Source organism: Balaenoptera physalus (assembly GCF_965194825.1).
Source record: "Balaenoptera physalus genome assembly, chromosome: 16".
Taxonomy (NCBI): domain Eukaryota; kingdom Metazoa; phylum Chordata; class Mammalia; order Artiodactyla; family Balaenopteridae; genus Balaenoptera; species Balaenoptera physalus.
The window spans coordinates 26849429-26921069 of NC_138898.1; the positions used below are offsets into that span (position 1 = coordinate 26849429).

The window sequence follows — 71641 nt, forward strand, 5'->3', positions numbered from 1 at the left end:
CAGGCCTCACTCTGTCAGTTGGGAATAGATCCGGCTGCAACGAAGACCCCGTCCCCCAAAATAACAGTGGCTTAACAAGATGAACACTTACTTTTCTCCGTCTTAGTTTGATTTTCTCCAGAAGCTGACTCTGAGACAAAGATTCAAGCAAAAGTGCTTTATCTGGGAGGTAAAGGGATGCCAGAAGGCAATGGTGTGCAAAAGCCAGCTTCTACTGTTTACAAGAGCTGATAGTTAAATTCCCAGACATTTTGTGAGCCAGTTGTTGAATATGGGCATTACTGAAAATTAAATTATATAAATTTAAAATTAAATAAATGGTATTAAAAACAAAAGTATGAAATATTCAAAATTCATTTCCTAATAATTTTACTAGATTTTACTATTTGCTAAGCTCTTGATTTTATTTACCTCTATTTTATGTGTATGACAAAAATACTGTTATTTCATGTGCTGCTACAAATCTCTTCCCAGCTCTGTATTCAGTGACTTTGGGTTAGTAGCAGAGCCAGTTTATCCATTAACACAGTAGGTACAGTGCCCAAGGCCCAACATACTTTTAGGGTCCACGAAATGTTTAAAAGAAATTAATTCCTTTTAAAATCAGAAGGCAAAAATGAACTTTGGTGTTGAAGTAAAAGTTTTCAGGGCTTCCCCTTCCCCGGTGGCGCAGTGGTTGAGAATCTGCCTGCCAATGCAGGGAACACGAGTTCGAGCCCTGGTCTGGGAAGATCCCACATGCCGCGGGGCAACTGGGCCCGTGAGCCACAACTACTGAGCCTGCGCGTCTGGAGCCTGTGCTCCGCAACAAGAGAGGCCGCGATAGCGAGAGGCCCGTGCACCGCGATGAGGAGTGGCCCCCGCTTGCCGCAGCTGGAGGAAGCCCTCGCACAGAAATGAAGACCCAACACAGCCAAATAAATAAATAAATAATTAAAAAAAAAAGTTTTCATATGTAGTATTAGCATACTCATTTTTTTTTTAAAAAACAGAGCTTATTTACTTATTTATGTATTTATTTATTTATTTATTGGCCACGCTGTGCAGTTTATGGGATCTTAGTTCCCCGACCAGGGATTGAACCCAGGCCCCAACAGTGAGAGCTCCGAGTCCTAATCACTGGACTGCCAGGGAATTCCCAGTGTATTCATTTTTATATCAATGCAGCTGTTGACTGCAATTTATATTTAATACAATTTATATTTATAAATAAAAATATTTATATTGATATTTATAAAATGTATATTTTATGAAGGAAGGGTCCTACAAAGGCAAAATTGCCTAAGCCCCATGAAAGCCATAATGCAGTTCTGGATGGTATCTTAAAATTGGCCATGGTGGAGATATTTACACCACAAAAATCAGCAAATGCTACAAATCAGGACTTGAATTTTTGCTTTGTTAGCAAAAATTTTCTGTAAAGGGCCAGATGGTAGATATTTTAGACTTTGCAGACCATGTGATTGTGTCACAACTACTCAACTCCGCCTTGTAGTACAAAAGCTGCTACAAACAGTAAATAATGAGCATGGCTGTGTTCCAATAAAATGTAGTTTGCCAAACCCCAGCCTAGACTTAAAGTGCTGGAGAAAGTGTCAGTTATGCAGACTAAACTTTAAGGATATCATGTCTGTAGCTGTTACATTGTGATTAGCACAAAAATGTGATAGTATTTGAAACTCTTACTTTATTCAGCAAAGAAGTTGCTCATATCATTGACTAACAAGTGAAGTTCTGATGTACGCCTTCATTATTTCATTATCATCTGATTCGTGAATATACATGAAACTATCAACCCACATTCATGTTGGAACTATACTTGGAGAGCATATGTTGTCAAGCAAGTTACCATCGTGGTTAACTGAAGCTTAATTCTGTGGGGAAACTCTGGGAAACAATGCAAAACACACACCTCAGAGTTATCCTACCAAAGGGGCAAGGGAGCTGGGGTATTTATACACCACCTCCCAAAAGTCATTAGTTGAGGACTGATCCCACAGGGTGTTAATTCCTTAGAACTTTTGGCCTTCTGGGAACACTGGTAGCTGAAGCTTTTTGCAGTTTTAGAAAAAGAGCTCTCAGGCACAGTGATGCAGATGACAGCTAAAAATCCAGTCCACTTTAAGGGATACCAACAGTGCATGTCACACCCTGTAAAGTAAAAAGTCTGGGGAGGACTGTCCTAGCTGATATGGCAACTGTGCCTCAAATATCTTCAGGGAATCAAGCTTCATCCAGCTTTGTCATCCCTAGAATTAATTTATTTTCCTCAGGGTCCAAGCTGCCAGCTAGAGCTCTAGCCTTCACATGCACATTCTAGGCAGAAAGATAGAGGAAGAGATGAAAAATAAGAGGCGAAGAGACCACATCAGTTGTCTTTTAAGAAAGGAATTTGGAAGATGCTACACTACACTTCCACTTACAACCCATTGATCAGAACTTAATCACATGGCCACACTTTGCTGCAAGAGTGGGAAATGTTGTCTTCATTCCAGGGAGTTATTGTGTCCCTAATAAAAATTCTATTTCTCAGAATTCTACTTCTAGAAGAAGGGGGAACATAGATATGGGGACAACCAGCAGTCACTGCCAACCCCCCAAAGGGAAAGGATGCAAACAGAATGCAAACAGTTATAGCCTTCTGTCAGAACATATTGTGACGAGGACAGACACGTGACAAAATTGAGGGCCCAGGGGGGTAATAAGGAGGCAGTTTTACAAGTCACAGGGAAGAGAATGAAACAAGTACTTTCCCTATATTTAAACTCAAAGCTATAACTAGAGAAAAGATTGAAGCAAGTCATTAACATCTTAGAATGGGCACTTTACCCATGCCTTCTTTGCCATCTTCCGGGGAGGAGTGCATGCCGTTTTCCCATAAAATGGGTGGCACAAATCTATCCCCATATTTATTTAATAGACTTCATTTTTTAAAGCAGTTTCATGTTTACAGAAAAATGAGTATGAAGTACAGAGTTCCCATATAGTCCCTCATCCAGCCCCCAGTTTCCCCTATTATTAATATCTTGCCTCAGTGTGGTACATATGTTACCATTGATGAGCCAATAGTGATACACTATTATTAACCAAAGTCCATATTTTCAATTAGGGTTCACTCTTTGAGTTGTACATTCTATGAGTTTTGACATATTTATAGTGATATGTATCCACCATTAAGAGAATCATATGGAATAGGTTCACTGCCCTAAAAATTCCCTATGCTCCACCTCTTCACCCCTCCTTCCCTCCCCAACAAACCCCTGGCAACCACTGAGCTTTTCACTGTCTCTACAGTTTTACCTTTTCTACAGTGTCATATAGCTGGAATCATACAGTATGTAGCCTTTTTAGATTGGCTTCTTTCATTTAGCATTATGCATTTAAGGTTCTTTCATGTCTTGATAGCTCATTTCTTTTTATCACTGAACAATATTCCATTATATGGATGTATCAGTTTGTTTATCACTCACCTATTGAAGGATATATTGGTTTCTTCCAAGTTTTGACAATTATAAATAAAGCTGCTACAAACATCTGTGCAGATTTTTGTGTGGACATAAGTTTTCAACTCATTCAGGTAAATACCAAGGAGTGCAATTGCTGGATTGTATGATAAGAGTACGCTTGTTTCGTAAGAAACAGCCAAATGTCATCTAAAGTGCCTGCACTATTTTCCATTCCCACCAGCAACGAGTGAGAGTCCCTCTTGCTCCACATCCTCGTCAGCATTTGGTTGTATCAGTGTTCTGAATTTTAACCATTCTGATAGGAGTGCGGTGGTATTGCATTGTTATTTTAATTTGCATTTTTCTAATGACATATGATGTTGAGCATCTTTCCATATACTTATTTTCCATCTGCATATCTTCTTTTTGAGGTGTCCATGTATTTTGCCCATTTTTTAAAGTGAATTGTTTTCTTATTGTTGAGTTTTAAGACTTCTTTGTGTATTTTGGATATCAGTCCTTTGTCAGATACATGTTTTGCAAATATTTTCTCCCAGATTGGAGCTTGTTTTTTCATTTTCTTAAATGTCTTAGAGCAGAGTTTTAATTTTAATAAAGTCCAATTTATCAATTTTTTCTTTCACAGATCATACTTTTGATGTTGTACCTGTCCCCAGTATTCATCAGTCTTTCCTGTGACCAAAAGGATAAATCAGGGTGTAGGCTAATGGGGTTCAGATGGCAGTGTAAACTGAAAGAGCAGGAGGGCAGGAATTGACCCCTTGATCTTGTCCATGTAGGCTCCACCTTTTGAGATCATTTCTCAGTCATCTATTTCTGTAATAATGCTACATAACAAAACAACCCCAGAACTCAAGGGCTTATAATAATAAGCATTTACTTCTCTCTCACATGTCCACGGGTTGGCTGGATTTCAGTTGATCAAGGCTGTGCTCAGCTGGGTTTAAATCCAAGCTGCAGGTTGGGTCCAGATCTGTTCCACATGTCACTTATCTTCCTTGGACCTTGTTCTTTTCAGGTCAAAAGACTGGAGGGCAAGCCCAGCCACACAAGCACATTTCTAGTCTTTGCTTACACCATATCTGCTAACATCCCATTGGTGAAAGCAAGTCCATGGCCAAGCTCAACATCAATGGGGCAGGGAAGTATACTCCTCCTATGGATTACTGAGCAGCAATCTAATATGCCACAAATCATATATGCAAATTCCTATCACAGGACCCTGGGCTCTGCTTTCAGATAGCCAAAGACACATTCCCAAACAAGAAAGCAAGAGAGAAATTCAGTTATAAACTAAGTAAGTTGAAACACTGCTAGCTTTATTTTCCACTGTTCTTATACCCAGTGCCTAAGGTTAGACTGTGCTACTCAGGGCTACAGAATCAAGTCAGTATAGCGTTCCATGGGACTCTGGCGGGTGCTTCACAGAAGGATATAGATCCTTCAGGAGATACAATAATACAGAAAGGTGTTATTTGCTCCCCACCCCACTGTCCACCTCTTCTCATCGCTCCCCCTACAACAGAGCTAACCACCAGTGACTTTCAACTGAGACAACGTGCAGGAAGGCCCCACTGCCTCGTCTTCTCTGCCTCCTTCCCACATCTGCCCCCACCCCCCACCCTCCACTGAGAGCTTCCAACGCAGGGTACCAGATGCCTCTCAGCAGCCATAGCTCCAGCTGCTAGGGCTCCTGCAATGGTGGATACCATCTTAACAACCATGATGGCTGCTTGGCCACGGGAAATGCAGGGGCTCCAGGCAGCCCCCAACCCTGGGGGAGATCCAGACCAACCAACTGGCATAGCAAAGTGGCCTGGCAGGGGAGTCAGGGTCCCAGATCATGAAAAATCATTCCTGTCATCCTGGCCGACGCAGCTTCTGGGAGACAAAAACCCATCCACTGTGATAGGTGAATAATGCTCCCCCTTAAAAAAAAAAAAAAAAGATATCCACGTCCTAATTCCTGGAACTTGTGAAGATGTTACCTTATGTGGCAAACGGGACTTTACAAATGTGATTAAGGAACTGAAGATGGGAGAATTGGTCTGGATTATCCAGGTGGGTCCAATGTAATTACAGGGGTTCTTACAAGTAACAGAGGGAGGCAGGAGCCTCAGAGTCAGAGAAGGAGATGTGATGACGGAAGCAGAATTTGGAGTGATGCACAGAAGGGAACCAGGAATGTGGACAGCTTCTAGAAGCTGGAAAAGGCAAGTACACAATTGTCCCCCAGAGCCCTGCCAACCCATCTCAGACTCTGACCTATGGAACTGTAAGACAATAAATTTGTTTTGTTTTAAGCCATCAAGTTTGTGCTAATTTGTTACAGAAGCCATAGGAAACTAATACAGCCAGCAAGTATTTGGGGGCAGTTAGAAAACTGTGAGCACTGAACCCCACTTCTCTTTGCCAGTCCTTCCCCCTTTGACTTGACATCCAGCAAAAGGCAAATATTCAGAAATTGGCAGGACAAGTCAACCTGTTAGTAAAACCTTTAGCATTCAGATCTTTTATTTAAATATTTATTTCATTATTTTTAAAGTTCTCCATCCAAACCACAGCTGTAACTGGAATCCAGCTGTCCCAGGCAATAGAAATATCAACTGGGGGTGTCCTGAGATTGGCAGATTGTGGGTTGCTAGAGTCAAAAAGAGATCGTCCAGTCCAACCCACCCACTTGACAGATGAGGAATTGTGGCTGGAGAGAGGGTGGGTGTCTGGGAGTGGGAAGGGTGAGCGGGTGCTGGGCAGATGGCGCTGGAGCCACCACGCAGGCATGGCCTCAGTGCCTGGCCCCGCCTGGCCGCCCCCCTCACGGCTGCTGTTGGTACTGGCTCTCGGTGGCCGTGTAGAAGTCATCTAGCACACTCTGGATATATTCGAAGGTGGGCCGCTCCTCGGGGCGGTTCTTCCAGCAGCGAGTCATGATGTTGTAGAGCTCCTCGGGGCAGTGCTCTGGTCGAGGCATCCGGTACCCCCGCTCCAGTGCCCGGATCACCTCGGGGTTTGACATCCCTGAGAAGGAGCCATGGAATTGAAAAGGGAGGGATTGGGGTTGGGGTGGCAGACACCGTTGCCTCCCCAACAACCATCACTCCCCACCTCCCCATGGGAGCTGAGCTCCTCCCACTGTGAAAGCCAGGTATCCCTTCCCCAGCCACCACTGCAGTGAGGGCAGGGGCCTGGTGCCCTGTTTTGGCCAATGGAGCTGATGGAGAGACTCCCAGGAAACTTTCAGGCAAGGTTTTTCTCCCTTATGAGAAAAGAGGCTTTGGAGGACACACCCTTCCTCCTTCCTTTGGACACTGACACAATGTGATCTTTGGAGCTGCAGCAGCCATCTGACCACATGGGGAAGACAATCACAGAGGAACCAACCCAGAGTCCTAAGAGCCTTTGAGCAGCTGAACTGACCAGTCACCAGTGCCAGACTCCTTACTCTGGGGAATAATAACTTACCTATTGTTTCCACCACTCTTAGTCTGATAATTTGTTACTTGCAGCCTAATGCATCCTAATGGATACAGCATTCCATAACCCATTGCCTGGTTTTTATTGGTGTACCCTCAAGATAAAACAGTCAGGTAGCTAGACTCAGTGTCACCCTATGAGTGGGAACATTTCTTTGTTCAATTAAAGTTTATGTTAGTTATCCTCAAGAACAACCATTTAAACATCTATGATCCCCAATTTTATATTACCAGTCTTGAACACCAAACATATTCATAGATCCAAGTGCTTCCTTGAACATCTTTACTTGGATGTCTACAAGTCACCTCAAATTTAACAGGGCTGAAACAGAATTCTTGAATTTCTATTCCCAGACCATCGTGCACCCAGTTGCTCAATCAAAACAAGGAGACTCATCCTTGATTCTTCTCTCTCCCTCACCTTCCACATCAGTAAGTCACATCCTTTCTTCTTATAAAACACAGCACCAACTCATCAACTTATATCTGTTACGACTGTCACCACTGCCTGTGCCATTGCTGGAGGAGAGATGGAGCTCCCACCATCTCCCCAGCCCCGATCCACTCTCCACGCTCAACCAAAGCATCACTTAAATGTGGAAATCAGATGATGCCACTTCCCTGCCTAGAATCCTCCAATAGCTTCTGTGCACTTGGACTAACACCTACAGGCTTCACCATGACTATGGATCCCGCCTGACTGGGCCCCTGCCAACCCCCTCATGTACCATCTGCTCTCATTCCTTGTCTCCAGCTACCTGGCTTCCTTGCTATTCTTCAGGCGCACCGCAGGCCCTGAGAGCTGGCAGTGCCTTCTACCTGGAATCCTTTCCCCAGATCTTCACTCAGCTGGCTTTCCGCTCAAATATGACCTGCTCTGACAGGGCTCCCTGTCCACAGGAGGCCCATGCCACTCCCTCTCCCACGCCCCTGCTTCATTTTCTTCTCCGCAGTGATCTCCACTGAGAGTGTGTGTCTGTTTAGTGTGTGTTCCTCCAGGCTAGAACGCGAGCTCCTGCTGAGCAGGGACCTTGTCTCTTACTGTATCCTTCATGCCTAACACACAGTAGGAATTTGATAAATACTGATGAGTGAACCAAGTGTCTACACCTTTTATTTCTAATCTTCAAAACCACTTCTGCAAGGTAGTTGACATCATTACCTATAATTTTTACAGATGAAGAACTAGGGTAGAAGTCAAGTGGATTTCCCAATGTGTAATAGTTGATGGGGACAGGATTAAAACGCAGGACTATTTACTTAAAAAGTCAGGGACTCTTTATATCCACCTTGCCTCCTCTCCCCAGTGTTCTGGCTACAGATACCCTAGGATACATCCCAACTGAAAAGGAACAGAGAACAACTTTATTTACTGAGTCCCAGGCAATCTCCATGTCGGGTATATCTTTGTATACCCTATGATCTACTCAGTGTAGGGTGCTGCCCATAGGCATGGGGATAAATTCATCCATTTGACGAGTAGTTACTAGACACCCACTATGAGCCAAGCACAAACGTAGGCAGTGCAGATGCACCAGTGAGGAATACAGAAACGATTTCTGGCCTCACAGAGCTCAGAGTCTGATGGAGAAAATATCAAATGAATATATAGTTATCAATGGTGATGAGTGCTGTGAATGAAACAGTATAGGGTATTGTGAATGAGAATCACAGGGACATGTATGGTGCTTTAGATCAGAGGTCCCCAACCACCGGGGCGTGGACCAGTACAGGAACTGGGCCGCACAGCAGGAGGTGAGCGGTGGGTGAGCAAGCGAAGCTTCAACTTCTGCCCCCCATCGCTCCCCATCCCTCGCATTACCGTCTGAACCATCCCCCCCATCCCTCGTATTATCACCTGCAACACCCTCCCACCTCCATCCGTGGAAGAACTGTCTTCCGCGAAACCAGTCCCTGGTGCCAAAAAGGTTGCTGCTTTAGATGGCTGGGCGGTGGGGTACAGCATGAAATGAAGTGGGAGAAGTAGGCAGGGGCTGGATCATGAAGGACCTGCAGGCCACAATTAGGAGTTGGGATTTTGTCCTAATTATGCTGGGAGGCCATTAAAAAGTTAGAGGTGGAGAAGGGAAAAGATCTGGTTCACAGTTTTAGAAAAATCCCTGTGGTCTCAGGTGGAGAAAGTCCTGTTAGAGAGATGGGAGACTGATTAGGAGGCCACTGCACCAGCGAAGTGAGGGAGGATGTTGGCCTGGTGTTGGTGGAGGCTGTGGAGTTAGAAGTGGGCCGACTTGGGATGTTTTGGAGTCAAATGGCCAGAACCCTGTGACTTCTTGGATGTGGAAACGGATGCGAGAAGAGGAAGGGCCAAGCAGGCTCCCAGATTTCAGGCTCAAGAAACTGGATGGATAATGGAGGCTTTAACTGAGATGGGGCAGGCGAGGGGAAGTTGGGGGTGAGGGCCAAGAACTCAGTCTGACATAGAGAACAGACTGGTGGTTGCCAAGGGGGAAGGGGTTGGGGGAGGGATGGAGTGGGAGGTTGGGGTTAGCAGATGGACGCTTTTATATATAGAATGGATAAACAACATGGTCCTACTGTACAGCACAGAGAACTATATTCAATATCCTATGATAAAACATAATAGAAAAGAATATTAAAAAAAAGAATGTGTATAACTGAATCACTTTGCTGTACAGCAGAAATTAACACATTGTAAATCAACTATACTTCAATAAAAATATTGATAAAAATCAGGACTTCCCCGGTGGTCCAGTGGTAAAGAATCCACCTTACAATGCAGGGGACATGGGTTTGATACCTGGTCAGAGAACTAAGATCCCACACGCTGTGGGGCAACTAAGCCTGTGTGCCACAACTACTGAGCTCGTGTGCCTCAACTAGAGAGCCCCCGTGCCGCAAACTACAGACCCCACGCGCTCTGGAACCCGCGTGCCACAACTAGAGAGGGAAAACCCACAAGCCACAATTAGAGAGAAGCCTGCGCACCACAACAAAGAGCCCGCACGCTGCAACGAATGATCCCGCGTGCCTCAAAGAAGACCCGACACAGCCAAAAAAAATAAAAAATAAAAATAAATTGGTAACAATAGATAACAAACAAACAAACAAAAACTCGGTCTGAATGGCCGCATTGACAAGAGAAGGGAGCCAGGCTGGGCCCTGGAAGCAGCCCCAAGCTGATGTTCCCTCTCCTACCTGGGTAAGGGATCCGGCCGTAGGTGACGATCTCCATCAGCAGGATACCAAAGGACCAGACGTCTGACTTGATGGTGAAGGAGCCAAAGTTGATGGCTTCAGGAGCTGTCCACTTGATGGGGAACTTGGCCCCTGTGGTTTGGACAGAGCAGAGTCAGGGTGAGTCTGGGTAGCAGTCAGGGCTGGGTCTCTGCTGGGCAAGGGAACAGGACAGCGGTACAGCTGCCAACATCTGCCCCCTGCAGAACTGTGACTTCCCTCAATCTGGCCTCCACAGAAGCAAGGAACATCCATCCTGAGGACAGATGGCTAAAGTGGGGAGGAGTGGGCCGAGGCGCCTGGGGTGTGTCTGGGAACTCACTCTCTGGGGCCACCTCATTGATTCAGCTGATGTCCTGGTGAACTACAACTCCTGAAGAGTGGAGTCCTAGAGGTCACAGGATCTTTGGGGACAGCAGAACTTCAAGGGACTTTGAGACCAGGTCACATCTGATGCCTCTGCCCCCTAACCCCCTGCAATGGGGGAAGGGAAGATTTCGGCTCTTGGCCTCTGAGGTTTCCCCCGTCACTGGGTGTCTCCCCTTCTAGTCCTCCCCTCCTTGCCTCTGGTCTGGAATGGGTTTAGTTAACCTTTGGTGAGTGATTTCTATCATAATTCCACTGTGGTTGGGGAACGTGGTGTAAAGGATACATGTTCTTTGGAGTTTGTTGAGACCTGCTTTATGATTTAGTACATAGTCAAGTTCTGAAAATGCTCTATGTTTTTTCTTTTTTCCCCCATCCCTTCCTTCCTTGGGATTGAGAGTTTTTTTATTCCTGCTTATCCTCTCTTGGTTTAGAAGACTCTATTCTTTTAGTGGTTGCCCTAAGTTTACATTTTTTTTATTGTGTCATAATAAACATGAAATAAAATGTACAAATCTTTTCATACACAACTTGATGCATTTTATATATGTATATCCCTTTGTAATCACCACTCAGATCAATATATAGGACACTTTCTCAGAAGTGTTCCCTCCGGCCCCCTCTCTGTCAATACCCCCCCAATCCAGGTAGCTATTATTCTGATCTCTAGCACCATAAATGAGCTTTGCCTGTTTTTTTTGGTTTGAGATACATTCACAGACCATATAATTCACCCACTTAAAGTATACAGTACAATGGTTCTTAGTATATTCACAAAGTTGTGAGTTTTAAAATATTTTCATCATACACCCCAAAACCATAGCAGTCACTATCCATTTCTTGCCAGGTCCCCACCCCAGCCCTAGGCTGGAGTTAATCTACTTTCTGTCTGTAGATTTGCTTGTTCTGGGCATTTCATATAAATGGAATCATATAATACGTAGTCTTCGTGTCTGGCTTCTTTCACTTAACACGATGTTTTCAAAGTTTATCCATGTTTAGGGTATATTAGTACTTCATCCCTTTTATTATGGCCAAATGATATTCCATTGTATGTCTATATCCCATTTTGTGTATCAGTTGATGGACATTTGGGTTGCTTCCACTTTTGGGTTTTTAAGAATAATGCTGCTGTCAACCTTCACATGTGTGTTTGCCTGTTTCTGAATTTTATATAAATGGAACTATCCAACATCTACTTTTTTGTCTGATTTCTTTTATTTCAATATTATGCCGTGAGAGTCATCCATTTTTTTGCATGTGTCACTGGTTCGTAAGTTCTCATCGTTACATAATACTATATTCTGTGAATATACCACAATTTAAATATCATCCTACTATTTGTGGACAGTTAGGTTCTTCCCAGTTTTTGTCGACTACACATAACGTTGCTCCACCCTTAATTTCAACATGACTTGACTAACCCAATCTACAACCGATCACAGTCATTGGGGGAGACTCTGCAGACCAAGACACTATGTCCAGAAGGAGTCCGTCCAACTTCATAACTCACAGCTGATACTGGGACAGACCTTTGCATTTTTACCAATCACTTTCACAGGTGTTAACTGTCAACAGTCACAACCCACCCAAGTGGGCTCCACGGGGCCCTCGGCAGCAACCCCTACCTTCCCGAGCTGTGTACTCGTTGTCCTCTATGATCCGCGCCAGGCCGAAGTCAGCAATCTTGCACACCAGGGACGCAGACACCAAGATGTTGGCGGCTCGGAGGTCTCGGTGGATGTAGTTCCTCTGCTCGATGAAGGCCATGCCTTCTGCAATCTCCACCCAAAACAGAGACACCCTTACCCTCAGATCTGGCTGGCCCAGCCCAAGGTGGGTCTCATCCAAAAGCAGAAGAGAAATGTCCAAGTGTGAGAAAGCTGGGAAATATGTGCGCCAGCTCCCCCCCTTTTTTTGTGGGAGGGTCCTGGGCTCAGGTTGGCATTTCTCTGTCTACCCAGCCAGGCTGGGGGGATCCTCAGGGCCTGGGCCAGTCTGGGGCTTCTCTAGAGTTCCAAGACTTCCCAAGAACACTTTGAGGAAAAAGTGTGATTTCTCCAAGGACCTACACACACACAAACCAGGATACTTCGACGGGCTTTCATCCCCAACCCCACTTCTGGGAACAACCTAGGCTCACATGACATTCTGCTGTATCTCTTATGCCTCCTTCACCCCCAAGCCTGGGTAGGGAAAATTCCTTTATTCATTCAACAAATATCTACTGAGTGTCTCATGGGTGCCAGACATATTGCTTGAACAGGTGGGGAGCCAGGCAAAGTCCCTGCAGGTGGTAATAAGTACCATAAAGAAAGGATAAAGCAGGTAATAGGACACGAAGTGTAGAGGGCTGTTTTGGATTGGATGGTCAGGGAAGGCTGCTTTGATGAGGTGAAATTTTAGGAAAAATCTGAGTGATGATAAAAGTGTGTCAAATAAGAGCATTCCTGGCAGAGAGAACATCAGGCACAAAGGTCCAGAAGTAGGAGTGAGCTTGGGTATTCATAGAACAGGTGGCTGATCAGAAGTTGCCAGAGGGAAAGTGGGGGGAGTTGAGGTTGTTAGGGAGGCTGCTGATTGGGAAGAACCTTGTAGGTTAGGAGAGGCAGTTGGGTTGTATTCTAAGCATAAAGGGAAGAGAGAAGTCTTAGAGCAGGAGAGTGACGTGGTCTGATATATATTTTAATGTCATCATGGCTGTTGAGTGCATAATGGACTGTGTGGAGGATTCTTCTTTTTGTTTTTTTTTGAATTTTTGAATTTTATTTTATTTAATTTTTTATACAGCAGGTTCTTATTAGTTATCCATTTTATACATATTAATGTATATATGTCAATCCCAATCTTGTGTGGAGGATTCTTATTCACAGTGGGACCTTGGAAGCCTGACAGAAAGATGTGGGATTTTTCCTTAGAAACGTTTTCCACTTACAAGGGTTTGTGCACTGACCCTCAGAAACAGGCTTATGACTAACCCTCAGAAACTCAGAAAATAGCATTTATAGTTCGTAAACTGGCCTTCAATGTCCTTGAGGCAGGCGTTATCACCATTTCTGTTGTACAGAGGAGGGACACATTTTCTAGATCACACCACCAGGGAGATTCTGACTCAAACCTGTCTGTGGATTTCCACTCCCCGTACCCCAAGCTGCCTCTAGTTACCCAGGACTCCAGTGCTCTGGAGAACTGCAGCTGGGTGCAATCTGGTGAGATTATTTGGGGAGGTGGGACTTCGGGCCAGACCAAACCGAGACACAAGCGTGTTCAAAGTCTGAGGCAAGTGGATGGTGCACTTGTGGAAAGTGGCCAGCAGGGAGCACCTGTGGCCATTGGAACTGAGGTCTGAGGCTCCAGGCTTTCCAACAAAGCCGTGAGACTATTTTTTTTTTTTTTTTTAATTTTTAACTAGACTTTCTGATTTTGTTTGTGGTAAGGCAGAGTCTTGACCTGGGGGTGTGGAAAATTTATAAGGAGTTCCTCGACCAAACAGTTAACAACAGCTGTAACATTAACGGCGGACGTTATAGCTTATTCGCTAATCATAAGATAATACTTAACAAACTTAAATAGCATTTACTCTCTGCTTTGGGGGAGGTACTATTGATATCAGCACTATTTCACAGGTGAGAAAACTGAATCCCAGAGAAATAATTAACTGGCCCAAGTGGAGACCAGGACTGGAAATCTGACAGCCGTGCTCAGGGTCTATGTCCATTACTCTACCTGAATGTTTGGCACAGAGCAGGCACTAATGCTGGTTGTTACCATTTTTCAGTACCTAGGGACAGACTCTCATGTTATGGATTTGCACATGAGCACATGAGCTCAGTGGGGCAGGTGGGACTAACCCCACTCAGGAGACAGCAGATGAGAATGCCTAGGTGACTCTGGGGTTGGACCAGCTCAATTTGAGCCCCACATCTCTGTGATCTCCAAGCAAACTACTTTAACCCTCTGTGCCTCAATTTTCTTCTCTGTAAAATGGGGACAATAGGACCTTCTTCCAAGGGGTCATGTGAGGATTAATACTCTAAGTCTACATCAGGGCTTAGAACAGAGTCTGGCATATAATTATTCACTTCAACAGTGGCTATAATGGTCCCTGTTGAGGAAAGTGGCCCTCAGAAAGGTTAAGCAATTTGCTCAAAGCTACACAGGCAGAGCTGGGGTCAATAGCAAAACTCTACGTGATTCCTAAGCCCATGTGTATATAGTGGTTCTTCTCAAGGGTTTGTCAACTGAACAAATAGTGGATAGGTTGACTGGGTTCAGGGTTGGTCTATGAATTGGGGGTTGATGAGGTGGTGAGATTTCATGCCCACCAAGTGGGCTGCCATGATGTCAGGCATTGTTACTGGGTTTGCTTCTCAGAGTATCAGGGAATCACAGAACCAGCTGGAAGGGCCTGTAGGGATATCCCAGCTCAGGGCTCTTCAAACTGAATCCAATTGATACCTCAAGGTCATCTTGGAGTTGGAGGGACAAAATAAAGGCCACCTGCTTCAATCAGAGCAGCTCTGTTTTGATCTATTTTAAAGTATTCAGCTGCTCTATAAGATTCATTTGACCAACTGAGCTATGGCTTAAAAAAAAAAAGAAAAAGCTTTCAAACTTGAAAACCACAGAGATGGTCCAATTCCCTCATTTGACAAATAGAGGGACCAAGACCCAGGGCGGATCCGAGGCTCCACAGCCAGTTGGCGACAGGGCTGGGCAGCCTCCACTGACTGCGCGCACCGGCCTCTCTAGACTGGAAGTGAAGATCAGGCCACCAGGTTGACGCCTTCCTGTCCCTGGGCTCTGAGTGTACCTCTGCTCCTTGATGCACAAGGGCCTGGAACCTCTTTCCCTCCTGTGGCTTCTGTTTTCCTGCCTGTGCCATGAAGAGAGTGGTTCTTGCCCCAGTCCGTGAACCTCTACCCAGCAAGGTTTCTGCCAGTTTGATGGTTATAATTTAGCAACAGGCCAGACTATTGTTTCCCCGGGGCAGCGCCCACTGAAGGGAAAATGCCAGGTCTTGATTTCCATAGTCCTCTGGCATTCCAGGCTCTGAAAGGTAAAGTCTTTTATTATACCTCTGCCCACCCCCCCCCCCAGGATTTGCATACTCAAATGAGCTCTGCCTTAGGCATCTCCAGAAGGCCCAGCCCTAGGCCCAGGTGCCCCTCTCCCTTAACACCTTCCAGGCTGCAAGCCACAGCCCCTTCATTTTTGCCAGGCCCAGGCTCCAACTGACCAGGCTGAGCTCTTGTTTTGCCCTTTGGGCTTTGGCACAGGCTGCTTCTTCTGCCTAGAATACCCTTCCCTCTCCTCTTCATCTGCCTAACTTCTACTCATCCTTCAGGGCTCAGCCTAGAGACCGCTTCCTCTGGGAAGCCTTCTCAGATTGCTCCTGGACTGGACTAAGTGCTCCAGCCGTGTACTCCCAGAGCAGACTTTTCCTCCCCTGTTTTCCCACAGATAGGAGAGAATGAGAGGCTAGAAGTAAAAAGCACTCAGGCTGGGGGTGAGAAGAGCTGTAGAAAGTGAAGGGAAGATGAGAAAGAAAATGGGGTTTTAAGAAGTGTTTCTGTGATTTATGGACATTATTAATTTTGCTGGATACTGCATTCTTTTGGCACTGAGCCAGGACCACTTGGGTCCTGGCTCTCTAAGAGATTCAGTTGTTTAGTAAGTGTAAACCCTGGGAGGACAGCAATACTTTCCATTTTGTTCACTGCTGTATCCCCTAAGAGTAACATAGTAATTTAGGCAAGCTACTTCACCTCACTGGGCCTTAGTTTCCTCATCTGTACTTCACTGCATCTCTATGCCTCAATTTCCTGTTCTGTAAAATGGAGTGACAATTACGTATCTGTGGCCGGACTATTACATCAGTGGCTTCCAACCATGCCTCCTGGGACTCATGCTCTTGTGCAGTCCCTCCCACACTGACCGAGGGCTGGGCATGTGACTTGCTTTGGCCAAGGGGACATTAGTAAGCACGATGCAAGCGGAGCTTGCTCATTTACGGCTTGGTCCCTTAGAAGATTCCCTCTTGGAACCTCGCCGCCAGGATGTAAAGGAGCTCTGGTTGGCTTACTGAGTGACGTGGGGCCACTGGAGAGAGACTTGGAGGATGAGCCACCTTCTCGGACATTCTAGCCCCAGGCAAGCTCTCAGCAGAATGCATCCGCAAGAGGAACCTCAGTTTCACCACGCGGAGCAGGAAAACCACCCAGCCAACCCCAGTCAACCTCACAGAATCATGGGAAATAATACATTGCTGTTTCAAGCTACGAAGCTTTGCAGTGGTTGATTACAAAGGAATAGATAACAAAAATCTTACCCTAGCAGGTTGATGTGAGGACTACGTGAGTTAGTACATAGAAGGCACATATAAAAAGCATACTTTAATCCTGAGCACTCAATAAATGTTAGCTATTATTATTGTTATTACTACAGTATGTGATCAATAAACATTTGTTGAAGAGATACTTGACTTCCTGTTCCCCTCCCCCAACTTCCCCGTTAGACTCTCACCTGGGCTGAGAAGTCGATGAGTTTTGGCAATGGCTGCTTGCTGCCTTCTTCACTTTTCAGGAAGTCCAGCAGGCTGCCTGTGTCGGGGAGGGGGAAGCAGCATTTACTACTCTCAGGACTTTAGTGTGTGGTTAAGATCGTTCATAGTAATGGATTTAAAGAAAAGTATTTACTGCTCCTAGTGTTTGAGAAACAGAATCTGGGCGTTTGGAAAACGACTTTGTGATTGCCAGACTTCCCTGACTGAGGTTCCTTGACTGAGACAGCTTTCTGAGCCTGGATGACCGGGGGCATGGTTTTATAAGGCTGGCATAATTGTGTGTTTAGAAAATGATAAAAGCTTTGAGATTTTGAATCATTCTAAATGGAGGTCATGTGAGATGTTTCTGTATACAGAAAAATGGGCAGGGATTGAAAATGATTGGGAAATGGTGGCCTAAAAAAAAAAAAATCCCTGAGACGTCCTGGATTGTGTGTAGGCAGGGTTGGGGCAGCCTGGAACGGATGCTTTGTCAACTCTTAAGGTTGACAAAGGTCTTAATGCTTTGACTCTCTTTTCTGGAGCATTGGTCCAGCTAGGGAAGGTGGCTGATGGTGGGGGGGTGGGGGGTGGTTTAGGGAGTCACGCCAGGCTCTAGGGCTCACAGTGAACCCCTAGAAGCCTCTTCTCCTATCACCCAGAGGGATTCTGGCCCTACCCGCTTGCCCAGGGGCCCATGTGCTCCCCTTCTCCTGGCATCCCCCTAACATGATTTCACCCCCTTAAACAGGAGGGTGGGGTGGGTGGATATGAAGATGATCAGTGAGTTCGTGTCAGAAGAGCTCCTGGCCAGACTGGGGAAATCTTGAAGGCAAGAACCTTGACAGAGTCACCTTTGACTCTGCAATTGACCAGGAGGAGCCACAGCCTGCATCCCCAGCTCCCAGCATGTGGCACCTTTGGCCATGAACTCTGTGATGATGTAGATGGGCTCCTCCGTGACCACGGCATGCAGCTTCACCAGCTTGTCATGCTGCAGAGTTTTCATCACGTTGGCTTCTGCCAGGAACGCCTCCACAGACATGCTCCCGGGCTTCATCGTCTTCACGGCCACTTTGGTGTGCTTGTTGTAGGTGGCTGGAGTGGAACAGGGAGCAGGAAAGGTGGTCAGGACCCACTGCTCTTTCCCCACAGTTCTGGAAGACCCGGGTGCAGACCTGCCTCCTCCAGGACACCTTCCCTGCCCATCTCAGCCCTTAGAGAGAGAAGGGGAGACATGGGCTTTGGCCTCAGACAGATGTGGGTTGGAGGGCCGGTTTACCACTTCCTAGCTGTGTGCCCTTGGGCAAGTCACTTAACCTCTCTGAACTGTGGTTTCCTCATCTGCAAAGGCTCTTTCAGGGATTAAAGAATAACCTTAAAACATCACTCAGATTATGTCGCTCACTCACACACCTACCTTTGTTTTGTCAGACATCCATACACATATTATCTTTGCTTAAAATGGTTTATTTAATCTTAACACTGCTCTCAAAATAAATGCCAGTTTCATCATGGTCCACAAGGCCCTGCATGATCTGGCCTTGCCCACCTTGCCTCATCATCCACCAACAACCCCCTTGCCTTTTGTGCACCAATCAGCCTGCGTATCATTCAGTCCCTCAAGCGGCCAACTCCCCCTCCCACCACAGGGACTTTGCACATGCTGTTCCCTCACCTCACCCTACCCCTTCCCTGCTTCATCTTGTTGATCTTGTAAATCTCATTGTTGCTTGTGTTTCCATGTTTGCCTTGGCTGCCAGGAAGCTCTAATCCAGAGTTGAGGTCTTCCTGTAGTAAGAGTCTAAGGCCTCATATAATATTTTTTGTTTTCCAACCTCATCAGCCCAATCTATCTTACCTTCCTCTCCATACTTTCTCTGCCACATTCTCTTATTCAGTGCCTGGCACATAGTAGGCTCTCAATAAATATAGCTAAAATACGTGGATTTTAAACTTATTTTTTTCTGGCTGAATTGTTTGCATCTCTGTAAGTTGTCTTCCCTCCCATTTGGAACGTGGTGGAGTATAAACACAATGGGGGCACCAGGCACTGGGCCAGGCATCGTGTCTCACCCACAGTTCTGCAAAGCAGGCTTTGCTATTCTTAGGTTATTAGAGGCAGGACAGCAGGGGTGGAATATGACTTTTTGGTGCCCCACAATGCCCTAGCATGGCACTGGGCACGCGGCAGGTGCTCAGAACAGCTTGTTCATCAGCTGCCAACACTGAACTCACCTGGAAACCTCCAAGTTATACTTTCCCATTCTTTTTTTTTTTTTTTTCGCCACGCTGCATGGCATGTGAGATCTTAGTTCCCCAACCGGGGATCGAAACCCGTGCCCCCTGCATTGGAAGCACAGAGTCTTAACCACTGGACCACCAGGGAAGTCCTATATTCTTTCCCATTCTTAATTTTCATCATCCTAAGAGATGTTCTGGTTATCTCAACACCCAACTAGTAGACTGTCCCAGCTCCCTATGAGGGAGCAGATCCCTCATCTAGGGCTCCTGCTTCCCAGAAGAAAGTGTTTGACCCCAACAGGCCTGGTCTCAAAGGCAAATCAGTGTTTGCATGGCCAGACAATTTGGTTTGCTATCAGAGAGGAACTGAAGAATTGTTCCTTTATGGTTATTATTCAAATCTCCCCTCTGCCCTGGGTGGCATTCCCACTTTGCCTCAGGCTGTTCCTGAAAGCAAGGACCTCCCTCTTCCCTCCTTCCCCTCCCCACTCTGGCCCTGGGTCCTTACCCATCCAGACTTCCCCAAACTGCCCAGCTCCAAGTTTCTTCTCCAGCTTGAGGGACTCCCGGGGGATCTCCCAGGCATCTTTCTCCCAAGGCTTCTGGGGCTTAGAGGACATGCAGGGCACTGTCAGCTTCTGGCAGAGTCCGTCGCTCCCCTCTGGAACAGAGCCCCTGATCAGCTGAGGGCAGCCAGCTCCAGGCCAGCCACAGGCTTCCTCTCGGGGGCTGCCCCACCTGGTCCACTGCATCTGGCCCATGTTCCGAAGGGTCGCCCCCATCAGGGACATCCCCAAGAGAACAGAGCATGATGCGATGCCACCTCTGCCCTCCTGCTCAAAAGGCCTTCAGGAGAATCCAAAGCAACTATTTGTCTGGGGAGGAAACCTCAGCAGGCCTCAGAGGTTGCAGTGCACACTTGACTAGGATTCCTGGGAGACAGGCCCACCCACTTGGGCCCCCGGTTGGGAGGCGGCCCCAGTAGGACTTACTCTTTTTTTGTTGTTTGGCTGCGTCCCACAGCATGTGGGATCTTAGTTTCCTGATCAGGGATCGAACCTGCACCCCCTGCATTAAAAGCGCAGAGTCTTAACCACTGGATCGCCAGGGAACTCCCAGGACTCACTCTTGTAGTGGGCCACCAGCTCCTGCAGGCTGCTGAAGGTGCTCCGGGGGGAGATGTAGAAGCCCCCATTGTCCAGGGTCCGGATCTTATAATGTTTCACTGTGTCCCTGTGCTGGGGGTCGTAGTCTCGCACGGACAAAGAGTAGCTCCCTGCATGGGCCAGAGAGAAACCCCTCAGGAGTGGACTCTCAGAGGCCTGCCACCTTGTGTCAGCAACCTGACACTCTGTAAGGCCACTACTGGCACCGTCCTGGCACCTGCTCAGTGGAGTACAGGGTAGGAGTGGGCTGTGGAGTCAGGCTTCCTGGGTGCTTGTCAGGCTGCTCCATGTCCAGCTCTGAGACCTTGGACAAGTGACCATGTCACTTCTCTGTGCCTCAGTTTCCTCATCTGTAAAATGGGATTGGTCATACCTCCTCACCCCATTCCATTGCCTGATGGTTAAAAGAAGTAATGCTTAGAAGATGTGGCACATATATACAATGGAATATTACTCAGCCATAAAAAGAAACGAAATGGAGTTATTTGTAGTGAGATGGATGGAACTAGAGTCTGTCATACAGAGTGAAGTAAGTCAGAAAGAGAAAAACAAATACAGTATGCTAACACATATATATGGAATCTAAGGAAAAAAAAAAGGTCATGAAGAACCTAGTGGCAAGACGGGAAAAAAGACACAGACCTACTAGAGAATGGACTTGAGGATATGGGGAGGGGGAAGGGTAAGATGTGACAAAGAGAGAGAGTGGCATGGACATATATACACTACCAAACGTAAAATAGATAGCTAGTGGGAAGCAACCGCATAGCACAGAGAGATCAGCTCTGTGCTTTGTGACCAACTAGAGGTGTGGGATAGGGAGGGTGGGAGGGATGGAGATGCAAGAGGGAAGAGATATGGGAACATATGTATATGTATTACTGATTCACTTTGTTATAAAGCAGAAACTAACACACCATTGTAAAGCAATTTTACTCCAATAAAGATGTTAAAAAAACCCACAAAAACCTAATGCAGCCAAAAATAAATTAATTAAAAAAAAAAAAAGAAGTAATGCTTGTACTCAAGATGTAAACACTCATTAAGTGTTGGCCGTCATCATCTTCATTATTATCTCTTTTTCTTCCTATCATCTGTCTATCTATCTATCAATCACAAAAGCCAAGGTACCACACCAGTTTGGTAGAAACGCTATTTAGAAACAAACAAGCAAAAAGATAAAACAAACATAAAAATATCCAGTTCAATTATTACAGTATAAACATTGAAATGTAAGTGTAAACATTAAATGCTGTGGCAGGCTGAGTAACAGCCCCCAAGATATCCGTGTCCTAATCCCTGACACCTGTGCATATATTACCTTACATGGTAAAAGGGGTTTTGCAGACGTGATTGAGTTAAGGATCTGGAGATGGGGAAGTCATCCTGGATTATCCAGGTAGGCCCAGTGTAATCACAAGGGTCCTTATAAGAGGAAGTAAGAAGGTCAAAGTAGCATATATGAAGATGGAAAGTTGAGGTTGGAGAGATGTGAGAAAGAAGCTATGAGCCAAGGAATGCTGGTGACCTCTAGAAGCTGAAAAAGGCAAAGAAACAGATTCTTTTGTGAAGCCTCCAGAAGGGACCAGTCCTGCGGACACTTTCACTTGAGCCCAGTGAGACTGATTTCAGACTTCTGACCCCCAGAACTGTAACATCATAAATTTATCTTGCTTTAAGCCACTAAGCTTGTGGTAATTTGTTACAACAGCAATAGGAGCCTAATACACATGGCATCACATAGACCAGAAACACACACGTCTTTCAGTCCATGGCCACGGTTCTGCCATTTGTGGGCTGAGTGTCCTTGGGCAAGTTATTAGCCTCTCTGTCTCTCAGTTTTCTCTACCACAGTAGCACCATGTCATAGGATTTGGGGGAGGTTTAAACTGTTGCATGAATAACAGTTGACCATACATGCTAGCCACTAAGAACCTTGTCTGAATAAAAAAATGAATGAAAGAAAAAGTGAATGAATAGGAATAATATTCATTATAATGAATTATAGTTATATGTATTATGATAAATTATATTATTCATTATAGTGAATGAATAACCCCACAAGGTAGAGGTTTTATATCACCACAATTTTATAGATGAGGAGACTGAGGTCCAGGGAGGTGAAGTAACTCACCCACAGTCACACAGCTTGTAAGTAGCAGAGCTGGGAGTCAAACCCAGGCCGCAGGCTCTGGGACCCCACTCTTAGCCACTCTGCCCAGTCAAGGTGAGGCTGGTTTGGCTGATGCTGAGTGGGGAGGAGCAGAATCCAAGAAGCAGCAGGATAGGATTTGGGGCACTTGTGCTGCAAGTTTTATTAACTCGGCGAACCCGCCTATGCCCCCATCTCTGAGGGCTGTGACGGTGGCCCAAGCTCACCTTCCTGCCCCGTAGGTCTGCCCCTGTGTGCAGGATGGCCCAGCGGGAGAAGAGAAGCCGAGGGCTGTGTACGGCTTTACCTTTTTGTCCGTTTCTTTTCCTCTGGGGGCTGAAAGGGGGCTTGTTGGGTGGGAGGAAATAAAGCCTAAATATTCACTGACCCAAAACACTGATTTTGAGTGGTGTTCTAGCCACATTCAGGCTTCCCCAGTTCAGATACCTAGGGAGTGAATAGAAGGTCACACAGATGCCTTCGATTGATGGCCCCAAAACTGTTTGCCCAGGGTACTGTGAGGTCACACTTTATGCAATTTACTGATTTCTTTGAACCAAGCAGTCTTGAGTCTAAACACCGTAGTAAAGGTCCACTCTGTGTGTGAAATCCGAAATCACGAGACTCCTACTTACATTCATTCCTTTGGGAAAACTGGCCTCAGTTGATGCCAGTTTGAGTTATGCACTGTTTTGGGGCACTGCTCTTGCCTCCTGTGCAATGACCCGGCACAAAGCCCCCCTCACAGCACAGAAATTTCAGGAAGCAGGCCACCAACATCAAAACTTCCAAATATCTCAAAGGAGCTATTTTAAGCAGGGTCCCAGCGAAGGCTGGCTTGGGGCTCCTCCTGTAGCCTGATCCCACCCATTTTCTTACGGAGAGAGGGAGGAGTCAGGTTTAGGGACAAGATATATTTTGATGAATATTTGAAAGAATACAAGCAGGATGTTGTTTTTAGGGGCGGTCACTGCCTCCTACTTCCATCGGCCTAAGCCGCCAGTTCTGGGGGCTGAGAAGGCCCAAACTAGGCTTGAGCAAAGGACAGGAGGAAGCTTGGAAGCCACAGTGGGCTGGGTGAGTTGTTCAGGCCCCCATCCCCCAGGGCATTCCCCGTGGGGTAGGGGAGGTGGGCAGGGACACAGGGCTGGGAGGGCCTGCATCACCTTTGGTGGTCTCGCTGTCCCGAATCATGAAGGAGCCCAGCACATTGCCAGGGGCCAGGAGTTGGCGCTCTGCATCCTTCCGGCTGATGCCCTTGAAGAACCACCTGGAGGGGAGGGGGGTGCAGCGTGTGAACCCGTGGCAGACAATTCTGGCCGGCTCTCAGCGCTCTTGCCCGGCACCAGGATTCTGAGGGCCTGGCTTCCTGTGGGATCAATTTTACTCAGATTCTTTTGGGGAAAACAACCATTCTTTTAATATTTTAACATGAAAACAGACATTTTACCAAACTGGTGAATCCAGTTTGCTGAGGCTGAAACTTAGGCAATTTGGGGAGCTTTCTTCAAGAAAAATAACACAGCGTTACAAAGACAAAATGCTTGTGGTCATTCCAGCACCACCCAATGTGAGGGATAAGCTTATGAACAGAAAGATTGGGTGGAAAAATACAGCAGTCTTTACCAACTGTGGTCAAAAATCTTACTTTTGCAAATTTCACGAGAACATTTGACCATCTTTTCAGGGTCTTGGAGGCCCATGTGAGTGAGGGCTGAGCTTTGTTACTGCCACAGTTCATCCTCCTCTGTGGATACAGAGTGAATATAAAGTCGGCATGCATTTCTAAGCTAAAACGTGAGATTTCAAATGATTTTATACTTGAGACCATATCCTTGGACCTTTTCTTCATACTCCCTGGATGTTTGGGATCTTGGGTGGAAAAATTCAAGCAGCAGCAACCAAATCCATTCCCTGAGGAGTAGTTCATGTGCTCTGATGGAAAAACCCCAGACCAGAGGTCAGCTGGCCTTGACCCTGCCACAAATCTGCTGTGTGACTTTGAGCACGTCGCTTTCCCTCTCTGGACTTCTGTTTCCTCTGCTATCAACTGGGGAGACAGACAGCTGACATTCATCAAGTTCTTGTTATCCACCCAACAACGCTGTGGAATCATTGCCTTTATTATCCCCACTTTATAGATGAGGAAACTGAGGAACAGAGAAAGCAAGTAACTAGCCTGGCGTCATATAGCTAGGAAGTGGTGGGGGCAGGATTCAAAGTCAGGCAGTCTAACTCCAGAGCCCAAGGTCTTAGTCACCATTCTACACCTCCCACTTGCCTTCTTTGCTCTCATTTGGTAAAGTAATTAATGCCATGGTAAAATGTTCAAGCAATGTTAAAGGGTACAGAGTAAGAGCTATCTCCCTGGCAATTCCATCCCTAGGAAGTTATCCCACCGATCTTGCACAGGGAGAAGTGACATATACACAAGGAGATTCACTGCAGCACAAGACTGGAAGCAGCTTAAGTGACCACTGGCAGGGGATAGTGGGGCATCTACGTGCCAGATGCTGCAGCTGTGAAAAGGAGGAATACTGCAGGTGCTGCACGGAAGACCTGAACAAAAGGAGCAGAACAGTGTGTGTTCAATCTACCACTTGTGTAAAATGGAGGGAGAAAGATGTATTTTCTTAATCAAGTATAAAGCATTTGGGAGGACATACAAGAAACTGGTTGCTTCTGGAAGGGAAGTAGCTGGGTGGGGATAGGGTGGGAGGAACACTTTTCACTCTTTATTCTATGTCGTTCTGCACCATTTGCATTTTGAAACATTTGAAAATATTGCCTATTTCAAGGCAGATGAGGAAATAAGATCTCATCCCATGCTGATTCCAGTGCCCCAGCTGCCCTCCCCAGAGGCAGCCTCTGTGAGCAGTTTCTTGATGCAGACACAAGAACCCAGGAGTGTAAGACTCACATAGGTATTTAGGTAAGTGGTTCTCAAGGTGGGTCCCTGGACCAACAGCATCTGTCTCACCTGAGAACTTGTTAGAAATGCAAATTATGAATCAGATAATCAGGGAGTGGGGGCCAGAAACCAGTGTTTTCACCAGCCGTCTAGGTGCTGCTGATGCACTCAAGTTCGAGAACCAGCCATTTAGGTTATCACCTAAATGATAACCCACCAGAGATGTCCTCTGCACCCAGCCTTTTCCGCTTAGCAATTATGTTGCCTTTAAGGAGTAATACCAGCCATGCCTCTTCCAAGGCTGCTGCGAGGTGAGGTGTGGCGCAGGGGTTCTGTAAGTGCTCAGAGCCCTGAGTGGGGAGAGCGCACGGACGCCCCAGCAGAAAGCCGAGAAGGAGAGAGAAGCAGCCAAGACCCCCTGCAGCACGTAGGGGGTGTGCTGGGGGAGTTCCAGGACAGAAGGTCAGCAGTGGGAGTGGGGGCTTCCTTACGGCCACAGAGGGGAGATTTCATAGGGCAAAGAGGTTTCATGAGCACTAAGAAAGGGGTGACTTTAAGATGGGGAAAGCCCAAACATTTTAATTTTTAACAGACAAGTATCCCAAACCCTCAATACCATCTAGCCAGAGGGAGGAGGCAAAGGAGATAAAACCATGGGGACTGTCAGGTTTCAACTTTTTGACTGGCTGATTCTGAATTGGATCTATCGCCACCCTATAGTGTAGCCATCTTTTTACTTGTCAGTCTCACCACCCACACTGTGAACATCTCCAGGGAGGAAGCCTGCCTGAGTCACCCAGTATCCCTGGAATAGGGCTGGGGGTACAGTAGGTGCTCAACAAGTGTCTGTGGGATGATTGGGTGGACGGATGGATGGATGAAGTCTAACTGTCTATGTTTTCAGAGTCAAGGAGGACACAAAGAGCCTGCAGTCAAGAATGATGGGTTACGGGGATCTCCTTGAGAGTGGGGGATGTCTCATGGACCCTGCAGCCCCCGCCTGGCACAGGGCTCGGTGAGGCACAGGCACATGTGTGCTGATGAGTCACGTGAGGGGTGACCGGCCGGGTATGGGCTGGCTTGCCTCTCAGAGGATGCTCTTCGGCACAGCCGTATACTTCATCCAACAAATATTCATTGAGCACCTACTGCATGCCAGCCTGTGCCGAGGATGCGGCAGCAGACAGAAAAGGTCCCTGCCCTCACGTACTCTCGTTCTAGTGCGGGAGGCAGACAGTGAACCCGTGAACAACCAAGGAAACAAGATCATTTTTGCTAGTGAGAAGTGTCTAGAAGGGAGTAAAACAGGTTACCATGAGAGAGAGAGAGTCTCAGAGGGGACCTGCTTGAGACTGGGAAGGCCTCTCTGAGACTGGAAAGATGAGAAGGAGCCAGCCAGGCAAAGAGCCCTAGGAAGAGTGTGCCAGGCAGGGGACACAGTGAGTGCAAAGGCCCTGGGGCCGGAGCAAGGCTGGCTCTGTTCATGCTTCCTTCTGGAGGGTAGGGAAATAGAATACTCACTCCTCTGTCTCCAGAGAGTTGACTCGGGCAACGTAGTTGCTTGGGATGTAGCCCTCTTTCCGGGTAGCCAGGGATCGTGCTCTCCACCACTCCCCAGATCTGAGGGACAGGAGGAAGCAAAGGGGTCGGAGGGCAGGAGGACCACTCCTGGTCCTCTTAGGCCCCCCAGCCTTGGCCTGGAATACCCCCAACCCCAGGAAGCTGGTAGGGTGAGGGGCAGGGCCGCTACTGTCCCAGCCCCCAGCCTTCACCCCGTGATTAAGGTAAATACCTTTACAACAATCCCCACTGTGTCTCTGAGGGTCCGCCCAGGGCTGGAATCAAGCCCTGTCCCTGCATTCAGAGTCCTAGGTCTTTGGCCTCACTCTTATTCCCTGGACTTGCGGCCTTGGCCTTATTAGCCATATGTAAGGTGGGGCCCTATGCCCATGGCAGACTCACAGTGGCTCGTTGGGGCTGAGAGCCAGAAGGAGTGGGCTCAGGAGTCTGACCAAGCATAACCACTCCCATCCTTGGGCCCCAGGACATACTAGACACTACATCCACCGATGGTGAAGATGGTAGGAGATTGGAGGTAGCAAGCTCAGAGATCCATGGATTTCTGAATGCAAAGTCACCTCAGCGGGGTCTGGTCCATAGGTAAGGCTGAAGCTTAATCATAGGAGCCCAAGGAAGGCTTCCCTGAGAAAGCACTTTCTACGGTCCATCCTTGCCTGGATGTGCCATTAGCAAGTATGCAAGCCCCTTTACTGTGGCTGTAAGCCAGGTTAACAGCAAACTCTTCTTCCTTTATTACGATCAGGTTCTCATCAGTCATTTACACCCTAGTGTAATATAGTTTATCAGGTCCTTTACTGAAGCACAAGAGAGCATAACTGAGTATTGGAGATAGGTATGTCTTAGAGGCGAGTGGAATGGGAACTCACTCTTCCAGGACCACCATCTGGTCCCCCTTCTGGAAACTGAGGTCTTCATGGTGAATGGCCTCGTAATCATACAAGGCAACCACAGTGATCTCCTCAGAACCTGCTGGGAAGAGAGACATGTGGGATGGTGAGGCTTTATCTGAGCACACCCACAGTCCTGGGTGTTTCCCACCCCAACACCTGGCACCCAGCCCTGGACCCCTCGATGTGTCTGTCTCGTGATATAAGTAAGCATCTTGCCATGCCGGGTGCGATTCTTGATTTTAAAGCTAACGGAGTTTTGTTCATGTTATGAAACAACATTATAGAAAAACAATAGCCTGTACTAAGTACTTCGGGGGAAATTTATGGGATTTTCAAGAGTGGTTTTGACTGTTTGGGATTTTTGCCTCAAGCTCTGACTGAGAACCTAACCTAATCCGCTACATAACACGACTCCACTACATGTGCTTGCCAGCTACTTACCCTCTGTGGACCCTGGTGGGTTGCCGTTGCTACTGTCAGGCCACTGTGGGGAAGAAATGGGAGAAGGGGATGAATCCAATAGTGTGTGTGTAGCCATGGAAGGTCTGTGTCAAAAAAGATATCCCAGGGCTTCCCTGGTGGCGCAGTGGTTGAGAGTCTGCCTGCCAATGCAGGGGACACGGGTTCGTGCCCCGGTCTGGGAAGATCCCACATGCCGCGGAGCAACTGGGCCCGTGTGCCACAACTACTGAGCCTGCGCGTCTGGAGCCTGTGCTCTGCAACAGGAGAGGCCGCGATAGGGAGAGGCCCGCGCACCGCAATGAAGAGTGGTCCCCGCTTGCCACAACTAGAGAAAGCCCTCGCACAGAAACGAAGACCCAACACAGCCATAAATTAATTAATAAATAAATAATAAATAAATTAAAAAAAAAAAAAAAGGATATCCCAGCCCCGTGAGTCATGGGAGGAGGCCCAGAGAGGGCTGGGAAGTGCCCAAGGTAACACAGCACATTAGGGGCACAGCCAGCACAAGGATGCAGGTCTCTTGGGTTGTAGTCTCTGCCTTCAGCCTTGGACGTACTGCGGGACGTACTTGTGTCTTACCCTCGGCATACAGTGAGGGGCTTGGTCCAGATCAGTGTTTTCCAAGCTATGTTTGAAGAAACCCTAGGTCTACCAACATGGCCCATGAATAAAGGCTCCACTATATATGTGGAACAACCTAAGTGTCTGTACAAAGGGGAATTGGTGCCTACACTGTGGTGCTCTAAGCAGCCCTTATAAGACGGAGGCCGCTTCATTCCTGACACAACGAGACCTCAAAAATATATTGTTGAGTAAACAAAGCTAGTTCTTCAGAATGGTAAACATGATACATTGATATAAAACACATACTCAAACATCCTAAACACTTTCTGTGGACACATACTGTACACGTGTGAGTGTAAATTCATAGGAAAAGGTTTTCAAGGTTCCACGCCAAACTGACAACAGCTGATACCTCTGAGGTAGGGTGTGGTATTTCTAGGGAGGGGGGCATTGGTCAGCAGAGACTGTAGCTTTCACTGAAATCTGTGATTTTTATTTTCAAGGAGAATGAATTTGTGTGTTACACACATAAGTAAACATTAATTTAAAGAAATAGGTTTGGGAAACACTAAGAAGTATATTCTTTTTTGGGGAGATTCACGAAGCCCATTACAAAGATTTATAAAGGCTCTGAGTCCTACAGGGAAGGAGTGTTTGGCCCAGTGTTTTGCAAACTGATTTGACCTGGGAGCCCTTTCTCAGTTACTAACTGACTGCTGAACCAGTGCTCTGCATGAGGGGAACAATGAATGGTTGATAATAGTGTCCCTTAAACCTGATGCTCAGAGAGAACAGCCAAAAACTGGTGGGAGAAAATCCTCTGCTTCCCACTGTTGACAAGCCAGAAGGCCTCAGAGAACCTGAGAACCTGGAGCCCTGGCCACAAAAAGGGCCCAGGGCCATGCAGGCCAGGTGAGAAGCAGACCTGGGAGTGACTTAGGGTTTAGGATGTCAGCTCAGGATCTCGTGTAACCTTAGGCTGTATTAATAGATGTCAAGTGTCAGAAGGAGGGAAGTGAGTATTCCACTCTTCTCCCATTTCCATGTGTTTGGGGCAGGACTAAGGGGCAGGTATGTGATCCAGGAGTAAGGGTTATGGGGTAATATACCTCCCTTCAATACAAGGAAGAACCTTCTAAGGGGCGCCAGGAAGGAGTGCACCCCTGCCTCTGCAGGCAGCGAGCAGAGGCTGTCCTTCCTGGACAGCCTCAGGTAAGGGGATGGACGAAAGGATCCCAGAGGAGAGAGAACCCAGCCTTGAGTTTAGGGAGACCCAGCTCTGCTGCTTCCCAGCGGTATGAGCCCAGGGAGCCATTTAACCTCTTTGAGCCTCAGTCAGCCTGGCTGTAAAGTAGCGTAACTCCAGCCTCAGTGTTTGGTGAGGATTAATGAACAGAAATACCTCACTCCAGTGCCCCGAACATAGTAGGTTTTCAAAGAACAGTAATGATTATTACAACTGTTATTGCTGCTCTTAGTACTGTTGTCCCTTTACTAGTACGATTATTGTCATCACCACTATTACTACTGCTACGGCTCTTCTGACTATCACAACTACCATTACTAGTGGGGCTACTTCTATGGCAACTACTGCTCCCACGACCCCCACTATTGCCACCATGACTACTGTTCCTGACACTAGCATTTGGCTCTGTTACTCTTGCACCTACCCCTGGGACATTGGAACCTGCACTGCCCAAGTTTGAACCCTTACAACCAGGTGGTCTTCAGCAAGTTATTTAACCTCTCTGTGTCTCATCTGTAAAATGGGTATAATACAAATTGTGACCTACAAGAGCACTACTGTGAGGATTAAAGGTGTTAATAACAGCAATGCCCTTAAGGTAGGGCTTGGTTCATCGTCAGCTCTGTAGAAGTGTAAGAGAAGTAAGCAAATAACCTCTGCTAATATTACCACTTCTCTCATTTACTCTTTCTGCTTTTGTTCCTACTGCTATTGCTGTTATATTCCCACTAGTATTGTTGTTACTGTTATTGCTACCATTGTTATTACAGTTATTGTCGTGACGCTGATACTGTCATCATTCCTGTCATTACTTCAACTGCTGTTGTCACTAACCTGCTCACTCATTACTCTCAGTACTGCTTATGGTACGTCCTAGGTGTGAGGCCGGCCATGCCCCCTGGGACCTGGTCACCCAGGCTGATGGGCCAAGGCCTGGGCAGTGGGACAAGGAGCAGTGACATCCCTGCCCTGGGTACTCGGTGCAGGTGTATCCTGGGGAGTCAGGGAGCTGCCAGCGACCGGTCAGCTCCATTTTACCCCAGACTCACCCTGCTCGCCCTTGGGAAAACAGGAAGCGGTGAGGGCAGTTTGGGGCAGCCCCCGGGCTGCCACCGGTCTCCCCTTTCTTCCCCCACTCACCCGCTTGCCCGAGGACGTGGGATCCGGCACATACAAAGGGTTGTGTGGGCTGGTGTTGGGCTCCGTTTTTGAGACCTTGCCTCCATCCCGGAGGAACTTGGACTTCACACACCCCATCCTGTGGTAGAGAGAAGGGAGATGAGCCCCACTTGCTCTAAGCCCCACACGGGGGAGTCTTTGATGCTGGGTTCTAGACCCTCTGTTCCCAGGCTGGCACCCCGTCACCTTCCCTGTCTCCCCTTCCCCTCTCTGCCCCCCTCACCCCACCCTGGCCACGTGGAGCTCACTCTGCCCTTGTCATCTCTGGGCTTCCCCACACCCCGTCTGGCCCGCACCCACGCAGAGCTGACAAGCTGTCGTAGTCATGCTACCAAGGACCCCTGCGATGGGGAGTTTATTCAGAGAATAAATCGTGATGATCATTGAAATTCAACAGATGGAGCCTCAGAGCAGAGTGGGGGGGTGGGTGGGAGCTGCCAGCTCTGGGGTCAGAAAGCCTGAGCTGACGCTTGGCCCCTCCCTCCCCGACTAGCAGCTCACTTACCACTCCCCCTGCTCCCCAGTCTCAGTTCCTCATCAGCGAAATGGGGATAATAATGCAACCTACTCGCCGGGTGTTGGGAGGATGAGCAAGCACGTGGGTGGGGAAATACTCAACACAGAGTCAGGCTCAGAGCAAATGGTAAAGTAAAACTATACTCTCATTATATAATGTGAACATTTTATATTAAATGATAAAGATCAGGTCACATAATGTGGCTCAAACAATCAAGGTCACCATATTCCTCATATCATTTTATAATTGCCTTCTAACAGCTTCCCTCCTTCTTCCCTCCCTCCCCACCCCCACCTCTTTTTCTGTTTTTCTTCCTTCCCTTCTTTCTCTCATGGATTTATTTGGTCATTCAACCATTCATTTACTCAGCAAACATTTACTGAGCACTTTTCTAAACCATGATTAAGACAAGCAAATTCATGCCCTTACGGAGCTTACTCTGGAGATGGATGGGAGACACAGACGATAAACAGGTAACAAATAAATAACAAGATAAATTCAGTTAGCGAAAAGTGTGAGGACGATAAAAGAGGATGTGATCGGGAACAACTATGCGGGCCCTCTTTACACAGGGCGGTTGGGGAAGGCCTCTCTCGGGAGGTGATATTGGACCTGGGGCCTGACTGACACAAAGGAGCCAGTTATGTAACACTCTTAGGGAACAGTGTTCCAGGCAGAGGGAACAGCAAGTGCAAAGGAATGTGCTTGAAGAGAATCAGGCACTGAAAGGAGGCACTGAAAGGAGGCCAGTGTGACTGGAGACCACAGGCAGGAGGGAGAGGATAGCATGTGACGAGGGTGCCCCAGCTTGTGAGGAGTTTGGATTTGACTCTAAGGATGATGGGAAACCATGGAAAGTTTCAAGCAGAAAGATGACGGGGTTCAGTGTGTACTTTAAATAATCCCACTGGCTGCTCGGTGGAGTATGGACTTTAGTGAGCAGGGCAGGGAGCCCCATCCACTGCAGGGGTCCAGGCTTGAGAGGATGGTGGCCTGGCCCGGGGTGGTGGCTATTGAGGGGGTAAGAAGTGGACAGATTCGGGGGACATTTTGGAGGTAGAGCTGACAGACTTTGCTGGTGGATTAATCAAATTTAAAGACACTTAAAGAAAACACTTTTACCTGATCAGAGTCAAAACTTAATTGTTAAAGTGGCAGAAACTTTTTCTTTCTTTTCTCAAAATGTGCACATGTATTTGCTGAGAAGATAGGCTGTGAGCAGCCGCATAAGGAAGTAATTGTTTTCCTCATCTCTACACAATCACAATTTCTTCTAAAGAAGTTAGAACTCAGTTATACTTATCTTGTTAAAATAAACATGTGCTTGTGGCTTAAGAAATAACCCCAAATTCCTAGGTTTACGAGAGTTATTTTTTTTTTAAAGATTCTTTTTATTTACAAGGATGTTTTTTGTCTGTCCTGGTGGGAACTGGGAACAGTTTACCACATCAAGACTTAAGCGGTTTTTGCTTCATTCGCCTTTTGTGAATAAAGTAAGGAACTAATCCAGACTCCTGGAGTGCTAGATCATTATTTTGAGAAATTACTGCAATTAATCAGTGCTTTATAATGTACTTGTATGCATTGAAAACAAAAACCAATACCTCTCTGACTTGCGATAAATATGGTTTACAGTTGTGGGAAATAAAACAGCATATTGTGTGGTTTTGTATGACATACAATTATATTACGTTTCGTATATTTTGATTAACTTAAGGGTGTTCTGGGAAGAGCATGGCTGTGTGAGGTAGAGCAGCTCCCTCCACCTCTCTGAGCACCTATTTGGTATGCCTTACATCATCAATTTACATATTCAGCATGGCCACAGGGTCTTCAGGGATGGGTCTCCCAAGGCATGAACATGCATGATACATGGATGGTGGGGTTCTACCTCCCGGGGTGGCTGCAATCACAGATGAGTTGAGAAGTGTAAAGGTGTCTGCCGCACAATAAGCGCGACAGAAATGTCAACCATGACCATTTCCGTTCACTAGCAGATGTGGCACTGCCCTGGAGCATAAAGTAAGCACTGTTTGCAAGTCCTCTGGCCTACAAGTTTAGAGATACCACAATACTCTAGAAGTTAACTTTTTAAAATAGGGAATTCCCATTAGTTCAATTTTTGCACAATAAAGTTTTTTTTTTTTTTTAAAGTGATATACTGGCAGGAGTCAAATTTGCATAAAATGTGATTTCCCCCTGAGCCAAGAGAACCATTCTACTGCCTGGTCTGGAGCGGCCTCAGAAATGCTTATTTTCATGACCACTAGACCTAGCAATGTAACATGAGCCACGTATATAATTAAACATTTTCTACAGCCATATTTTTTCAAGGTAAAAAGAAACAAGGGAATTAATTTTAAGATGTATTTATTTTTCCCAATATGTCAAAATTATTAACATGTAATCAATATAAAATTATCATTGAGATACTTTATACATATATTTTCTTTTTCCTGCTGAGTCTTCACATCCCAGGGTGTGTTTTACACGTACAGCACATCTCAGCTAGGACTCGCCGTGTTTCACGTGCTCAAGAGCTGTCTGTGGCTCAAGCTACTGTACTCAGCGGTGCAGATACAGAACGTTTCCATCTCTACAGCACAGCAGAGGCTGGTCTTGTTCATGTCTGTGTCCCTCAGCGCTTAGCTCAGTGCCTCCCTGGCACACGGTAGGAGCATAATGCACAGTTAGTGAGTAAATGCATGCCCAGAGCCCACGCTTTATGTAGTCAGGCCAAAGTAAAAGCATCAGGACCTGGTTCCTGCTCCAGTTGGGATGGGAAGGCTGGACATACAGAACTACATTCGCAAGAAGCTGTTAGGGATTGGCAAGGACAGTCAGAGCCACGCAAAGACTGCTAAAATACTTATTGAGTGAGGAAAGCAAACTGCAAAACATATATAATATCAAGCCATTTTGTAAAATGAATATATATCCGGGTTCTGCCACTAACATGTGTATGTTAGTTTGTTCACAGGAATAACAACCTGTTTATAATAATTGAGCAGCAGGATACTGAGTTGCATTTTGAAGAATGGGAAGGATTTCAATAAAGATTTGGGGAAACTCAAGAATGTTCCAAAGAAGCACTGACTTTCAAAAAGGATTTGAGGGAGCTTATAATATTAAACCATATACAGAGCACTTCAAGATTCAAAAAGGGTTATGCTACACAATTTAGAAAGGAAAGATTATTGAACCAGAAGCCTAGGGTGCTACTGCTACTGCCATTGGGTACTAGATTTATCTCTGAGTTTCCTAGCAGCCAAGATAAAAATGGGAATTTGTACATTGTTAACATAAAATCCCAGGAAGCATGGCAATTTACTGAGAGAAACAAATATTTTTTGAGCACTAAATTCAAAAGAGAATTTATTAGGCGGATCATCCTATAAAGGTCACTGAAGAACACAGTGAACAGTGATTTGGCAGCAAAGTCTGCTATATGTTGACAAGTCGTTCCCAAATAGATGACGCTGATGTTTGGGTGGGTTTGGAAACCATGGGATGGGGGTGGGGAGAGGGCGAGGGAAGAGGTTTATATATCCCAGGGCTTCTCTGCAGAGTGGGGACTGCACAGCTGCTTGAAGTGAGTTAGAAATGTAACAGAGTGCCTGGCTACTCAGAGTGTGGCCAGCATGAAGACCAGCAGCATCATGGTACCGGAGGTGTTAGAAATGCAATCTCGGGCCCCACCTCCCAAATCAGAATGTGCGTTTTAACAAGGCTCAGGTGATTCACGTGATCATTCTAATTGAGAACCGGGCATAGTGAACATTTTTTGCTCTTGCTTCCTCAGCATCCATCCCTCTTCTGATAACAGTGCCTGGATATTCCTTGGGCACCCAGCTTCTCCCACACAGTGGGGTTTCAGGGGGCTAACCCCACCCTTGCCTTCAGGGGTTGACAACTTGGTACAGGCCCAGCCCATTAGAGAATTCCATGTCCCCCGACAACCAATGGTGCTTGGTTCAGTTATAGGTATGTATGTGATCCTAGCCGAGGCAGAGTCTGCCCTGGGGTTTTGTTGGAAAAATTAGGGAAAAGGCACTCTCTTTCCATAAGCGTTGATGTGGATGTGAATGTAGATGTAGGTATAGATGTGGATGTAGATGTGGATGTGGATGTAGATGTAGATGTAGATGTGGATGTGGATGTGGATGTAGGTATAGATGTAGATGTAGGTATAGATGTAGATGTAGGTATAGATGTAGATGGAGATGTGGATGTAGATGTGGATGTGGATGTAGATGTAGTTATAGATGTGGATGTAGCTATAAATGTGGATGTGGATGTAGGTGTAGATGTGGCTGTAGCTGTGGATGTGGATGTAGGTGTAGATGTGGATGTAGCTATAGATGTGGATGTGGATGTAGGTGTAGATGTGGATGTGGATGTGGATGTGGATGTAGGTGTAGATGTGGATGTGGATGTAGGTGTAGATATGGATGTGGATGCAGATGTAGATGTGGATGTGGATGTAGGTGTAGATGTGGATGTAGCTGTGGATGTGGATGTGGGTGTAGATATAGGTGTAGATGTGGATGTAGATGTAGATGTAGGTATAGATGTGGATGTGGATGTAGGTGTAGATGTGGATGTGGATGTGGGTGTAGATGTGGATGTGGATGTGGGTGTAGATATAGGTGTAGATGTGGATGTAGATGTAGATGTAGGTATAGATGTGGATGTAGCTATAGATGTAGATGTAGATGTGGATGTGGATGCAGGTATAGATGTGGGTATAGATGTAGATATGGATGTAGAAAACTGGAGCTCTTGGGAGCCATCCTGACATCATGAAGGGAGGGACTGCCTTTGAGTGAAGCCATCACAAAGGACAGCAGAGCTGAGCAATGGAGACAATGTGATTCCTGAAGACATGTTTGAACACCTGGATCCAGCTGTGCCTAAAACTTTTCAACCTCAGAATTTTTCTAATTCATGAGCAAGTAAGTTCTCAATTTTGCCTAAGCCAGTTTCAGTTGGATTTCTGCTACTTGTACCCAAAGAGCCCTCACTGATTCTTGCATATTCCTGGGCCACAGTCTGGATTGAATGAACTAGAGTTTCTGGCGATGTAGGCCTGTAATCTGCATTTCTAACAATTCTTTAGGAGATTCTTATCACACTAAAATTTGAGACCAACCAATGTAGTGGAATGAAGGTCAAACCTGGGGTCTGAATACTTGGGTTTGGATCCCAGTTCTGCCACTGACTGGCTGTGTAACCTTGAGTAAGTCACTTCCCCTCTCTGAGCCTCATTTCCTTCCCTGTATAATAGAAGGCACTTGCTTCTCAAGCTTGTGGGACAGAGATGTGAAAGGCTTTTTAAAATTTCTGAAAACACACGTTTCTTGTCTAATCTGATTCGAAACCAGGCTCTGAGAGCAGAAGTGGCCTGCCTGGCCCCAGACTAACTTAGAACAGCCGATCCCTGGCTAAGACACTTCCTCAGGTCACTGCTGATCTCCTGGGACCTGAAACCGGCTCCTCGTCCCCTCAGCTTCTGCAGGTGCTGCATGGAAGGGAAATGAGAAAGTTCAGCTTGCTTGGCCTGGCTGCTTCCCGTGGTCACTGTGCTGGCTATGGAGGCCTCAGAGACTCCTCCTGAACTCTCAGAGCCAAGCCCAGGTCCTGCCTGTGCAGCCTGTGGAGCAGGCGGGAAATGGTTTTCTAGAAGCTTTTAGGCTCAAGCAGAGGCTTGTGAGGGCTGGGGGTGAGGAGCCCTGGAGTTTGGTCCCACCTCTGCCACAGATTCACTGTGTGACCTCAGGCAAGTCCCAGCCTCTCTCTGGGCCTCAGTTTCCCCAAATATGAAGTGAGATGTTTGGTGATAAGTTCTCTGAAGGGAACAGCTATAGTTCTTTCCTGTGTAGCATCTCCTCCTCCTTCTTCTGACAACAGCTCCCCAGTTTTCTTTGGGAGCCACCCCTCCCCCATTCTCAACCCATGGATTGCGGTAAAGCCGACTTCAACCTCTGGCTGTAGGGGTGGGTCTGTGACCAAGTCTGGCCAATCAGACTTGCAGTAATAGAAGCAGAGATGGGCATGTGACTCAATCCTGGCCTGTGAGAATCATCTGTTTGGCTGGAAAAGAGGCTTGCAGTTGCAAAACAGAGCCAAGAAATGAAGAAATACAGATTCTCCAGCCCTGCCTGAAGTTGATGTGCTCGTGGACTTTCCAGTAACCTCCTTCTTCTGTTTGAGCCAGTCTGAGTTGAACTTCTGCTCCCTTAAACCTCAAAGGGTCCTGCCCAGTGCAAAGGAAATTCTTACAAGGGATTGCAATTCATACTCAAGTGTTAATGGCTTACGGGAAAGACTGCCTTGATAGGAAGTTTTGATAGAAGAAAGTAAAGAGAGTACTAGACCCATTAGAGTAGGTGAGGGTGTGTGAAGTATGGACCCCATGAAGCTGACGGCACTGAAGCCATGCCTAGAAAGGGCCTGGCGTGTATTAGGCCCTCCATATATATTTGTTGAATGAATATATTGTGTTCAACCCTCTCTAGGCCTGACCATACTTGGCTGAAGTCAGCAGGACCAGAATTATGAACCCATCTGTCAGATGGGGAAACGGAGGCCCACGGCAGAGGGCATTCCCAGGTGGTCAGTGGCAAGTAGAGCAAGAACTCAGCTCTCCTGCCTCTCATCCTCCACTGGGTCAGCCTCAGAAGCTGCAGTGGGGAAAGGGGAGGGGGGAGGAGTAACACAAACAGGAAGCTTAGGAAGGCAGACCGCCAGAGGCCCAGGGCTCAAGACTGTCCAGTTAGAGGAAACTTCCCTTCTCGGAATAGCTCAGCCATGGGGGTGGGGGAGAAAGCCTTCCACTATGAGGGACCAAGTCCCTGAAGAGTTTTCAGGAGTGCAGAGCCCTACAGCTCCCTCTTCTCGAGTTCCCTGACTGTCTTCTGAATGAACCAGCCAAACCTCCAAGTGACTGTTATCCATAATGGACATTTAGGGGTCACCCCTGTCTCCCCATCTCTTCCCTTTTCTGACCCTCAGCTTCTTTCTGATCAAGAGCTCAAAACTTTGACTTTGCAAACAGGAAGGGACTGGAGAGACCTTTGTTTTACAGATGGGAGCAGCAGCCCCAGAGAGGGCGGGTGTCATGCCCTGGTTTACACAAAAGCAAGTGACAGAGCAACACACTGAAGAGGAACTCGGGCCTTTGGTCATTTGCCTCACTTGGCCAGAGGGTTGGCTCTGAGATGCATGTGTTCCAACCACTTGTTCCAAACATGTAGTTAAGTTTTTAGCATGTTCAGTGTTACCTCTGGGTCACCTGGTCAACTCCAGAACTCAAGGGCACTTGCGAGTCTCCTTAGAATAATACTATCTTTAAGGTAGGCAGGGGGCAGGGAAGTTTGGAAAACATAGGATGGGATTTGAAGCCAGAAAGAGCTGGGTTTGAATCCCCATTCTGCCTCTTACAGATAAGTGAGCCTTTAAAAAATATAAGTCAAGTCATGTCGCTCCTCTGCTCAGAACCTCCTGGGGCTGCCATCTCACTTGGAGTAAAAGCCCAGCTCCCCTCCATGGCTGGCAAGGCTCCATGACCTGGGGTCCCCTCAACCTCACAGTCCTGTCTCCTCCAGCCCTCCCTTGATCTTTCCATTTCAGCCACACTAGCCTCTTGCTACTCTTCAACTCACCAACCATGTGTCCACCTCAGGACCATTGCACATGCTGCTTTCTGGAATGTTCGTCACCCAGAAAGCCTCTTTCTCTTCATGCAGACCTCACTTTCTCAGAGGGGTCTTCCCTCATCACCCTGGCTAAGATAGGAACTCTGCCCCCAACTCCCATCACTTTCTGGCCCCTTCCCAGCTCTATTCTTCATGGCTTTAACCACCACCTAACGTAGCAGCCAAGAGGAGGGGACTCTCAGATCTCCAACTACCGAGAGCAGAATTGACAAATGGCCCCAGCTGCTGTGCTTTGAAGAACATCCCTGTTGCCATGGGCTGCTCCCAGCCAGGGACTGAGTGTGGCGGGGATACTGAGGCAGGCCCATGCCAGGCGGACCGCTGTTGGGAGACTTTGGCTAAGGGCTCTTTGACAGCCTTGGCAACCTTCCTTAGAACTTCCCTGCAGTCTAAGACACTTCCACCTTCCCTTCCTTGCTTCTTCTCTTCCTTCCTCCCTCCTTCCTTCAGACGTGCCTGCTATCTGATGGCTCTCCTAGCCTCTCCTAGCTTCTCCCACAGGCATTCCTTCTAATCAATTTCTTGCACATGTAATCTCTCTGAGAGTCTGCTTCTCAAAGGACCTGAACTAACACACCTATTGTTACCTGTGGATGTATCATCTGTCCTCCCATAGAAAGTAAGATATATGAGGGTAATGATTGTTTGGTACATGGCTATATACTAGTGTGCAAAACTAGGACACAGTACGTGCTCAATAAATTCTTGACTAATTGAACGAAGCGCCCTTTAGCTGCCAGGGTGCCCTAGATTTCCCCATTTAAACAATAGTTACAAATGTGTTTTTAAACTGAGAAGGACTCTCCATGTTTGTTTATCTCTGCTTGGAGAGGAACAAAGTTTTTCCTCGATTGAAGCTGAGTGGAGGTGGCCCCCTTCAGAAAGGACATGGTGGCCAGTTCACCCCAGGGGCAACTTTTCACTTCAACCTCCCAACATGCTCCGAGGTCAGCTGCCCCCAAATCTGTCCTCAGCAAATGGAAACTTCAAAGCTAAAAAAACACATCCTCTGACCCTTTTACACTTATTTTTTTATAGTTGACAGAGCCTATTCTTTTCTGTTTTGGTGGGTATGTGTTTTTGTTTTTAAAATTACCTTTCATCACCTAGTAAAACAATACACCGTCCTTGTTAAAAATGAAAACAAGGACTTCCCTGGTGGTCCAGTGGTTAAGACTTCACACTTCCATGGCAGGGGACCCGGGTTTGATCCCTGGTCGGGGAACTGAGATCCTGCATGCCTTCCCGGGGTGGCCAAAAAATTTAAAAAAAGAAAAATTGAAAACAATACAGCTAAATCTAAGGCAACCTTGGAGTAAGGCTTGTAAGGTACCCTTTACAGGCTCTCCACGGCCACCCCTCCCCCCTCCAGGTAGCCTCTGCACGTGCGTTTGCATACATGTACTATATCAAAGAAGATGCTGTCGGCGCTCTGCCCCATCGCTCAGCCCTTCACCATTTCCGAACACTCGCTGGACGTCCAGCTGCTAGCACCTGCATCTCTTTGCCTAAGAGATTTCTCTGTGGCCCTTGGTGCCTGCTCTGCCCTTGAGCTTGGCAAGTGGAAGTGCTAGAGAATCACCATCCCTCGGGAGCAGCCCTCGACCAGTGGCTGACAGGAGCACGCGGATAAATACCCCAGTTCCTTTGCCTCTCAAGCGCGGTCATCAGCTCCCAATGCTCCCAGTGGAAATGAGCTCCAGGTGCCCACAGTGGGACTGGCTTGATAGCACACCTTGATTGGCTGCCTTCTCTCCTCTGTTTTGCTTCCCCGCTCTCCTACCAGGGTTTTCTGGGATCTGCTCCCAAATAAACTAAATAGTAAATGCATTTGAAATCTTTTCTATGGTCTGCTTCTGGGGCAACTTGATCTGAGACATATATACCCATAGAAAATATGGAGTATCATTTTTTTTGCGTGTTAACATCAAAGGAATACTGTTCTGCATGAATCATGAGGCAGTATTCTTATTCCCATTTTTTAGATGAGGACATTGAGACTCAGAGAGTGGAGGAATTTGCCTGATGCATCACAATTTGTACGAGGCAATGTCAGCACTCGAACTCAGGTCTCCTGTGCTCTGTCTACTGTGCTTCATTTCTCTGGCAGAATTGAGGGAGGATCTCCTATTCTCTTGGTTGCACCTAAGTCTCCTGGACCAAAGGATTTCATGGTGATGGTGGGAGCTCGGGCAGGTGCCATAGGGCAGGATTAGGAATGCAAGCCCCAGTGCAGTGCCATCCAGAGGGTGCAGCATGTGTGGCCACAGCCACTGCCAAGAACAGGGCACATTTTACATTCAAGCAAGGGTTTCTTCTGTATCATTACCCATGTCTCTGAAAGTACACTAAAACTCCCAGTCCTGGGGTGGAGGAAACTGGAGAAATGGGATGGGGATCAAAGTGCTGTGAGGGTTTGCTTAGAAAGACAGAGGCTAAGAGAGACTGTACTACTAACTTTCTGTGTAACTTTGGGAAAGTTACTTACCCTCTCTGGGCCTGACATTTCTTTTCTATATAAGGGGAGACCTTGTCATGATTGGAGGGCTGGGCTTGAAAATTCAAATGGCTATAGGGGCCCACAGGGCCATCCACATGAGGAAGGTGGTCCGGGCAAGGGTGCTGCAAAGTGGACAGCTCAGGGGCAGTCTACAGGGCAGCCCCATTCAGCATCACCAACGCTGCCATGAGTCAATAGCAGGGGAGTACAGGAGACCAAGGTTCTAGACCCAGGACTGTCAGCTCTTCCAGTTTTTCAAGAGAAGACAGAAATCCAGATTTATGTGAGCTCTCTTGACTTTAAATGTTAGCAACTAATTTAAAAAGAATCACTTTGTGGGGTCAATTGAAATACACCTACTTGCTGAAATACCTCCCAGGCAAGGGAGGGAGGGGCTGTTCAACGTCCCTCAATTCCGTATTTTTCAGAGGCCTTACTATGTGCCAGGTGCCAGGTGTTAGAGATACAGTAGTTTAGGAGACAGACATGTCTGTGCCCTCATGGGACTTAACTTCTAAAAGAGTTTAAAGTCCAAGCCCTGACCAGTCCTCTGAATGCAGACAACTTTCTCCTCACCCTCTGGGGTAAGGGGCCCCACAGAGCATCCTGGTTGGGGTGAGATTAAGATTCATGCTTCCCACGCCCATTAGGATGGCTCTAATAATAATTTTTTAAAAAGGAAAATAGCAAGTGTTGGCCACAATGTGGGGAAATTGGAACCCTTGTACATTGCTGATGGGAATGTAAAGTAGTGGAATACAGTTTGGTGATTCCTCAGAAGTTAAACATGGAATTACCATATGACCCAGAAATTCAACTCCTAAGTACATACCCAAGGGAATTGAAAACAGGTGCTCAAATATATGTACATGCATGTTCATAGCAGCACCATTCACAATAGTCAAAACGTGGAAACAACCTGAATTTCCATCTACAGATGAATGGATAAACAAATTGTAACGTATACATACAATGAAATACTATTCAGCCATAAAAGGAATTAAATGTGTCAGTATTTAACTGGATGAACCTTGAAAACAAGAAGCCAGTCACAAAAGGTGTGGCTTTGTGTGATTCCATTTACATGAAATATCCAGAATAAATTAATCCAGCGATACAAAAAAGCAGGTTGGTGGTTGTCAAGGGCTGAGAGGAGGGAGGAACAGAGTAACTGCTTAATGCGTACTGCGTTTCCTTCTAGGATGACGAAAATGTTTTGGAACTACACAGAGGTGCTGATTGCACAACACTGTGAATGTGCTAAATGCCACTGCATTGTTCACTTTAAAATGGTTAATTTTATAATGTTATGTGAAGTTCATCTAAAAATCGTTTTAAACATTACAAACTACATAAAAGTGCTTTGCTAGGATGGTTGAACAAATTATGGTGCATCCAAACAGTGGAATATTATTCAGCCATTCAAAATTCGAGGATGTTTTAATGACATGGAAAAATGCTTCCAATGTAATACTAAGTAAACAAGTGGGATAAAAATTGTATATGCAGCATTTCACTAATTATGTTAAATAAAATGTGCTCAAAAAAGACTATAAAAATAAGCTAAAATGTTTGTTATCCAAAATTTTTTTAAAAGATTCATGCTTCCAGGAATTCCCTGACGGTCCAGTGGTTAGGACTCAGCGCTTTCACTGCCGTGGCCGGGGTTCAATCCCTGGTTGGAGAACTGAGATCCCACAAGCTGCGAAGTGTGGTCAAAAAAACAAAAAACAAACAACAGCAAAAGACTCATGCTTCCACTGCTTCAGCATCTACTAAGTGTCAGTCATAGTGAATGAGATGAATGAAGATCTTTGCCCTCCTGCAGCAGGGAACAGGCGACAGTGGCCCTGGGTCTAGAAAGAGCTGGAAGGTCAGCAGAGCCAGATTCTTTCTTCTCTCTTCACTGCCCCAGACTCCCTGGGTGACCCTTTCACGCCTCAGTCCTCCTCATACGCAAAAGCTGCCCCTCGGGAGAGCCATCCAGCCTCTTGGTGTTTTCCCCTAGAAACACCTGTACACGCACCCAAGACCACACATCCAGGCTGGCCCCAGCAGTATTGTGTGTTGTCGTGAACCCCTGGAATAACCTGTATGTTCATCACCAGGGGAATGAGAAGTAAGGCAGGATGGTCCCCTGCTGGGATCCTCCACTTAAAAGGAATAAACTAGAGCTCTGTTTCTTATCCTGGCTAGACCCTGACAACTTAATGATAAGAAGGCAGGGGAAAATGAAATTGCAGAAGAATCGCACAGTTAGATAGCATTTATGTATATCCTTAAAACACGAAAAACAATTTTATGTATTGTTTATGTACCCATATATATGTAATAAATTTTTGAAAGGCACAGACAGGAAGCACTGTAATTCATGACCGAGATTGCCTCTGGGGAGGAAGAGAAACAGAACTGAGAGGGATCCAAGGTGGGGAGGCTTCCATTTTAACTGTTACTTTTAGTAATTTTATTTTTTTAAAAACTGAAGCAAACATGACAAAATGTGAACATTTGTTAATTCTGGGTGGTGGGTTCCTGGGATATTTAATATATTATTCTCTTCACTTTTCTGTATTTTAACCTCAGCCTCCCCCCCCCAGAAAAAGGATAGTGAAAAGAAAGCAGTGAAGAGAACCAGTATCTCTTGAGGGCTTTCTCTGTGATGGCCAAAGTGGTCCTCAAAGTGTGTCCCCTGAACAAGCAGCACCAGCATCACCTGGGAGTGCAAATTCTTGGGGTCCTGTGCCAGACTTACGGAGTCAGGAACTCTGGGGTCAAGACCCAGAAGTCTGTGTTTTAACAAGCCTTCCAGGTGATTCTGGTGTTCTGCTAAAATATGAGAACCACCGGGCTAGACTGTAATAGCTATGACAATAGTTAACCCGTATTAAGCAATTAGACCTGTCAGACAGTGCTCTAAGAGCGTTCCTTCAGTAACTCAATCTAATCTTCAAAACAACCCTATGAAGGAGCCATATTTGAATTATCCCCATCCTACAGTTGTGGAAATGGAGGCACAGAAAGGCTAAATCCGCTGCCCAAGGTCCAACAGACAGGTTGCTCCCAGAAACCCTTTACGTAACCACTACACTAAACTGTCACTTACATGACCTCTAACAACATACTCTAGCTCACTGCAGCCTTGGAAGAAAGACTTAATAGCCCTCTTTGACAGATAAGGAAATTGGAATTTTGGGAGGGAGAGTGACTTGTCCAAGGTCTCACAAGGAGGAAAGTGAGGGGCCACGCATCCTGTGGTCTGTCCAGGAGGTTTTGGGGTTTGACCTAGACCACCTGGGGATCAGGGCCCAGCTGGGAGGAGGAGGGAGCTCAGTGAGCGGACCCAGCTGCAGCCCTGCCTGGGTGTGACTTGCACCGTCACGCCTACGGCCAGCTGTCCCCTTCCCCACTATGGCTGCCAACCCGCCGTGACCGTGACGGTCACCCACCCCCACCAGGAACCGTAAGGGCCTTCCCCTCCCGGGCTCCGTGAAGCCCTTTTTTTTTTTTCCTTTTGCAAAAGGGGAACCTGGACTGCCTAGAGAAGTGCCAGCTCAGGCACAAAGTCACCCTACAGCTTTCCCAGGCTCGCCGCCAGGCAATTCCGCTGTTCATCTGGGCACCCTCCCCCGCGGGTCGGCCCCCGCATCCCACCTCCTGTCCGCCGCTCCCACGACGGTCCCTCTCCCCGGCAACCCAACTTACGCGGCTCACCACCCCGGGTTCCCTCCGCAGCCCGAAGACCCTCAGGCCGAGGGTCACGGGCCGCTGCCCCCGATCCCGTGTGCGCTGCACTCACCTGGGCGCCCGCTCCTCGTCCCGTGGGCAGCCCGGATCCTCGCAGCTCGAGCGCCCCCCCAGCTCGGCAGCCCCCGGCGTCCCGGGCGCTCGTGCCCTAGGGAAAATGGACTGACTTTCGAGAAGAGGCTGGGGCTGCGCTCCGAGGGGCTTCGGCGCCGCGCGTCTTATGGGGCCCCTCTCGTGCTGGACTGTCCGCGTCCCCTCCCACTTGCTTCGAGTCCCCGGCGGTGCGCCCGGGCTGGAACCAGGGACGCGGTGTCGCCCACAGGCCATCTGGGCTCCTTAGCCGCGCCCGGAGTGATGCTAACCCCGCCCCCAAGTGTCTTAAACCCGCCCCCGAAGATTCTAACCCCACCCCAGGGACTCTAATCTCTGTCCCCACCTCCTAAAATCCTAATCCCGCCGCCTAAGGATTTTTTTAAACACCGCCCATCCAAGGTTTCTAACTCTGCCCCCAAGAATCCTAACCTTGTCCCTGAGGGATAATAACCCCGCCCCCAAGAATTTTAACCGGTCCTTCAAAGGTCCTAACCCCCAAATAACCTAACACCTCCCCCAATGTATTCTAACGCTGCCTCCCATCGCCCTAATCCTGCCCTAAAGGATTCTAAACCCCACCCTTCCGAGAACCCCACACCTCATCTCCTCCTCCTGAGATCTTAATTCTGCCCCAAAGGATTTTGAATGTCACATCTGAAGGAATTTTAACCTCGCCTACCGGAGATTTCTAATTCTGCCCCCTGGATTTTAATCCCGCCAACCGAAGGATCCTAACCCTTTTCTTGAAAAGATTCTAACCCAGCCCTCAGGATTTATGACCCTAATCCTAGGGATTCTAATCTCTCTCCTGAGAGATCCCAACCTGTTCCCATAGGATTTTAATCCGCCCCCCAGGATTCTAATCCGGCCCATCCAAATATTCCATCCCTGCCTTCCAGGGTTTCTGATGGCACCTATCAAAGGATTCTAAACCTTTTCGGGAGGATCCTAACCCCACCCTCGTCATTCTCACACGATTCTAAATTCACTCCTCCTCCCCCAAGCATTCCCCACCCTTCCAATCGCCACCTCCAAGCCCGGGCCCCTCCCCACACCGCGTCCCAAGCCTTCCCGGCCCTTCTGTGGTCTGCGGTTTCCGCTCCGCAGGCCCCTGGCGATTCAAACGCCAAGCAAAGTTCCTTGCCTGCAGGAACCAGCCTGGCTTACTCCTTGCAGGTTTCCTGGCAGCTCAGAGGAGTTCGAAAATTGAGGGCGCGGCAAGTGGGGCTGGAGGGCACAGCTGGAGGCCACAGATGAGTGAGATGTGCCCAGGGCCAGGCAAGGGCAGAGCACATCTCCTCCTGGAAAGAGAGGGACTGTCACCCTAAATTCTGCTGAACACACCTCCAAAATGTACGGGAATCCTACTGTGTCTCTGTAGTCCCACTGCTACCAGCCAGTTCAGGCCACCATCATCTCTCCATTCATTCATTCAGCAGGATTGTGCTGGGCGCTGGGCTACACAGGGCTGGCTTCTTGGCCTCAGCACTATTGACATTTAGGTCCTGAAATTCTTTGTTGTGGGGTCTGTTTTGTGCATAGTAGAATGTTGAACAGCATTCCTGGATTTCATCCACTAGATGCCAGTAGCAACCCCCTTCCCCAGTTGTGACAGCCAAAATGTTTCCAGGCATGACCAAACGTCCTGGGGGGGGGGGGGGAGGGGGGCAGAGGAGGGGGACAGACCATGGATGAGAAAGATAATGACTCTCCTCTTACGTGTTTTGTTTATGTACTTAAATACATGTATGCACTTTTAAAATGTAGAAAACGGGGGACTTCCCTGGTGGTGCTTAAGTGATTAAGAATCCGCCTGCCAATGCAGGGGACACAGGTTCAATCCCTGGTCCGGGAAGGTCCAACGTGCCGCGGATAAGCCCCGGCACCACAACTACTGAAGCCCGTGCACAACAGTGAGAAGCCCGCGCACCGCAGTGAGAAGCCCGCGCACCGCAAACAAGAGTAGCCCTTGCTCACCGCAACTAGAGAAAGCCGGCGCGTAGCAACGAAGACCCAACGCAGCCAAAAAAAAAAAGAAGTGGATAACGGTATATATATATATATAAATTTATTTATTTTATTTTTGGCTGCGTTGGGTCTTCTTTGCTGCGTATGGGCTTTCTCTAGTTGCAGCGAGAGGGGGCTACTTTTCACTGGGTGCGCGGGCTTCTCATTTCAGTGGCTTCTCTTGTTGTGGTGCCCGGGCTCTAGGCGCGCAGGCTTCAGTAGTTGTGGCTCACTGGCTGGAGAGCGCAGGCTCAGTAGCTGTGGCGCCCGGGCTTAGTTGCTCCGTGGCATGTGGGGTCTTCCCAGACCAGGGATCGAACCAGTGTCCCCTGCATTGGCAGGTGGATTCTTAACCACTGTGCCACCAGGGAAGCTCCTAGATAATGTTTTAATTGTGTGTTTGAGTTACTTGGATGGTACTTATTCAATTTTGTCCTTTTTTTTTCCACTCCATCACTAGATACTATTAATATCTAGCCATGTTGCTGAAGGTCATTGTCTACATCCTCCATAGTCTACTTATCCATTCCCCTAGTCATGGACACCCAGATTGCACACAACTTCACACTACCATAAACAATGCCACTGTGGACATCCTGATATGTGTCCCCTTATGAACCCATGTGAGAATTTTAGAAAGACTTGCTTTGCCAAGAATGACAGATTCCTGCAGAATGACTGCTGCCTGGATTCCTCTCCTGCCATTTCCCCGTATCTTGTCCCTTGGTATCATCTGCCGGTCTTAATTTGAGTTCCCCAGAAGCAGACCCTAGACATGGATTCAAGTGAAAGTCGGTTATTTGGAAGATGCAGAAAACACTGGTAAGGGAGTGGGTGAATGAGGCAGGCAAGGGAAGAAAGCCAATTAAGAGAGCATTATCAAGCAAGCTCCAACTGTGGGCTCCTGGAGCTCAATCCTTCTGGGAAGCAAACCCACTTCAGAGTTATCCCACCTGAGGCTTGAGGGAGCTGGGGTATTTATACACCAACGCCTGCCAGACATTGGATGAGGGCTGCTCCCAGGGGGATATTAATCCTCCAGCATTTCTGGTCTGCCCCATGCATGCTCCAGTCACCAGAGAGAGCCTCTAGGAAGAGAGATGCAGGTTCCAGGGACATTAGAGGGTCATTGTCAGCATCAGCTGCATCTTCTACCACAAGTTTGCCATTCTGATGGCAAAGGACCACTGATAGCTGTAACATTCTCCTGCTAACAGCCAATTTCCCCAATTTTTTTGCTATTAAAGTAATGCTGCAATAAAAATTCTTGTATGTGTTCCCAAAGCCCCTATCAACTTTATTGCGGCATAATCTTATAAATAAAATGCACCATTTAAAATACTCAGCTTGATGAATTTTGGCAACTGTATACATCTGTGTAACCACCACACTAATCAAGATATAGAACATTTCTATCCCTCCAAAAAGTTCCCTTTTACCCTGTTGCACTCAACTTCTCCCACTCATTTCCTAAGGTAACAACTGATTGGATTTTTGTCATTATAGATTAGCTTTGTCTTTTCTGGGATTTTACATAAATGCAATCATACAGTATGTTTCTTTTTCATCTGTCTTTTTACTCACATATTGCTTTTAAGAGTTTCCATGTTGTTTCATATTCTAGTATTTTGTTCCTTTTCACTGCTGAGAAGTATTCCATAGTACCGATGTATCACTATTTGTTTATCCATTTACTTGTTGGTGGATATTTGGGTTCCTTTTGTTACAAGAATAAAGCTGTTATGAACATTCATGTACAAGTCTTTGTGTGGACATGTTTTCATTTCTATTGGTTAAATACTTTGGACTAGAATTGCTGGGTCATATAGTAAGTGTATGTTTAACTTTATAATACAATGATAAATTGGTTTTCAGAGTAATTATACCATTTTGCATTCCTACCAGTGATGTATGGTTTCCAGTTTTGTCACGTCCTGTCAATTTTGTATTGCCGTTCTTTGTAATTAAAAAAATATTTCCCATCTAACTCATATTAGCATCAAAGAACATTGATACAATTACAAATTTTATCCTAAAGCACTGGCTTACTAGTATTTGGGGTGGCAAACATTTTGTCTACTCATGCATTCATTCATTCATTGTCATGGGGAGTATAGCTGGCCACAAGCAGTGGTGCTAAATACTGCATCTTTGGAGTCAGGCTAGAGTTCAAACCCTGGCACTGCCATTTATCAACTGAGTGATCTTGCATATATCAAGTCACCTCTCTGAGCCTCAGTTTCCTTATCTGTCAAGTGGGAATAATAATAGTACTTACCTCGGTGAGTCATTGTGAGAGTTAACTAACGTCTTATGCCTGAGGGTGATAAGGATTAAAAGGAAAATAAAGCAAAGCAAGGGGAGAGGTAGCAGCGGTGGGGGAGGGGTGATGGTGTGACTTGAGACAGAGAGGCAGGGAAGGCCTCTCTGAAGAGGGAGCATGTGAGCAGAGACCTGCTGAATTGGGGGAGTGAGTCATGGGATGGTCTGGGGGAAGTGCGTTCCAAGCAGAAGGAATAGTAATGGCTAAGGTCCTGAGGTGCAACTGCACTTTATGTGTTTAAGGAACACAAGGAGGCCAGTGTACCTGGAACAGAGTGGGCACAGGAGAGAATGATGGAGATGATGTTGGAGAAGTTGTGGGGTCAGACTGTGAGGCCATGAACCTCCTGGTACTGATATTAAACTTTAATTGAAACGAGATGGGAGCCATTAGATGGTTCTGAGCAGAGGAGTAAGCCACAACTGGCTTGTTTTTTAATGGGATCTCTCTGGCTGCTGGGTGGAGAATGGATTAGACGGGCCAGGGGAAGCAGGGAACCCAGTGAGCAGGCTGAGGCAGTCCTCCAAAGGCAAGATGATGGTGGCATGCGCCGGGGTGGTGGCAAATGACAATTGTAGGAGCTCAGAGAAAGGTTCAGAATGCTTGAAACTTTACGGGTATGCACAAGGTGAGTCATTGCAGCACCACTTTTACTAGGGAAGAACTGGAAATAACCTAGATGCCCATCATTTGGGGACTGGAAAAAAATGATAATACAGTAATGGAGTACCAAGCAGTTGTCAAAAGAATAATGATGTTTAAAAACTAATCATATTTCTATGCACTAGCAAAGAACAATCTGATAATAAAGCTAAGAAAACAATTTCACTTACAATGTCAATGAAAAGAATAAAATACTGGGAATCAATTTAACAAAAGAAATGCAAGATACTTGGAAAACTAAGAAACATTTAAAAAAATATTTATTTATTTATTTGGCTATGCCTGGTCTTAGCTACAGCACGCGGGATCTTTTTTCAGTTGTGGCATGCGAGATTTAGTTCCCTGACCAGGGATCGAACCTAGGTCCCCTGCATTGGGAGCACGGAGTCTTAATCACTGGACCACCAGGGAAGTCCCCGAAGAAACATTCTTGAAAGAAACTTAAGAAGACCTAAGTAAAGTCATCTCAGGGGATGGAAAAGACATCCCTCTGTGGACTGGAAGACAATATTGTTAAGATGATGATACTCCCCAAAGTGATCAACCAAATCCCTATCAAAACCCCAGATGTCTTTTTTTTTAAATAAAAAATAAAAATAGACAAGTTCATCCTGAAATTCGTATGGGAATGCAAGGAACTCAGAACAGCCAAAACAAACTTGAAAAAGTAAACATTGGAGGACTCACTCTTTCCAGTTTGAAAACTTACTACAGTAATCAAGATAGTAATCAGTGGAAGAGAATTGAGAGTCCAGAAGTAAACCCTCACATTCACGGCCAATTGATTTTCAACAAGGGTGCCAAGACAATTCAATGGGGGGAAAGAACAGTCTTTTCAACAGTTGGTGTTGGAACTGGATGTCCCCATGCAAAATAATGAAGTTGAACCCGACCTCACACCATCCACAAAAATAAGCTCGAAATGGATCGTAGACCTAAATATATGAGCCCAAAACATAAAACTCTTAGAAGTAAATCTACATGACCTTGGGTTAGGCAAAGCCATCTTAGATGTGACATAAGTGACAAAAGAAAAAACAGAGAAACTGGACTTCATCAAAACTAAAAACTTGTGCTACAAATGATACAATCAAGAAAATGAGGGACTTCTCTGGCGGTCCAGTGGTTAAGACTCCGCACTCCCAATGCAGGGGGCCTGTGTTAGATCCCTGGTCAGGGAACTAAGAATCCGCATGCTGCATGGCGTGGCCTAAAAAAAAAAAAAGAAAAAGAAAAAGAAAAAGAAAACACAACCCACAGAGTGGGAGAAAATATTTGCAAATCATACATCTGATAAGGTACTGGTATCCTACATATTTAAATAACACTTATAACTCAATAATAAAGACAATATAATTGAAAAGTGGGCAAAAGATCTGAATAGATATTTCTCCGAAGAAGCTATACAAATAGCTAATAAGCACATAAAAAGATGCTTACTATCATTAGTCATTAGGGAAATACAAATTAAGCCCAATGAGATGCCACTTCACATCCATTAGAATGGCTAATAACAAAAAAGACAGATAATAGCAAGTGTTGATGAGACTCTGAAGAAATTAGAACCTTCATATATTGTGGTGGGAATGTAAAATGGTGCAGCCCCTTTGGAAGACGGTGTGGCAGTTCCTCAAAACGTTAAACATGGAGTTACCATATGACCCAGCAATCCCACTCCTAGGTGTCTGCCCAAGAGAATTGAAAATATGTCTACACAAACATTTGTATGTGAAATTTTCATAGCAACATTATTCATAATAGCCAACAAGTGGAACAACTCTGATGTCCATTAATGGATAAATAAAATGTGCTATATCCATTCAATGGAATATTATTTGGCAATAAAACAGTATGAAGTACTGATACATGCTACAACATGGGTGAACTTTGAAAACTTGTTAAATGAAAGAGGCCAGTCACAAAAGATCACATATTGTATAATTCCATTTACATGAAATGTCCAGAATAGGCAAATCTACAGAAACAGAAAGTAGATTAGTGGTTGTCTAGGGCTGGGGGTTGGGGAGAAATAAGGGGTGACTGCTAGTGGGTACGGGGTTTTTGTGGGGGGGGTGGGTAATGAAAATGCCCTAAAATTGATTGTAGTAATGGCTGCACAACTCTGTGAACATACTAAAAGTTACTAGAGTGTACATTTAAATGGATGAATAAGTGAATTATAATTCAATAAAAAAATTTTTTAAATGAAGAAAGTCATTATGTACTAATAGGGAACATGTGGGTAAGGGGAGGGGGGAGAAAGGTGCACAACAGTTTCTATTGTATTTTACTATTTGTGTAGAACAGGAGAACAAGGATACAGGAATTTACCAGCACATGCCTGGGCAGAGTCAGGAAGGGCACACATAAGAAACAGCCCCAGTGGTTTCTTCCAGGGAAAGGAATTGTGTAGCTGGGTGACAGAGGAGGGAGGGAGACTTATTGGTCCTAGTATACCCTTTGTACTCTTGAATTTTGAACGACCTGAATATATTAACTATTCAAAAATAAAGTCATTTAAAAACATCAGAGACTTCATGGACAAGATAGAATTGGGGCTGGGTAGGATTTTTAGAGGATGAAGAGTCCAAAAAGGTTCTGGGTGTGCACTTGACACTGGGGCCAGGGGTGTAGGAATGATGGAAGCAAAGGCATTGAGACTGGACTGACTGCCTCTCACTATCTGTGACTTTGGGCAAGTTACTCAACTCCTCTCTGCCCCTGCTTCCTCATCTGCAAAGTAGAAGGGTAAGAGTGCTTACCTCACCAGGTCATTGAATCATTGCATATCAAGCTCATTACTGTGCCCTCACTTATATCATCTCATTTAATCTCTTTGAAATGGGGATGATTATAAGTGGATGGCTCAGAGAGGTAAAGACACTTGCCCAAGGTCACACAGCCAGCAACAAATTCGAATCCAGGTCTGTGAGTCTCCAGTGTGCCTCCAAAGGCTGTGCTTGTAAGGACTACACAAACCTAGTAAGTGTGCCCAGGAGATTAAGGAGTAGAGAGAGAGAGATGCTGATGGGAGGACATGACGCAGGGCTCAGTCCCGGAGGGAGGGCAGGAGCTAGGGAACAATGCAGGCTTCACTTTACAGGGGGTCAGAGGTTAGCTCCTTCAAAAGTATATTTTCCTATTTCCAGGAGCATTTGCATTTTATTTCAAATTCTTTGGGAACTGCTGATTGCTCTACATTCAAAACAGGATGGGGGATGGGGAAGAGAGCCACAAATGATTATTTCAAGGCCCAGATATTTCCCCTTTTATTTGCAAAGTAGCCAGTGTACACCCTCTCAGGCAGGAGGTCATTGCTGCCCTCATTTTCCAAGAGAGGCAAACAAAAACCTGAGAAGACTAGCCCTTGAGAACCTCATAACAGCCCCCAGCAGGTCCTTGACCACTCTTAAAAAACTCCTCCATCTTCCATCATCTCTAGCCCCCCATGCCCACCTCCACCCCTGCCCTGGCTTATTTTTCTCCGGAGAACTTGTCACCACCAGGCACTTTAATACATACTTATATGTTAACCTGTTTGTTGTCTATCTCTTCTACTTTTTTTTTTTTTTTGCAAGTTCCACACAGATACTATTCAGTGCATGTTTTTACAGATGGAGAAACTGAATGAATGAAGGACACTGAATGAATGAAAGAAACTGAATGAAGGAAGGAACCGAATGAATGAAGGTCTAGTGAATAACAGTGCCGGGATCCAAACCCTTCATTTGATTAATTCTGTAAGTATTTATTAAGGGTTTACTATGTGTAGTTTCCAGACTTTTCTCTACACATTTACATACATATACAGGTAAATACAAAACCATGTTATTTTTAAAAAATGAATGTACTCTCTGTACTATTGTACAAGCATGTCTTGGTGCTCTCTCCATGTTAATTCACCACTGAATGTGAGCGAGGCTGGGGCCCAGGGACTTTAATCTCTCAGAATGCTGCCAGGAGCTGGGAGGACAAAAATGGACAAGATAGTCTTGGCCCTCAAGCAACGTCCAATTCAATTAGGGAGACAAAAACTTAGACCAATAACTTAGATACAGAAGTGGAAAATTCTGTGGTAGAGAGGCTCATGATATTAGGAGGGACATTGGCCCAGCCTGGGGTGCATCAAGGAGGACTTCTTGAAGGAGGTGATCCATTGAGGCTTAAAGGATGATAGTGGAAGGTCATGGCAAAGGATTTTCCGGACAGAAGGTACAGCCTGACAAAGACTTGAGGGGGGAAAGCCTGGCCTGTTTGAGGAACCACAAACCTTCTGTTTTGTTGGTGCCTGAAGCCCGAGGCAAGAGAAGGCAGACCATGAGGCTGGAGATGGCAGCAACAGCAGCGTTATGATAAGGAGCTGGGGCTTTCTCATGAGGGTGACCAGGGAGACTGGGTTGTGCTGGGTTGGAAGCTTACCTACCCCAGGTACCATCCTAGAGGCAGCCGACCTCTTGCTCAGGGGTGTGGCAGGGCTGAACCGGGATGGGGATGGTGGGGGGTGTCAATGAAGTTGTTTTTCTGCCCCCAGCTGCGTGGCCACTTCCAGCTGATGGGTCCCCCTGGGGCGGGGGGTACGGGACTGTTCGGTTTCACAACCCCCCTCCCTTCCCCCAGTGTCTCCGGAGGCCAAGAAAAGAGGAAGCGCTACGCGGACTTCCTCCTGGGTCCGGGCGCTTGCGAGCCCAGGCGGGTGCTTCGGAAGGGCGGGGGAAGGGGCGGGGCACAGAAGGACCTCCCTGCCCACACGCTTTCAGCAGAATAAAACGGCCTGGCCTAGCCCCGCCCCCTTTCCTCGGTGGCCGAGGTCCTGCAGGGTGGGCCCAGGCCTGGAGCTGGGAGAGCGAGTTCGCATCCCAGCAGTCCTAACACACTGTCTCTTCCTGTACAGGACCTCCTCTCTGAGACTCACATCTTGAATGAGAGGGCACGTCCTATCCAGCAATTTAAAACTGAGGTGATGTGTATGAATTAATATGGAGAGAGCCCCAAGATACGCTTTCAGAATAGTATAGAGTACATTCACTAAAAAACAAACAAACAAACAAAAACCCCAACAAACCAACCATGGTTTTGTATTTACCTATATATGTATGTAAATGTGTAGAGAAAGGTCTGAAAACTACACGGCCAATAAGAACAGAGATTGTCACTGAAAGAAGAAAGGAACATTGGGATCAGGGAGAAAGAGGTGAACTTTCTTCTATTTTTTTTAAACTAGAGAGTATTTGTTTTTATTTGTGTAATTAAAATGATAATAATAAATGAGAAGATTGGAATATATGGTTAAGGAGGGTCTTTTTCCCCAAATGTTTTATTATGAAATTTCCCAAACATACAGCAAAATTGAAAGACTTTTACAACAAAACCCCTATACTCACCACCTTCATTCTACCATTAACATTCTACTTGCTTCATCACATGTCTGGCCATCTAGCTCTACATCAATTCATCTTTGAAATGTATTTCAAAGTAAATTACTTTGGGGGCTTCCCTGGTGGCACAGTGGTTAAGAATCTGCCTGCCAACGCAGGGAACACGGGTTCGAGCCCTGGTCCAGGAAGATCCCACATGCCGTGGAGCAACTAAGCCCATGCATCGTAATTACTGAGCTTGCGCTCTAGAGCCCGCGAGCCACAACGACTGAGCCCACGTGCCACAACTACTGAAGCCCAGGGGCCTAGAGCCCGAGCTCCGCAACAAGAGAAGCCACCACAATGAGAAGCCCATGCACTGGGACAAAGAGTAGCCCCCGCTCGACATAACTAGAGAAAGCCTGCACGCAGCAATGAAGATCCAACACAGCCAAAAATAAAAAAATAAAAATAAATTAAAAAAAAAAAGTAAATTACTTTGGCATACATATTAGTTCAATGTTTGCTTACAAAATTTAATGTAAAATTTACATACAACGAAGTGAATAAGATTAAGTGTTCATTTGCTGAATTTTTGCAAATGGTTATACATCCATGTAACTTCAACCCTGTTAAAATAGATTGCCATCAATCCTGAAAGTTTCCCTTTGTCCTACAGTATATTTTAATTGCCAACATTCTATGAGTCAGCATTCCACACAGGGCCAGGTATATAGTAAGTGCTCAATAAATGTTTGTTGAAGGATGAATGTGCACATGGCCTGCTCCCCTGAGGGCAGGACGATGTCTTTTTCGCTTGCATTTCCCACAGAACTGATACACAGTAAATGCTTAATAAAGACCTACTGATTGTATTAGTTATTCGTTGCTGTGTAACAAATTATCCCTAAATTTAGCAGTTTAAAGCATTATAAGCAGTTATTATCTCACCCAGTTTCTGTGGGTCAGGAATCTGGGAGCAGCTTAGCTTAGTGGTTCTGGCTTGGGGTCTCTCATGAAGCAGGCAAGGTCAGCCTGATCTGCAGTCTTCTGAAGGATAGACTGGGCTGAGGATCCCTTTCCAGGATGACTCACTCATATGACTGTTGGCAGGAGGCCCAGGTCCTCATTACATGAACCTCTCCATAAGCCTGCCTGAGTGTGCTTATGTGGCTGGCTTCCCCCAGAGCGAGTGATCTGGGAGAGCAAGGTGACACATCACACTGGGTACACAGGTCATCTCTAGTCAGTGTGGGAGTGGTCCACACAAGAGCAAGAATGCCAGGAGGTGAGACTACTTGAGGACTTCTTGGAGAAGAAAGCCATTACGAATATGGATTCAGATTTTCTGAGCACTTGCTTTGTGCTGGACGCTGTGTTGGGCTCCTGGAGGGAATGTAAGGATGAGTCACAACCAGTTCTCCCCCTTCCCCTCACAAGATCAAGATCTCTTTTTGTGTGTGTGTGTTGGAGGTGGAGATGGGGAGGTCAGACAGACATGGAAACAGATGACAGTGTTGTAGAGTATGATAAATCTCACAATAGTGGTTTTTAAAATTGCTTTTCTGTAATTCATGTTCATGACACAACATTTGAGATAACATCATGAAAAGAGAGTTTCCTTTCCTCCATATTTTACAGCGGTACATTCCTCTAGCTCAGAGGCAACAACTATAACCTGTTTTGTATATGCTTCCAGAACTATGTGTTCCATGCATAGACACAAAGACATTTACTGCCCTCTTTAAACAAAAAGCACCATCCATAGTTCATTATTCTGCACCTTGTTTTTCTTTTTTCCACTCACTCTATCTTGGAAACAATTCCATATCAGTACGCAGAGAGCTCCTTCATTCTTACTTATGGCTGCATGGTATTCTATTGTCTGCCTGAGTCCCGGTTTATTTAACCAGTCCTCTTTATCGCTGAATGTCTGGTTTCTCCCTTTCTTTCTTTCTTTCTTTCTTTCTTTCTTTCGGCCGTGACATGCAGCATGCAGGATGCAGGGATCTTAGTTCCCCGACCAGGGATGGAAACTGTGTCCCCTGCATTGGGAGCGCAGAGTCTTAACCATTGAACCACTGGGGAAGTCCCAACATTTGGTTTATTTCTAACCTCTTGTTCTTAGAAGCAAAGCTGCAACGATTTTCCTTGCATAGCCATCGTTTCCATTTTGTGCCTATGAATGCAGGAGAAATTCCTGGAATTGAAATTGTTGCATCAAAGGGTGTGTGCATTTAAAACATTGGTAGATATTGCTAAATAGGTTTTTTAAAAAAAATTTGGTTGCCCCAGGTCTTAGTTGCAGCTTGCCAGCTCCTTAGTTGCGGCATGTGAACTCTTAGTTGCAGAATGCATGTGGGATCTAGATCCCTGACCAGGGGTCGAAGCCGGGCCCCCTGCATTGGGAGCGTGGAGTCTTAACCACTGCACCACCAGGGAAGTCCCCCACTAAGTAGGCTTTATGCCAACTTGCCCTCCCACTTAAAACATGTGAGTGCCTGTTTCTTCACACTACACACACGGTAAGTTATCAAACTTTCCGAACTTTGCCAATCTAGTAATTGAAAAATGGTTTCTCAATGTAGTTTTAATTTGCATTTTTCTTATTAGAGTGAGGCTGAACACCTTGTCACATGTCTCAGAACCAATTGTATTTTCTTTTCTGTGAACTGAATAAATAATTTGCCTATTTTTCTGCTGGGTTGTGGGTCCTTATTATTTATTTGAACGTTCTCTTTACACATCAAAGGCACTGTCTGCATGATAAGCTTCAAAAATAATTTTTTGGAAAAAGTTGCTTTTAGACAGAGATGAGAAGTTTCTACAGGTCACATCATTTTCTGTGCATCACTGCAGGGCTGCCTAAGGGCTAAGGGGGCAGCCGTGCCATGTAGAGTTCTAGAAGGTGATGCTAGGATCTGGCGCTGGGGTTGGGGGAGGAGGGGTGGGCAAGGAGGCATTTTTAGCTCTCACACTAGATGGAAAGGGCTGTCTCAGAAGACAGCAAGCTCCCCAGGGCAGGAAGTGGGCAAGACAGGCTGGCCTGGCTCTAAGACCTTTTGCCCTTCATCTGGAATGTCTGCGGATAGACAAGTCAGAAAGGGGAAGACACACAAATAAGGCTGTCAATTTCTGATCATTTGGGCCTTGAGTGGGTGGTTACTGCATCTGGAACATTATTTGTTTATTTGTTTATTTATTTATTTAATTAAAAAAATTTTTTTGGCCTCGTGGGATCTTAGTTCCCTGATCAGGGATTGAACCCAGGCTCTTGACAGTGAAAGTGCAGAGTCCTAACCAATGGACCACCAGGGAATTCCCATGTAACATTATTTAATAGTAATATAAACTCCTTAGAATGTAAGCTCCATGAGGCCAGCGTTCAAGCGCTAAATAAATAGCTGTGAAATGAAGAATGAATGAATGAATCTAATCAAAGGATGTGAGAGGTTGCTGTTTCTGAGCCAGAAGGGAGCTCTCTTCCCCTCCCTCCCTCTTTGAAACTGCCCTCTCCTCTTCCTTCCTCTTACCGCATCTGAGTCAGGTCTTAGCATCTCTCCTCTGGTCCTTGTCCCCGCACCCCCCGAGTCCCCCAGTGCCCAGGCTTCTCTTGACTCCCCTCCAAGCAGCTAGATTCACTTCAAGAAAATGCAAGCCCATTAGCTCGCTCCCCACTGCCTATACTTCCCAGCCTGCCCCTTCAGGGCCTTCTCAGTCTGCCCACTTCTCTGGTTTCCTCTCCTATGAGGCCTGCCCCTCACCTCACACATCCCATGTTTCTCCAGAAAAAATAATGGTCACATTGACTGAGCACTTCCTAGATGTACTTTTACATGGATTATCTTGTTTAAGCCTCACAACAATCTATGAGACCTATAAGGGCAATGCTATTATTATCTCATGTGATAGATGAGGAAACGAAGACCCAGAGAGACATTTAGGGGCTTACCCCAAGGTCACCCAACTAGCAGATGACAGAGTTGGAACTGAAAACCACTCAGTCTGACCCTGGAGCCAGAGTGCTTAAGTGTCTCGGACTGTGCCATGCTCCTTCTGGCTCCCCTGCCTGTGCTCATGCTGGGCCCCCCAAAGGGCTCTCCCTGCTATTGTCAACCTGCCAAAAATCTTGCTCGTCCTTCAAGGTCTCGCTCATATGTCACCTCCTCCGAGAAGCTTTTTCCAGCTTCCTCAGAAAGAGCCGGTTTCACACTCTTTGATTTTACAGTTGAGAATTTTGTGCTGTGATAATTTGGGGACCATCAGGCTAGGAACCCCCCCAGTGGGCAGGGATTATTCTGTATCTCCTTCTAGTGTCTAGCAAAACCCCTGGCACACAGTGGGTGATCTCTAAATGACAGTGACTGAATGGCAGTGGCCCCAGGACTCCTCCCCAGCATGTGGTTGTGAAGGATTGCTAGGAGTCTCCAGGGCCCCCAAATGGGAGGGGCTTCAGTGTAAGGGGCAGCTGGAGACATTTTCACTACCCACCACTTGTCTATGGGTCGAGACTGTCCCCAGGCGATCCAGCTGGTGGGGGAGTTCCATCATTATGCCACCCCTACTGGTCTTTGGGAATCAACTATCCACCGCCAGAGGCATTTCCTGTCTTGCAGTGAACTGAACCACGATGGGAAGTGATCCTGGCAGGGTTTCTGAGTGCTATAGGAGGAAGTGTGGCCAGCGTCCCCATGCTCAGAGCCCGGGTCACCCCAGCCAGGGCCCTTTGGACCTCAGAAACCAAGGGGTTGCATGGCTTTGGTAAGAAGGTAGTTCCGGGGGGTGTGGGGACTTCCTCGGGGTGTGCGGGAAATTGCTCCATCCTTGGAGCTGTGGGGTAAGAGCTGTCCCAGTGCCTCTCAGCAGCCCTGTCATCATGCTCAGGCTAGGACTGTGGGCAATTTCCAAGCTTGAGCCTCTTGCAAAGCCCTCAGCCCTTTGAGAGGGACCCCATTTCTTTGGCCTCTGCCCCTCATCAACAGACTTCTCCCTCATGGCTGCCTCACTCAGGAACTTACTAGGGCACCCCAAGGCCTCGGGTCCAAATGCCTCAGCCTGCAATCATTATATCCCAAAGACTGGTAGAGAGGAGAGCAGAGCAGGTAGGAGCCTGGGTTCTGGGGTTAGCCAGATATGGGTACAATTCCCAGCTCACTGTGTGACCTTGGGTCATTTCACCTCCTTGAGCTCCAGTTCCTTCATCCATAAAATGAGGATAAATAAATTTGAAAACATCAAAATTAAGGATTTGTCCAATGGAAAATTTGTTCAAAGGAAGGCACCACAGACCAACGGTTCTCAAAGTGTGGTCCCTGAACCATCAGCATCACCAGAGTACTTGTTAAAAACACAAGTGCTGGGACTTCCCTGGTGGTGCAGTGGTTAAGAATCCGCCTGCCAATGCAGGGGACACGGGTTCGAGCCCTGGTCCAGGAAGATCCCACACATGCCACAGAGCAAATAAGCCTGTGTGCCACAACTACTGAGCCTGCACTCTAGAGCCCGCGAGCCACAACTACTGAGCCCGTGTGCCACAACTACTGAAGCCCGCACGCCTAGAGCCCATGCTCTGCAACAAAGACAAGCCACCCCAATGAGAAGCCCGCGCACCACAACGAAGAGTAGCCCCTCCTCGCCCCAACTAGAGAAAGCCTGTGTTCAGCAACGAGGACCCAGTGCAGCCAAAAATAAATAAATAAATTTATTAAAAAAAAACACACACAAGTGCTAAAAAGAAACAAACAAAACCAGAAACGCAAGCTCTTAGGTCCCATCTCTGTTCTGTTGAGTCAGAAACTCTAGGGTGGAGATCAGGAGATTCTGATAAATGCTGAAGTTGGAGAACCACTGCCATAAATAACAGATGGGCAATGCATTAGGAGAAGATACTTGTAACAACAATATCCAACAAGAGATTAATATCTAAAATTTATAAGCTACTCCTACAAATCAACAAGAAAAAACAGGAAATCCAGGAGATAATGGAGAAAAGATATGGACAGACAATTCATTGCAGGGGAAGCCTAAATCCCTGACAAGTATAGGAGGTTCTGAATCTCAGGATTGACAGAGAAACGCAAGTTAAAACAACGAGATGCCATCTTACACCCAAACTAGGCAAAAGTTACAAAGTCAGATAATGTAAAAGTTGTTGAAAATGTGGGGAGACAACATCCCTCACACCCTACTAGTGGAGCCATCCTAGCAGATTTTAGTGAAAATTAAAACAGAGATGCTCTATGATCTAGTAATTCTACTCTTGGGTATAGAGCTCAAAGAAATTTTCACACAGCTCCATAAGGGTCATGCACAAAGATGTTCATCACAGTGTGGTTTATGGTAAGAGGGAACTGGAAGCAACCTGAGTGTCCATCACTGGGGGAATGAATAAATAAAACAGTGGATGCTCAGCTTGGAATATTTTGTGGTGGTTGCATGTAATAATTTAGGTTTTTACACAGCAACATGAGTAGATCTTTTTTTTTTTTAATAAATTTATTTATTTTTGGCTGTGTTGGGTCTTCGTTGCTGCACGAGGGCTTTCTCTAGTTGCGGCGAGCGGGGGCTACTCTTCGTTGTGGTGCTCGGGCCTCTCATTGCGGTGGCTTCTCTTGTTGCGGAGCACAGGCTTTAGGCATGCGGGCTTCAGTAGCTGTGGCTCGCGGGTTCTAGAGCGCAGGCTCAGTAGTTGTGGCGCACGGGCTTAGTTGCTCCATGGCATGTGGGATCTTCCCGGACCAAGGCTCAAACCCGTGTCCCCTGCATTGGCAGGCAGATTCTTAACCGCTGCACCACCAGGGAAGTCCCAACATGAGTAGATCTTAAAAACATATTATGGAGTGAAAAAGGAAACAACAGAATGAGATCCTTATACAATACCATTTATGTAATATAAACACACACACAGAAGACATTGTACATTTTATGTCCAGGGATATATATCAACACATAGGGGTGGGGTGCCTATTGTAGGGAGGGGAAGGATTGTGGGGATGTGTGGATGGAGTTCGGGGAATATAAAACAAAGTTAGACATCAGAAGGGCCTTTCATGGATCAGTTATGATGGGATGGTCATTTGCCACGAACTGAGTATAACTCATGGAACTCTCTGGATCTGAAGCCCTAATAATAATAATGATATTATTTTAACAATGGTGATAATAGTACCTACCTCACGGTAAGTGCCCTGTGTCTGGCCATGGAAGGGCCTGTAAAGTTCTACAAATAAATTTTAGCTCTTCTATGCAATTCTCTTGCCTCTTCTCAGGGCTTCTTTCTTTCAGCCTCTGAGCCTTTACTGAGGCTGTGCCGAGTCCTGTCCTTATGCTGACTTCTCTTCCCCTCCAACCCTGTCTTCAGACGTCTTTGACTGCCCCAGATGCGATGGCTTGTCTGCGGAATCTTGGGTACTTTTCATTTGGGCCTCGAGCACGGAGCCAGGCTGTAATAGAGCTGTGAGGGGCAATTCCTATTTCCTCCTCCCAAACTGTGAGCTCCCTGAGGGTCTTCTCACCTCCACCTCAGTTCCTGTCCCGTTGCACGCAGGTAAAGACAGGTAAACTGAGTCAGAAAGTGTTTGATGTGGAAGGGAACAGCATTTATTGAGCGCTTATCATGTGCTAGACCCAGCACTAAGGTCCTGACCTTCAGTAATCCCTATGACCCCCCTGTGAGGTGGGTGGGGCCGACTTCATGGTCAGAAGAGGAAATGGAGACGCAGAGAAGCTAGAACTGCTACCAGGCAGGAGGCCTAGCCTGTCTGGCTCCAAATGCAAGATCTGAACAAGCAACCTGTTAGAGCCTTAGGGCCAGGACTGGGAGCCAAATCGTCCACCTCTGGGTTGACTCTCGGTAGAAAGAAACCTCTATTCCACACTGACGATCTAATGCCACCTGCGAAGGGGAGACCCTGCCTTTTAGAGCTTTAAAAAGACCCTCTACACCATTTAGTATGGTCAGTTTGAGGTAATATCTAAGGGGAATCAGGAGACTCCCTCAAGTCCCTTCTCTTGAACCTGTTTCTCAAACTGTAAAATAAGAGGAACAGAGGTCTTTGGGCTCTGAGAATTATTTTCTCAACCGGCCAGCAGGTGGAGCCCACTCTTCATCCCTCCCTTGGCTTCCAGAAAGCTGCGGAGTCTCGAGGAGGAGGGAGAGTCCAGAGGCTAGTGGGACAAAGAAGTTCGCAGTCCACCCCAGCCGGCCTAGGGGCTGCCAAGTCCCGGTTAGGATCCCGCCCCCTGCAGGACATTCTCGGTACTGCAGGGACCGGAGCCCCGGGAGTAGGGACAGAGACCCCGGGAGGGTGGAGCCCCGGTTTGGGGTTTGAGTAGGAGGTCTGCGGATGGGGTCCCACAGGCAACGGCGAGTGAGACTCAGGGGAGGGGTTTTGGGGCCACCCCCTTCCCCGCCCTCCGCATGGGCGGTGGCACAGGCTACAGGTAGTTGTCCTCGGCCGCATCGGCCCCGCTCGGGGAGCCCCGGGCCTCCTCGTCCGTGCTTTCGTCGTCGTCGTCGTCTGGGGCCAGCGCCTCGATGTCGTGCGTGATGTCAGCCAGCAGCCGGTGGAAGGCCTGCGCCTCGGGCCGCTGGGCCGCGCCGTCGTAGCTGCGCACGGCCGACGCCGACGTGGAGCTCATGCTGCGCTTGATGCGGCCGAAGCTGTCGGTGAGGATGCCGCCCTCGCGGATGCCCACGCCCTCCAGGAAGCCCTCGAAGTAGCCGATGTCCTGGTCCGGAATGAAGGGCCGCATCCCTGCAGGCCGAGGGGCAGGGTGATTCCTCGGGGTCAACCCTTCCCCTCCCACAGAAGAATCACAGGAGGAATCACTTTCTCTGGGGAGCGGAGTTCAAATCCCCACCCTGCCGCTCGCTGGCTGTGTGACCTTGCACAATTCCTTGACTCTCTGAGCCAGAGAATAACGGCATAATGCTCCGCACGCAGTAAATGCTCACTACATGTTAGCTTATTATTGTTATCATTATTATTATTACATTCCCATTTGTTAGTTGTGTAACACTCCGCCAATAATTACTCTGAGCCTTACTTTCCTCGCCTGTAAAACGGAGATAATTACACCTGTTCTCTCGGTAGGGCTGTGAGGATTAAATAAGGTACTTAACACACACTGAGTGCCCCCATTTGACTTCTGTTTTACTTCTGTCACTACTTACTAGCTTTGTGACTTATTTACGTACTTTGCTTCTCTAAGCCTCAGTTTTCTCATCTGCAAAATGAGGGCAAATCATAGTTTCAACTTCCCAGAACTGAGGGCGTTCAATGAGATGATCCTTGGCACTACACACAGTAACTGCCCAATACATGTTAGCTTAGTAAGATTATCGTTCCTGTTGCTGTTATCACTAGCCCTCCTTACTAGCTCTGTGACCTTGGAAGAGTTCCTTAGCCTCTCTGAGCCTCAGATTCCTCATGGAGCAAAATGGGAAGAATCATATCCTCTCCCAGCTTTGCTGTGAAGGTGAAATGGTTACACCTGTGCTCTCTCTCCCGGCTCTGACAGCAGGCAAGTCTCTTCCCCTCTCTGCACTTTGGTTTCTTTGTGTGCCTCATGGATCTCACGATGTCGGCTTTATGGGAGGCCGAGGGATAAAGAGTAAACACTCCCAGCCTGGGCAGGGGGCTCACCAAGCAGGAGGAACTTGCGCCGGTCTCCGTAGAGCTTCAGCAGGCCTGCGCAATAGTCCTGGATGGGCAGCCCCAGCCGGTAGTCCCGCAGCAGCAGCGCAAACTGCTGGATCTCAGGGGGCCCCAGCTTACTCCGCAACTGTCAGGGACACCATTCGAGATTAATCCCAAGAGCAACCCCCACCCAACCCCTGCCTAAAAGACCCAGAGCCCTCGCTAAGGGTGTATCCAGCCCAGCCCTCCTGTGAAAACCCGGCCTACTGGGGGACATCCAGACCCCTTGGGCTGCATCTAAGAATGGGATGTGGACTCAAGCTGCCCGATTTCAAATCCTGGCCCCTTCACTGACCAGCTCTGTGATCGTGGGTAGGTGACAACCTCCTTAACCCTCGCTTTCTTCATCTGCAACGTGAGGAGTGAGGATAATGAAGGCATTTCCTTCTTGGGTTGTTGAAAGGATGAAAAGAAATGATGCATTAAAGGTGCTCAGAACAGTGCCTGGTATAAAGTCAACACTCAATGCTAGTTGACATTACTTAAGGCCTTTCACAGCTGACTCCGTTTGCTCTCCTAACCTCATGCCCTGCCCTGACCTCTGAGGTCTTATGCTTCAGTTATGTCCAGGATTATTCATGATGCCTGAAATACCCCATGTGTTCTCCAGGCCTTTGCTTATGCTGTTCGCACTGCCTGCCCCAGCTCACCGTGACCATGTAATCCTGCAACTGCTCGAGGCCCAGGCTGCTGTGGTCGCTGCCGCTGCAGTGGGAGCCATGGAAAGAGGGTGTGGATGTGCCACTGTAACAGGCTTCAAATGTGTCCTGGGAGCCATTGCTGCAGAGACAGGGGGGGAAGGGGCCCTCACTCGCCTCCCTCCAGCTCCTCTCCACGTGGTAGGCTGAAGGTGGGAGGGCGCAGCCACCAGTGCTCTGGGCCTGGGGCCTCATCCTATATCCCATTTTGGCCTTCGAGGCCCCATATGATCTGGCCACGCACCACCTCTCAAGCCTCGTCTCCCCCTTGCTGTTTGTGCTCAGGTCACCCTGCCTTCTGTCTTTTCTTCTAATACTCCAAGTACCTCCTCACCTCTGGGCCTTTGCACATGCTGTTCCCTCTGCCTAGAATGCCTCTCTTTCCCTGTCTTTTGCTCACCTAACTCTTCCTCACCATTGGATCTTAAATGTCACCTCCTCAGGAAAGTTTTCCCTGATCCCTCTAGAATGGGTTAGACCCTCTGTCAAATGTGGTCACAAAGTCTGTAAGTCTACCCATGACATGAAGGCCTTTCCGATGCCCCCACCAGATCTCCTCTCTAACCACTCTGTCCTTCACACCCTCTGCTGCAGCCATAGTGGCCTCCTGGCTGCTCCTCAAACATGTCAAGTGGATCCCGCTCCATCATCCTTGCACTTGCTGTTCCCTGTACCTGGAGCGCTCTTCCCCCTTTTATCTGTCAGGTCTCAGCTCAAGTGTCATCACCTCGGAGAGGCCCTCCTGACTCCCCACATGAGGTGGGTTTCCACAGCCTCTCTCTCAGCACTCTGAGCTTCTCTTGAGTGTTTATCACTGTTGATGCTTATTATTACTAAATAATGATTTCATTGTCTCCTGTGCTACCTTGTAAACCATGCAAGAGCAGGGACCTGGTTTTCTCTGTTTGTTGAGTACCTACTATGTGCCAAGCACAGGCCTCGTCCTTGTCTTGCTCCCCACTGTATCCCTAGCACAGAGCACAGTGCCTGGCACATGGTAGGTACTCAATAAATATTGCTTAAATAAAAGTCAACCTTGGGCTCCTGCCTCCTGGTCTCTACATTGTTCCAGAACCATCTTCAATTATTACCTCCAGAGAAGCAGTGTAAGCTTAGTGTGGATTCTGGAGCCAGCCTGTCTGGGTTCAAATCCCAGGCCTACAACTTACTAGCTGCTTGACCTTGGGTCAAGTAACTTAACTTCTCTATTCTTCAGTTTCTCTATCTGTAAAATGGGATGATAAAAATTGGTGTTGGGCTTCCCTGGTGGCGCAGTGGTTGAGAATCTGCCTGCCAATGCAGGGGACACGGGTTCGAGCCCTGGTCTGGGAAGATCCCACATGCCGCAGAGCAACTAGGCCCATGAGCCACAACTACTGAGCCTGCACATCTGGAGCCTGTGCTCCGCAACGAGAGGCCACGATAGTGAGAGGCCCGTGCACCGCGATGAAGAGTGGCCCCCGCTCGCCGCAACTAGAGAAAGCCCTCGCACAGAAACGAAGACCCAACACAGCCAAAAATAAAATAAATAAATAAATAAAAAATTTTAAAAAAAATTGGTGTCATTGTAAGAAACAGAGGAGTTTATTTGTAAAGTACTTAGAGTCATGGACTAGGCAGTAAATAAACGGTAGCTACTGTAATGTTGCTATGTTGATTTTAAAAATGAAGTGCATTATAGAATAGCACTTGGCAGACAGCAAGTTCAAAAGTTAGTCATTGTCATGACTGTCATCTCTCTAGCAGATAGCAGGTTGTTTAAGGACTGGCCTAAGAGTGCACAGTATTAAGCAAGTATATTGCCGCTGAAAAGGGGGGCGGGGGGAAGTAAGGCCTATATCACTGGCAGAGACTGTCCCTTGTCAAGCCAAAGGCCTTAGTAACAGAACTAAGGTGACCAACTTGTCCCAGTTTTCCTGGGACTTTCCTGGTTACAGTACTGAAACTTCCATGTTTCGGGGAACCCCTAAATCCTGGGCAAACTGGGGTGGTTGGTCACCCTAACTAGAACCCTGGACAATGTTCCCAAATGAGATTTTTCTTTTTTAAAACCTACATTTTCCAGACTTGCTTATAGCTAGTTATGGCCATGAGACCAAGTTCTGGCCAATGAGATGTAAGCAGAAGCCGTCAGGTAGGAATTCTAGCAAAGCTCTTTCTTTAAAGAGATTCCTGGTATGCTACTGTGATGGCTGGAGCTATAGCCACTATCTGGGCCCATGAGGTGACCTTGAGGATGGAAGCAAGTGTTAGAGAGGGAGGAAAATATAAGCCCGAGCCCTTAATGACCATAAGGCCATAAACTCCTTGTCTATTTTATGTAAGAGACAGGGGGAAAAAGCTTTATCCTTTTTAAAGCTACTCTTTTTTAGGATTCTCTATTCCATAGAGCCAAAATGATTTTTTGGCATTAGCTGTGATTTTGGCCTCTGCAGGCCACTGTGTCTGGATGACTGGGAAGGAGCCGCAGGCCCATGTGGACCTAGTTCTGAGTTCTGGCTGCCCTGTCTGTCTCTCAGGGGTTCAGATCCTATAAGCTCACCAGAGCCTGGGAAGTTCAGGTTACCCGCACCCTCAGGGCCTAGCATCTCAGCACAAATCAAGATGGAGTCACTTTCTCCCACCCTCTCTTGCCCATAGGGGCTCAAGAATGCCTAGATGAGCAACCCTGTTTGTGCAGGGACAGAGGGGACCAGAGTGGGGTCCCTGAGAAGGACGGTACTCACAAGGAGCTGCAGCAGCTGAAGTCGGCGTCATAGGCGTAAGTCCCATCCGTGCGGCAGCTCTCACCTGGGGGCAGCAGACAGAGGGTGGTCAGAGGCGGCAAAGCAGCGACCAACATCTCTGGCTCCCTGGGGCCCCAAGCTCAGCCCCACCCTGGAGTAAGGATGGCCGGCTGGAGCGCGAATGGCCTTGTTAGTAACTGTACGGGTGTTAGCTTTCACTCTGAGTGAAATGGGCAGCCACTGGAAGTTTCTGACCATGATTCCTGCCCCCACCGGCAACACACAGCCAACCTTGGTCAACGCACCTCTCCTCTCCTGGCACTCAACTTCCCCAAGGTTGGGACAATACCACCTTCCTGCCTACCTCAGGGGGGCCTTGGGGAGAGCAAGCCAGGGAACAGGTGAGGTAGCGCTTTGTAAACTGTATATGTTTGAGAGAGATAAAAAAGAACTTTGAGGGGAAGAAGCTCAAAATCATGAGGAGCAAGGAATACCAGGTACAGAGAACTTGCTCTGTACCTGTCCCTGTCATCTCAGTGAATCCAGCTACTGGCCTCCCCCTGCCCATCGTGGCTCACTTAGCGTCACTTCCTCAGGACACTCCCCTGACTTTCCAGGCCCCGCTGGTTCCTCATTATACATTCTCATAACACAGTGTGTGGTTACATTTTATTTGTGTAACTATTTAATTACTGTTGGCCTACTTCAGTACTGCACGCCTCAGAGGGAGGGCCGCATCTGGCTTTGCTCGCCAGTACATCCTGGTGATTAGCAGGAACCGACACACAGGTGTTCAAGAAATATTTGTTGAATGAATGAATTTGTTGAAATATCTGTTGAGTTATCTCATTTATTTGTCCATCATCCCTGGGAGAGTCAATGAACTTTCCCAAATTCTCAATAACCACAGTTCCCACAGATGCGAGTGCCTCCAGAAGGAAAGAGCCGGCTCCCCGTTGCCTGAGCTATGCAAACAGGGACCACGCTCAGGGGGCTGTGACTGAGGAAGTTCACTTAATGGCCCTGAAGGCAGCATGGGGAGTGAGGCTGTTGCAGATGGAAGCTTTAGAATCAGATGCACCTGGGTTTGAATCCTGACTCTGCCATTTACCAGCTGCGTGACCCTGAGATATTTATTGACTACTCTGAGCCTTAATGTCCTCATCTGTAAAAATTGTATTCATAAGGCCTCAGAGCGTTCTTTCATCCATTCAGAAAATACACCTTGAGCATCTGTCCCTGGTCCTGTGTTAGGCACAGGGGATACAGTGGCAAACAGGACAGACAAGGTTGTTATGAGGATTAAATAAGATTCGGTACATCGGCCCTGTGCTTGGCACATAGTTGGTGATCAACGAATACCTCTATTGGTCTCATTCTCATTCCAGCCCTTGATGAAATTCAAGGACCAGTCTGGAAATCTTGGTTTTGACCTAGAGTCCTAGTGGGACTAGATGGCTCAGTAAACTGACAACGCATGTGCTTAGGTTTTGGCAAAGCAGGGACACCAAAAAAACAAAAGGGAGAGAGAGTTCAGCTCTGAGGGTCTCGTTCTGAAACTACGTTTGAGGTCATTATGAAATTTGACATTTTACTTTAGCGACATATCGGGGGTATGCTGTAATTGCTGTAGAGGTCAGGACCCCTGAGGGCTTTCATTGGCCCCAGTTCTGGGACATCCCCCCCTCCTCTGGCCTTCCAGGATGTTTCACAGGAGGGGCCGCCAGGAGTTGGAGTACTCACTGCGGCTGCAGAGCCACGGCCGTTCGGGCGTGGACGTGTAGTGGTAGCCGGCCCGGTCCACGCACTCGATGCTTTGGTCCCCGTAGATGATCTGGAAGACCTGACAGATGAGGGCGCAGGACTCCTCTGCAGCATCCTGGCCCAGAGAGGACAGAGCTCAGGCTTTCTCCAGGGACAAGGATGCCCCTGCTTCCTGTGAGGAGGCGCACAGGGGCACACACACAACTATGGGAGCCTTTAAATCGACTTTGAGGACATTTTTCATCAAAATTATATGGCCACGCTCTGGGTGGCCTTTATAGAAATAGCCACTCACTGGCCTTTACAGAATCCAGTGACAGATGTAACTCTTCTGCCCTGAATAATGCACACATGCACCCCAAATTTCTG

The 71641-nt window shown here is 47.0% G+C and overlaps 2 protein-coding genes across 5 annotated transcripts in view; both read right to left on the reverse strand.

The window, feature by feature from the left end:
• Positions 1 to 947: 947 nt before the first annotated feature.
• On the reverse strand, positions 948 to 46270 carry HCK (HCK proto-oncogene, Src family tyrosine kinase; the record flags this gene model as incomplete). Of its 3 annotated transcripts, none has more annotated exons than XM_082429754.1 (13): positions 948 to 6485; positions 10118 to 10249; positions 12151 to 12304; positions 17048 to 17124; positions 17985 to 18164; positions 19819 to 19971; positions 20437 to 20586; positions 23795 to 23898; positions 27061 to 27159; positions 27987 to 28089; positions 28452 to 28494; positions 31426 to 31543; positions 45996 to 46270. In XM_082429754.1, 13 exons carry the CDS (start codon positions 46268 to 46270, stop codon positions 6283 to 6285), a joined length of 1791 nt encoding a protein of 596 aa, XP_082285880.1. In that variant the 3' UTR covers positions 948 to 6282. The 3 variants fall into 3 exon arrangements, with proteins under 3 accessions (XP_082285880.1, XP_082285882.1, XP_082285881.1); XM_082429756.1 differs by having other exon boundaries at positions 27987 to 28086; positions 45996 to 46078; XM_082429755.1 differs by lacking the exon at positions 948 to 6485 and having other exon boundaries at positions 8051 to 10249; positions 27987 to 28086; positions 45996 to 46078.
• A 16978-nt stretch (positions 46271 to 63248) lies between these two features.
• Positions 63249 to 71641, reverse strand: part of CCM2L (CCM2 like scaffold protein) — a 17770-nt gene continuing 9377 nt past the window's right edge. For both annotated transcript variants that reach the window (XM_082429206.1, XM_082429205.1), the window contains 5 exons: positions 71252 to 71387; positions 69509 to 69572; positions 66735 to 66864; positions 66031 to 66169; positions 63249 to 65139 (listed from right to left, as the gene is read on the reverse strand). In XM_082429206.1, coding sequence (XP_082285332.1) covers positions 64820 to 65139; positions 66031 to 66169; positions 66735 to 66864; positions 69509 to 69572; positions 71252 to 71387 — 789 coding nt within the window. In that variant the 3' untranslated portion in view covers positions 63249 to 64819. The remainder of the gene's footprint in view (positions 65140 to 66030; positions 66170 to 66734; positions 66865 to 69508; positions 69573 to 71251; positions 71388 to 71641) is intronic.